General features: G+C 35.8%; 5 protein-coding genes across 7 annotated transcripts; 4 read left to right on the top strand and 1 right to left on the bottom strand.

Annotated features, from left to right (window-relative positions):
* Positions 1-3,431: 3,431 nt before the first annotated feature.
* Positions 3,432-41,102, top strand: si:dkey-14d8.21 (deleted in malignant brain tumors 1 protein). The gene is given in 24 exon segments (XM_051103360.1): positions 3,432-4,191; positions 4,733-4,771; positions 5,090-5,443; positions 5,704-6,012; positions 6,858-7,598; positions 7,738-8,037; positions 9,603-9,908; positions 9,990-10,075; positions 10,167-10,264; positions 13,394-13,605; positions 16,126-16,443; positions 27,140-27,473; positions 27,538-27,836; positions 28,073-28,218; positions 28,497-28,551; positions 28,750-28,920; positions 37,786-37,824; positions 37,982-38,353; positions 38,356-38,724; positions 39,024-39,317; positions 39,420-39,725; positions 39,810-40,118; positions 40,261-40,616; positions 40,727-41,102. Coding segments are annotated over 23 exon segments (5,814 nt in total). The 5' UTR covers positions 3,432-4,191; positions 4,733-4,737; the 3' UTR covers positions 40,733-41,102.
* Positions 10,354-56,172, bottom strand: LOC127160701 (deleted in malignant brain tumors 1 protein). Of its 3 annotated transcripts, XM_051103355.1 has the most exons (11): positions 21,862-23,756; positions 21,621-21,702; positions 21,452-21,517; positions 14,328-14,454; positions 14,166-14,205; positions 13,717-14,052; positions 13,326-13,634; positions 12,684-12,980; positions 11,978-12,072; positions 11,730-11,823; positions 10,354-11,635 (listed from the first exon to the last, which is right to left on the bottom strand). In XM_051103355.1, the coding sequence occupies exons 5-11, from the start codon at positions 14,197-14,199 to the stop codon at positions 11,619-11,621; spliced, it is 1,182 nt and encodes a 393-aa protein (XP_050959312.1). In that variant the 5' UTR covers positions 14,200-14,205; positions 14,328-14,454; positions 21,452-21,517; positions 21,621-21,702; positions 21,862-23,756; the 3' UTR covers positions 10,354-11,618. The 3 variants fall into 3 exon arrangements, with proteins under 3 accessions (XP_050959312.1, XP_050959313.1, XP_050959314.1); XM_051103356.1 differs by lacking the exons at positions 13,326-13,634; positions 13,717-14,052; positions 14,166-14,205; positions 14,328-14,454; positions 21,452-21,517 and adding exons at positions 24,084-24,123; positions 24,396-24,527; positions 56,073-56,172 and having other exon boundaries at positions 21,862-21,956; positions 23,633-23,968; XM_051103357.1 differs by lacking the exons at positions 12,684-12,980; positions 13,326-13,634; positions 13,717-14,052; ... (1 more) ...; positions 14,328-14,454; positions 21,452-21,517 and adding exons at positions 24,084-24,123; positions 24,396-24,527; positions 56,073-56,172 and having other exon boundaries at positions 21,862-21,956; positions 23,633-23,968.
* On the top strand, positions 41,557-50,287 carry mapk11 (mitogen-activated protein kinase 11). The gene is made up of 12 exons (XM_051103359.1): positions 41,557-41,816; positions 45,720-45,849; positions 46,007-46,065; positions 46,241-46,352; positions 46,524-46,553; positions 46,733-46,780; positions 46,899-47,013; positions 47,165-47,236; positions 47,506-47,585; positions 47,684-47,762; positions 48,180-48,353; positions 48,483-50,287. The coding sequence occupies exons 1-12, from the start codon at positions 41,704-41,706 to the stop codon at positions 48,554-48,556; spliced, it is 1,086 nt and encodes a 361-aa protein (XP_050959316.1). The 5' UTR covers positions 41,557-41,703; the 3' UTR covers positions 48,557-50,287.
* mapk12b (mitogen-activated protein kinase 12b) lies at positions 50,433-55,570 on the top strand. The gene is made up of 12 exons (XM_051103358.1): positions 50,433-50,868; positions 51,901-52,030; positions 52,192-52,250; positions 52,340-52,451; positions 52,553-52,582; positions 52,832-52,879; positions 52,969-53,083; positions 54,093-54,164; positions 54,437-54,516; positions 54,635-54,713; positions 54,785-54,958; positions 55,120-55,570. Exons 1-12 carry the CDS (start codon positions 50,750-50,752, stop codon positions 55,194-55,196), a joined length of 1,095 nt encoding a protein of 364 aa, XP_050959315.1. The 5' UTR covers positions 50,433-50,749; the 3' UTR covers positions 55,197-55,570.
* A 5,433-nt stretch (positions 56,173-61,605) lies between the features above and the next one.
* On the top strand, positions 61,606-62,888 carry LOC127160700 (hemagglutinin/amebocyte aggregation factor-like). Its single transcript, XM_051103354.1, has 5 exons — positions 61,606-61,743; positions 61,903-61,975; positions 62,211-62,399; positions 62,488-62,646; positions 62,780-62,888. The coding sequence occupies exons 1-5, from the start codon at positions 61,689-61,691 to the stop codon at positions 62,823-62,825; spliced, it is 522 nt and encodes a 173-aa protein (XP_050959311.1). The 5' UTR covers positions 61,606-61,688; the 3' UTR covers positions 62,826-62,888.
* The last annotated feature ends 285 nt before the right edge of the window (positions 62,889-63,173 follow it).

Genomic DNA, 63,173 nt, shown 5'->3' on the forward strand with positions numbered 1-63,173 from the left:
CTGGTTGTGGTGCCGGAAGCTCCAGGGGGAGACCGTAACAGTCTCCCCCTTCTCTTCTTTGGGCGCGCTTTCACACACGCTCCACCTTTCACTCGTAATGCGGAGATCTGGTCGGGATCGAACCAGCAACCTCTGAACCCATGAGGCAGCGCTCTTAACCTGTGAGCCACAGATCTCTTGTTTAACTGTGTAAAGGAACTTATATTTGACTGTTTACATGTGGTTTCCCAATAAAGAATTTAAAGGAAATTGTGTATGTAATTTTTTTGAGGTGGGATTTGAACCTGTGTCTCCATCACAGACTCATCCTTAGCAAGAACATGTGTTTATCCACTAGCCCATCATGGATTTCACATTGTGGTTTGGTGTTTGAGTGACTTCGTTGGATGAGATCCATTTAAAGTAAGCAATAGTGGGATTTGAACCCAAACTTTCATGTTTGCACTTGAAAGTCTTTAACCACTGAGCCACAAAGACTGTAACGTTGCTTTTTTTCCCCCCTTTCTTTCTTTCCTTCACTTTTAGGGGCATTTGGATTTTAAGATTAGCTTAATGTAGGTTTTGACTGAGTAAAAGGCTTAATTGCTTTCACAGGGCTTGAACACACATCTCTGTAGAAGTTTCTTGATTTAAAGTCATGTGTTTAACCAGTACACCACAAGGCTTCAGCTACTTTTTTACATTTTTATCTTATTTGAACCTCATTTTAATTGACACAAGAACATCTAAAACTTACTGGATTTGACTCTCCTCTGATTGTTATAGTCATTGTTTTCGGTCTTTTACATTAGCATGAGTTACTATGGTTTTTTTTTTTTTGCAATTTAAACCTCAAGACTTTGTGCTTTTATTTAAATAATAAAATTGTTAAGATTGCCACTTCAATGTTTCAAAAAAACATTTAAATATAGACTTTGTTACTCATTGCTATTACAACAGTTTATAATTTATATCTTAACACGGTTATTATTTAGTTAAATTGCATTTTCTGTTGAAAATAATTTCATACATAAGTTGGTTATTGCATTGTTTTGCAACGATTGTACTGTTCTTCTCCAATAGGGTAAACACATAAGAACATACCCATAACACATTACAATATCAACAGCAAATCACAATTATTCATACAATCTGTAAGTGATTTCCTTCCCCTCCTTTGTTACACACATTTACTTGCCCAAAAAGAATAAACCCTACAAAGTGCTGATCTTCTGTGGTGATTATTGTGAATTACACAGCTACAAATAGAAGCTAATAAACGCACTATATTTCTGCAAGACGGTGAGAACACACAATGAATTTAAGTTCAAAGCTATTTACACTTTTTTCTGTACTTCTGTTAAAATAATACATTTATTATCAAGAAAGTTAAAAGACCTAAAACAGTGATGATTTTTGTGAATTACACTACTGCAGATCGAGTTTAAACAGCCCTCTTGTGGTGAGGCTTGTGAATTACAGTGCTGCAAATTAAAATGGGTTGCGCCCTCCTGTGGTGATTTTGTGAATTACACAGTTCGATTTAAAAAATCGATTTTAAATTAAAGCACTTTATTGACATGCATCTTTACACACAATATTGTCAAAGCATACGCAAAACAAGTAATGGCAATATGGAATATACAATATAACAATAACAAACAACAATAAAAAAATCGTATTAAGGTGCTAAATAATGCGTAAAAAATAAAATACAAAAATACACATAATCAATTTTAATGAACCTCAATGGGTTTGTGAATTTTGTGAATTACTGTGCTGCAAATTGAACCTAAGCTAGGAGATAAATGTCGCCCCCTGTGGAGAATTCAGGTTCAAATCTTATGGGTGAAATCTTATTAGTTAATTAAGAAAAAATAGGAAAAAGGTTAGCTCAGCCTCTTCATGTGGAGGATCCAGTATGAATACTTTAGTTTCACTGGTTTTGCCTGGAAAAAAGGAGACAAATAATGATAACAAATTTATATAATAAAAATGTGAGTCAAAAGAATGAATGTTATGAATTGTTTCTTAAGCTGCTTTTATACTGCTAAACGTACTGAATGAACTTGAGTATTACACTGATTCAACTTTTTTCATTATTTTATTATTATTTTTTTTTTACACACCGATTCTACTTAATTATAGTTAAAATTGAAGCAAAGGGATATTACCTTATACACTGATTTAAAATATTATTTATTTATTTATATGCTTTATTATTGTTTTTATTACAAAAAGTAATTTACCTTTTTGTATAGACTATAATTGTTTTGTAAATTGTTGCGTTCTATGTCATGGCTTAAAAAAATATTATCTATGTATGATAGGAACATAAGGCGCCAGGCGCCCCCTTGTGCTGAATTGTCTGTATTACAATGATGCAAAATTGTATGGCTGCAACTCAACAAAAATATATATTTATTTACATTCATTCAAATGTAAAAAACATTGATTATTCTGTGCATGGAATCGTCTAGGACAAAAACATTTTTATTAATAAAAAATACGTCTGCAGACGTGATTTAGTATTTCCGGTGTATTACACTGATGCAACTTATTTGTCACTTAAGAATCAAAGTGGAATCAGAGGAAACCCTTGTGTTAAATGATTTAACACTGATTAATAATAGATTACACCTAATTAAAAATGATTACATACAAAAATGCATCGCATGGCGTCAGAGGGACGCAACACCCTCCTGTGGTGAACTTTGTGAATTACAACTTTTTATTTTAGTCTATCGAGCTCAAATCATTGTGCACGGATTAAAAATGTGCTCACTTATAAGAAACTGCGAAACATTAGGTTTAAATCAAAATTTAATGATCTTAATTTAATTATCTAATTTAATTAACTGAATTTAAACATATGTTGCTGTCATGTCATGAGGTCGTTTAAAACGAACTGTATGGCTTGACTGCTTACCTTTCTGTTCTTCTCAATTCATTGGCTTAGAGCTAAATGGTAATGATAAACAGTGTACTTGTATCTTCCTGAAAGCCTCCATGTTTGTCTGATGTCATACACCTGCGAAGTCTTGTTAGGAAATGTAGAAAGTCTCCAAGATCAAGTGAAATTAAAGTGCCACATCTTTAAATGCAGATGTGGAAGATTATTTGTTAACCTTTTCAAACTGATGAGAATCAAATTCATTTTATGACCCTTTTAAATGCACAACCATACAGATGTTTCTTGAGCATTGTTATGGCACCATATGCAAACCTTTGTCAGCTGAATTTTAATGTTTATGAGTTCAGTTGTTACAAGCAGTCTCGTTCTTCTTCCATTTGTCAGTCTGTCAGTGCTTTATGTACACTGCAGGAAAAGCAAGACAAAGCAAGACGCAAGACAAATGTATGTGTCAAGCAGTGATTTGCATTGGTCTTTAAAACTATAGCAGCCTACTGAGACTACTGAGGAAAAAAGATTGATTAAAATGGCATTAAAGTTATGGAAAGTCAATTTGAAGCACAACACTGTTGTAAAGAAACGTTACATGAATATATATAAATGAATCTTAGATATTAAAAACTTACTTTGATGGTAGTTGCTTCTGTATTTATCTTTGAGGAAATATGACAGTATAGAGTTAAATGACAGATTAGCAGTTAAAGTATTACAAAATAAATACATGTTTTAAAACATTGGCAAAACATTTGTATATTCACATGTATGTCTCCGTCCTTCAAAAGTTTCTTGAAAGGACTCGTTTGCATTTTCTTTGAACACAAGGAGCAAGTTTGCAAGCCATTCATTGCTTTTAGGTTATTTGAATAGTTAAATTAAGATTTGATTGCCAAATGTGTCTGGCCTGCTTATAAGAAAATCATTAAAACCTGTAATATAAAAAAATGCATTTAGGACTTTAAAAAAAAATCCCTTGTTTACTCATTTATTTCAAACATTGCTTTAATTGCTTTAAAGTTTATTGGTTTCAGCTGTTTTTAATATGTGCAATCATTATTTTTGCATTAACAAAAAACCTTGACTAATAACTTAACATACTTCCCTCAGAGCAGTCCATTGGGTTATTTTGAGCATATATCTTTCTTTTACTGTATATGAATAACAGATGGGATCAGTCAGAGGAGGGAAGGAGAGGGTTAATGCTGCTTTCTTTTAACAAAGGTCTTTTACACCTATGTGAACAGACGGTCACTCATTCTCAAGGACAGCACGACAAAGAGCCAGACGGGACAAAGCTAAAGGTTTCAACACCTTATTACTTATTTCGGTAACACTTAAGGTTCATTAGTTAACATGAACTAAAAATAAACAACTTTTTTTTCAGCATTTATTATTCTTAGTTAATGTGTATTTCAGCATTTACTAATGCATTATTAAAATTACAAGTTGTGTTTGTTAACCTCAGTTAATGCACTGTGAACTAACATGGACAAACAATGCACGTCTGTATTTTTATTAATTAACATTAGCAAAGATTAATGAATAGTGTAATAAATGTATTGTTCATTGTTTTTATGTTAGTTAATACATTAATGTTAACAAAATAATGACACCTTATTGTAAAGTGTTACACTTTTTCTGACTGTTTTGATTTTTTTCATGTAATGACTTATGAATTTATTAAGCTCTGTTTTAAATATATATATATATATATATATATATATATAAATTACTCGTTATCATTGAGCTTTAGTAGTTGCTGAATTAACAAGGTCTTGTTGAAGTTGTTTTTAGTTATTTCTCAGTTTTTCCTGCTTATTAATAACTTTTGTCTCTTTTCAGTCACTATGCTGTACTTTTTCTGCTTCATTCTGCTTCTAGGTGAGAAACACATATTTTATACTGTACAAATTATATATATTTTAGGTAGCACTTTGTTTTACAGTCCTGTTCCTCATGTACTATGTATTTATTATAGTAATTACAATATCCCCCCAATTCCATAGTAAGTGACAGAATAATGTTCAATTATGCCAGTTAGTATGATTTATAAACTGTTCACCTCAAAGGAACAAGAAAATAAATCCTCACAAAAAAATCAGATTTTACTATTAGGTTTTTCTGGACCACAAATCTGACTGTTTAATAAATAACACAAATGGTGCATGTGATCCCCTCAAAGTTTTGTTTTTCAAACAGACAGTGTAGAAAATGCAGCCGTCAGTAAAATCACTGTGACCAGTGAAGTTCCCGTGAGGTTGGTGGACGGTAGTAATGCTTGTTCTGGACGGGTTGAGATTTACAAGGACAGCGAATGGGGCACCATTTGTGATGAAGGGCTGGATGATGTCGAAGGCAACTTGGTCTGCTATGAGGCAGGTTGCGGTCCACTCATATCTATACAGCCTAGTGCTTACTTTGGGGAGGGTTCCGGAACGTTACTAACGGATGACCTGAACTGTTTTGGGAACGAGAGCTCGGTGCTCGACTGCATTTGGGGGAACCACACCGACGTGTGTGACCACATGAGAGATGCTGGAGTCATCTGTGACTGTAGGTTACATTCATATTATTATTAAAATACATTATTCCAACACTCTTTAAAAAAAGCAGAGCAATAGAAGAGTCATTTTGGTTTCCACAAAGAACCTTTTTCCACTATAAAGAGTCTTTTTTGGAATGGAAAGATTCCATGAATGTTAAAGGTTCTTCATGGAACCATAGATTAACTATAGATTCCAATAAAGAACCTTTATTTTTAAAAGTGAAAGAGAATGTTTATTTTTAAGCAATTTATGGAACTTTTAATTTAGCCACCTTTAGGTTACAAGGTGGCAGCGGCATGTGTTCAGGGAGAGTGGAGATTTTCCACAACAGACAGTGGGGAACGGTCTGCGACACCACCTGGGATCTCTTGGACTCAACAGTGGTGTGTAAAGAACTTGGCTGTGGAAGCCCTATAGCTGTATACTATAATGCTTATTTCGGGAAAGGAACAGGTCCAGTGTGGATGGATGGCGTCAGTTGCACTGGTCGGGAGAGTTTGCTGGAAGATTGTGCGTTTAGCGGTTGGGGGGTGACCACTTGCACACATGCGGATGATGCTGGAGTCACCTGTTTAGGTGAGTACAGTCACTTGCCCCCAAATATGAAAGCAAAGAAATACACTGGGTATGTTTACATAAACTAATTTTTCAGTCTGAATGAATCCAATCCAATTTCAGATTCTGAAATTTCTACATTGCAAAGCCCAACTGTAACTTAATTTTTTGAGTGCACTAAAGCATAAAAAGACCATGTTTGTGGACATTTAGAAACAAGTTAAGTTCACATACTCACTTCTTCGAAAAGCAACGCTACAGTCAGTGCTTTCCATGTCAGAATGTCTGTTTTTGTGTTGGTCTATGTGATTCCGCCCACTGCCAATGTAACCAATCGTATTTCGGCACCCCGGGTTGCCAGTTGGTGAAAAACACAGCATATTGCAGCCAGCAAATGAACTGGGTCAGAGATCACAGATTCTACCCAAACTAAAAAGCCTCAGCATCAATTGGATGGGCTCTATGACCAGAGTCATATTAAAACACGGTTAAATCAACTCAACAACTTAGGAGTGAGACTCGTTCCTCTTGTGAGTTCTAATCTGGCAACCCGTTTGAGTTTTTGAATCTGATTGTGGTTGTTGCATTCAACCATGTGCAGTCACATTCAGCCTTTTTAATATTTTTTTTTTTTTTTTGACTGATCAGATTATTTCAGGTCTACACAGCCTCTTTCAATGCAACTAAAATTTGAATTGATTGAGGTATTTACATGAAGGTTTTTCAATCTAATCAATGGCTCAATGCCTTCATGTAAACACCTTAGTTGATCCAATTGATCTTGAACTGAATAATTTTTTGCATCAAGTTACTGTAAGCATCTGTTGATGGAGCATTTTACAAACTTCCTCCTTTCTCGTCTTTAGAGTTTATGCTTGCAGATGGACTAAACACTTGCTCCGGGAGGGTGGAGGTCCTGTATGAACATTTTGGGTGGGGAACCGTTTCAGCCAATGGCTGGAATTTGTTGGGTGGAGATGTGATCTGCAGACAGATGGATTGTGGAAGTGCACTGAGCGTCAACGGTGAATCTGCTTTTGGGAAGGGTTCAGGTACGACGTGGCTGTTTGATACCGCATGCACGGGAACTGAAATCTCTCTGAAAACATGCATTTCAGACTATGAGAAAAAGAGTTCACACAACAATGATGCAGGAGTGGTCTGCAGAGGTAAGTGTGAGCAACAGACAGCGACCTACGACGATTACGTCAAGACCGCACGCAAAATGCAATGTGAATTCATCAGAATTTTTCTCCTTTCAGAGGTGAAACTGGTACATGGCCAAAATTTTTGTCATGGGACAGTGCAGGTCCGTTATACTGGAGATTGGGGCACAATATGTCACTACAGTTGGGATCCACTGGATGGTATTGTGTTGTGCCGAGAACTCGGCTGTGGCCCTTTTAAAGCAGCATATGCCTCAGCTTATTATGGGAACGGCACAGGGAACATACTGATGGATAATGTTCTGTGTACCGGGAGTGAGTCCTCGCTAAAGGACTGCAGTTACTCTACGTCTGTAAACAGCCTCTGTACGCATTCACAAGATGCTGGAGTTGCCTGCGGAGGTAAATTCAAACAAAAACAGGTTTCAAAAATGAACAAATGTACTTACATATACATCACATATATATATATATACACATACCCATGTATACAGTACAGTATATATGTATACAGCATATACAGTAATTCTTACGTGCCTATCATCTGAGATGTGTTGTCACTTACTCTGTCTCTCAGAAGTGAGATTGGTAGATGGAGACAGCATTTGTTCTGGAAGGGTGGAGGTTCTTAAAAACAACCAGTGGGGGTCTGTCTGTGGCGACAGCTGGGATATGACTGACGCTATAGTTGTCTGTAGAGAGCTGGGCTGTGGAGATCCGGTAGAGGTAAAAACAGGTGCTTACGGAAGTGGTATTGGACCAATATGGATGGATGATGTGAAATGTACAGGCAATGAGGCCATGCTGAAGAACTGCAAGTTCAACGGATGGGGAGTTCACAACTGTGATCACGCAAGCGATGCAGGGGTCGTCTGCCGAGGTAAACTTCCTGACAGCATTTTCTTACTTTTTTTTTTTTTTTTTACATGTATATGTTTTCAAAATATATATCCATGTATGACTTTATCATTTTAATTAGAGTTTTTTTATTTTAATTTTACAACTGGATTTGGTGCAATTCAGAACATACAGCTTCTATAGACACCCTTAGTAAAACGCCCATAACAAAACACAAAACACAAACAAAACAAAACAGAAAACCCCACTATGAATTAGAGTTGCATAATTTGGGGGGAAAATTAAATCGTGCCTTTACTAATGAAGTTTTTTAGTGGCTAAACAATTTGGCCAAAAATTGTGATTATATAGTGATATGACTATAAGAAGAAGAAGAAGAAGACAAAAATAAGAAATGACAAGAATATGACATTACAAAAAGAAGAAATATTACTATTGCAGTCAGGGTTATTATAGTTAACTAAAACTAAAACCCTAAAAAAGAACTTCCTTTATTTTAGCTAGTTGCCAAAGCAACATTTTTCATTTTCATTTAGTTTAACTTTTTTTTTAGTTTAACATCAGATTTCATAAAATAACTAAATAATAAAATAAAAAATGATAAAAACTATGCAGACATTCAAAACAAACAAGCAAACAAAAACATGACAAAAAAACAAAACTAAAATGAAAACAGAAACTACAAAAATAAAAACTAATTATGTACTATTATTATTATTATTATATCGCTTTAGCAATACTGAATTATGAGCTGTTTGTGTGTAAATGAACTGTAAGTGCTGCACTTAATTTTGATACACTCAGCACATATGTTTATCTATTTAAATCGCAGCCTTTGCGATTTGATAATTGCATCAAGCCATAATGCAATTTCGGTTTTATTTTGATTAATCATAAAGCATGGGCATCAGAAGCAAAAAATTGTTTTACTGGAGTAGATTTCATTTCCTGTACTCTGGTGCCTTTTGTTGTTGTTAATTGTTGTTGTTGTTAAAATGGTTACCACATATCTGGCAAGGTTACCCAAAAATGCAAAGCAACAAAAAATGTATTTACTGTAGCTAGTTTAGCAAAAACATCGGATAACTGTTAGTGTTGCAACAACATAGTGTATCTGTAATTCAATGCCTTTAAAAGCAAAAGGCAAACAAGTGATGAAAAGTGATTCACCTAAATAGCAGCAGATATGCTAAGAGGCTTTGTTTACCTGCTGTGTCGTGGGAGTGCAGCAAGTAGGCGTGAGCAGTGAAAACACGGAATGAAGTTTAATTTATATGGACTCTGAATGAGCCAAATAGAATGGATTTGAGGAAACAGCAGAGTGGAAGTCAAGGCTGTAGCTAAAACGCGGAATGGAGTTTAATTTATTAGGGCATTTCTCAAGTGGAATGGTGACAGACAGCGCTCTGAAAAGTGAACAGAAATATGCACTAAATTAGAGATGGTAAAAGTGAGTGGGTCCAATATCATTGGTCTTAAACAGAACGGTGTCCGACGGCTATGCAATCAAGCATTAATTGAATTGTCATTGTCTATTGTTAATGTATGCATAGAGATGGATGCGGAACTCTTCTAACTTCTTTCTAGAGGTACGGTTGGTGAATACAAACAACAAGTGTCAGGGCACAGTGCAAGTGTACCATGATGGCCAGTGGGGCACGGTCTGCCACAACAGCTGGGATCTCGCAGATGGTGTAGTGCTCTGTAGAGAGCTGGGCTGTGGTGGGAACGCACAGCCTTTGGCAAGTGCTTATTTTGGGCCCAGTGATGGGCCGATATGGATGGATTCCCTCAGATGCAAAGGTGCCGAGTCAAATCTGAGGAAATGCCAGTTTGGTGGGTGGGGAAACCATCAATGCATTCATGCATATGATGCAGGAATCATCTGCAGAGGTGCGTCCATGTCCATGAAATCAGTACATCAGATTTGATCACCATGTCAAGATTTGCTATAAACAATATCTGCCTTTACAGAGATTAGAAATGTACTCCGGATTGAGGTTAGCGCTGACTCTGGCGACCCCAACAACCCTTTACAAATGACAAAACTACTGAGCAAAGTAACGAATACTTCTAATTCAATTACGGTTTTGTTCATATGTCTATTCTTGTCATTGAGTGTCTGTGGTCTTGTTCATCTGAATTGAACAGATCAAGGAAGAGCTCAAAAACACCGGAAATTTCTCTGTCAAGTGGAGAACTCAGTCGAATGGGCAAGTGTTTCAGGAAAAGAAAATGTTTGATCCCTGACAGGTTTGCAGACTCTTTTTGAATGGGCTTTTTTAAACATGCAACTTGAATATAAAATTTCTGATGTTCATTCAAATTGTTGCAGGTAGGAGAAACAACAGAACAACTGCTCTTCAGTCATCCAGATGATGAAAAATTCTAGAAGTGTTTGTATAGTAAAATGTTTAAAATATTTCACAGCATATGAAATAAAGCTGAAGAACATTTGTTTAGGTTGCAGCAGTTTAAAGTCAGTGAAAGTTTGTAATCATTTCGAGTGCATTGATACTTATGGCCATTGTTCAATTACTTTCATTGATTGGAGGTAAAAAGAAAATAAAATGCAAAACTGATTTTCTTTATATGCTAAATGTTTATTTGATTTCTGATTTAATATAGTTAATATATTTATACACCATCCTTGTAAAATAAGTGAGATGATTTGCTAAACTGTGTATTCATTTATATGATGTTACATTTCATTACATATACAAATACATCCTGTGTGAAGCAGATTATTATTTTTTTTTTGAGAATTCCTGTTAATAAATAAATTGGTAAATAAAAAATAAATACAAATTTAAGTTAATCTACTTCAGTCTTTTTCCTGACTTTACAATATTACATTATATACACATTTAATTTCCATATATACAATTTTAGAATTGTAGTGCAAAGCGACAGAAAGATTAGAATTATGTCATTACAATCAGGATTAGTGTCCGATTTCTGTCTTTTCTGTCATTCAAAAAAGACCTGTAAACATTGTCAAGACAAGCTTAAATGCTGCTCTACACAAGACACGGAAAGCACAAGTCTCTGTTTCATTTTCAATGACAGACATGAAAAGTGGTATGCAGGAGTATAATGTATGCAAGAGGTATACGTACACCTGAAAACCTGTCATTTACACATGCACAGCTTTTAGTAGTGGTTATAAACATTGTAAACATTGTAAACATTAATATATGGCATATATAGGCCTATACATTCTCCTCCCCCATTCACAAACACACACACACACACACACACACACACACAACATGAGCCTACCTTTCAGAAGCACCTGTCGACCTTTAAAACTCATTTGTCATCACCAGGAGCTTCATCTTTTGTATTGATGTCCAGATAGTTTTATTCGTTTCGATGGCATTTTTGGATGTAGCTCCATCAGGGTGTTTTGTATGACTGCTGATAAGGCAGGGGCGGAGCAGGGCGGGAGTGGCACTACTATGAAAGAAAGTTAATTTTTAGATTTATAAGCAAAGAGGTGATAACTTGTTGATACGAGTGCAATAATAATTCCAAAACCAATGTCCAAAAATAAAATAAAATTTCTCCTTCCTGCCGCCCTGCTGCCTAGTTCACAATTTGTCATTCCTTAGCCCTGTCTGTGAATATAACAGATTTATAATTAACATCAAAAATGCAGAAATATTTACACACATTTAAAAAAGAGAGTCTAATACCTCTCAGTTTACAAACCTGTGGTTGTTCTCTGCTGGTGAAATACCTGCTCATCAGGCTGTATTCTCCAGTTCACACTATATGCTTCATTACCTTCCACCACATTCCTTATCTGTGAAATTCAGTGAAACTGTAGTAAGAAAACACTCATGCCTGAGTGATTACACTTATAGAGCAAACTTTTTGTCACTTCATTTCATCAAAAGGTTTAAACTTTTTTATTTTCATTGCAAACATTGTTTGATAAAGGTTAACATGAGCCTTACCTTCTCTAGAAGGTTATTCTTGATATCTGGGTCATTGACATTGACTCCAATCTTGGTCTTCACCATAATTCTCACCACAACTCGTCTCACAGTATCTGTGAAGTGAAATGTTGACAAGGAAGAATCATAATGGCATCTAGGAAAACTGGGATGCGAATGATTTATTCTTAACCCCCTCTTGTGTTGAAAAACCGAGTACAACTTCTGTGTTAGGCATCAAATTGATCCACATGGAAAATAGTACAGATTCATGTAAAAGACAAAAAGAAGATAAAATCTAAATACTGAGAAAATCGCCTTTAAAATGGTCCAAATGAAGTACTTACTAATGCATATTACTAATCAAAATTAAGTTTTAATATATTTGCGGTAGAAAATTTACACAGTAGCTTCATGGAACATGATCTTTACTTAATATCCTAATGATTTTTGGCATAAAAGAAAACTGGTAATTTTGACTATTTGGCTATTGCTACAAATATACCTGTGCTACTTAGTCTATATGACCCCAACACAAATGTTTCCAAAATTTCCATGTATAATTTCCATCTACATGTTGAACCTTTGCATGCACATTCATGACCATAAATGAGAAATATTCACCAAATTTCAAGAAGAAATAAAAATTTTAACCAGTATTTCTAGCAGTTCGAAAAGAAGAGGGTTAAGCTACGCATCATTTGTTAGGTTCACAAGTTGATCTTACAGTGGCAAAAAACTCCCGCATGAAGCCCATTCAAACAACTTTTCACACCCCGTCCGGTAAAAGGACACGTCTGTACGGTCAATTCATTTCCTGTACAGGCCAGTTTATCCATCCATATTTGCCCTGAAGGTCCCAAGTATGCCATCAGCTCTCCAGCGTCTCCACAATCCAGCTCTTGACACAAGACTGTAGCATCTGCTAGATCCCAACCAGTGTTGCACACTGCACCCCATTTCTCTTCATATCGAACCTGAACTCTGCCGTCACACTCACTGGAACCACCGACCAGCTTCACAGCTGTTGAAAGAGTTTTAAGGATCACTGAGTTCCATTTAGCATAAAACTATTTTATATAATCCTAAACACACACATTATAAATGCAATAATGATAATGAAAGGAATAAGACTGTTTGTGCGATGTCTGTAGTGTTTACAGCACCATTTCGTGAATGAACAACTGTTCTTTAGTTATCTATTAAGTCAGCATAATCACTTTTGAATATTTGCAAACATGTAAAATTTGCTTTAGTTTTTGGTTAAACCAAACTTCACTGACTTCAAAGAATAGTTGCTAGTTGTGCTACATCTGAATTTACATTTTTCTCTAAACTCTAGTTTTAAAACACTCTAGTTTTAACTCACTGTTACAGGTGACTCCAGCGTCTTTTAAATGTTCACAGCTCTGTATTCCCCATTTTGTTGATGTGCAGTTCACCAGTGAAGCCTCACTCCCAGTACACTGTGCACCATCTATCCATACTGGTCCTACTCCTGGTCCGAAATAAGCAGCACTCTGTGCCTCAATCACACTGCCACAATCCAGTTCTTTACACACCACTTCAGCATCTGTTAGATCCCAGCCATTATCACACACTGTTCCCCACTGACCATCATAAAGAGCCTCCACTCGTCCAGAACAAGAGTTAGCGCCATTCACCAACCTAACGAAGCCTAACATTAAAAAACAGAGTAAGAGATTAAAAACCTTGGTTCTGCTGAAAATATATGCAATATTCACATAGCTTTCATCCACCTTCACAGATGACTCCAGCGTCTTCAGAATGCACACAGTTATGTACTCCCCATCCAGACATCCTACAGTTTTTCAGTGAAGACTCAATGCCAGTGCAATTTACATCATCCATCCATATTTTTCCTGATCCTGCTCCAAAATATGCATTACTCTTTGCCGCTGTGACATTCCCACAGCCAATCTCTCTACACACCACTGCCGCATCTGTTAGATCCCAGTCATCATCACACACTGTTCCCCATATTCCATTATAAAGAACCTCCACTCGTCCAGAACATAAACCGAAACCATTCACCAGCCTCAGAAAAGCCTCGACTTGAGGTCCATTTCCAAAATCTGTAAGAATTATGAAATGTCACAAAATGTGAACATAATGTACTTCTTAATAATAATTTAAAATCTTTCAAGAGTAGCTTTATTATACAGAAATGCAGAGAGCTTCTTCATACCCAGCATTAGTATGAGCCACAAAGAATTAAACATGGTGTCCTGAAAAAAATACAAAATTATTTGACTGTCTTAAAAATCTGAAAAAATGCTTCAATGTATGCTTTTATCGTTTACACCAGTATCTATTAAAATACGTTGATTTATTATTAGATTTCTTTGACCTGTTAACATGCCAGTTCCTTCAGAAGTGTCTTTGTCTCCGTGATGGCGTGAGATCAAGTTAAGGAGGATTCCAGGTGATTTTATTTAGATGTAGATTTGCCATCTTGGCTCCTCCCCTCAGATTTCCTTACAAGACAATGATTAACATCAGACAGAAAGCACTTACTGTCAAGCAGTCCATCTTTCACAATGAAACCTATTAAATGATTAGAAAGTGCTTCATTAGGTTGATAGCCATGAAACCAGGAATGATTTTTTCATCTGCAGTACATTGCAGAAAAATGTAGAATGTTAAAACAACATTCCATGTTTTTTTGACATGATTTTAGTTCAGTCAGTTATGAAATATGGGAATGCTTTCATGTACCATATACTCAAATAGCTGTGAAGAGCAGATCTGTCAGTATTCAAATATCAAAATATTTTGATAGCATCACTTTGAGTGGGCACCCTTACAAATTTGCAAAGACAGGCAAAGTACATGGAAACAAAACATCCACTTTCACGAACACTAGAACTCCAGATTTGTTTGTGTTTACATGGACACACTGGTCAACCCATCATACTAGTAAGGTTCTTATGTATAAGACTATTGAACTGAAATTTTCCATAGCGTTAACTTATAACTATGAAATGCAATAAAAATAGTTCCTTCACATTTAGGGTATTGAAAATTCCAGTTTAATACTTTTAATACTAACACATTCATACAACTCCACTTTATCACTGCTTATGATCAAGTAGTGATAAAGTGGTGATACGCTTCTTGTCAGTATCTTCCAGTAAGCTTATTTTTTGTCCTTGTAAGCAAATGACATTCAACAGAATTTTCCTTAAGGGGATTAGAATGGGAAGTTTGCATATTGTTTAGGCTGAAATAGTAATTTGATTATGTCCAACACAGTAGAATCCACCAAAACATGTTTGAATGGTCAGATCTGTTTTGTTTATCAAAGGTGGATTTCAGTGTTATTTGCGTGGCAGATAAAAGTGCACACCTGTTTATAAAAATTCACATTTATATGAATCTGTTTGGATGGTGTTCAGGCTGAATAGTGGCTGTAGTCAAGAATAAACAAAAGGAAAACAGTCTGAATAACTGTCACACGTCCATTGTTTAAATAGACTACCTCAATCCTATAAGAAGAAAAAGAAATCAAAGACGACCATCTAGCCAGGTATTACCATAAAGAAATTAGCATATACAATGAGTGTTGTCTTATGCAATACCAAACTTTCAAACTATTCAAACTTTCTGTCTAGACATTCTCAATTCAACATACAATGTACTTTTAATAATATTTCTAATTTAATTTTATTTTAATTTTAATTTGTCTCTACACTGACAGTCCATACTTGTGATTTTTTTTTTTCATTTTAAATGCTTACTGCCATAACATATGAAATTCAACAAAAGACATTGCATTGTATGATACATTACTAGTAGTAGCGCTATTGAAGATGCTTAAATACTCTATTTCCTTCATGCTTTTATTCATAATTGCTGATATTAAAACCACACTGTTTTGCTTTAAAATGCATGTACTCTCTTCATAAATAAGAGCAGAAACAGGATGAAGCTAAAATGCTTTTTTTACTCTGGAGACAATAAACCAAGGAGTATTACATATCCAGTATCATAAGAAATATATTTGCAGCTGATATGTTGTGGTCAACATATGTGCAACTCTGCTTCTGGGTAAGTACTGACACAAAACTGTTGCTGTATCAATAATATCTTCTGAATTAACAATTCATATAAAACTTAATGTGCATCTGATGCTCTAACATATACAGGCTCCATAACCGTCACTAGTGGAATCAGATTAGTGAATGGAGACTCTTGTTCTGGACGAGTGGAGGTTCTTTATAATAGAACACGGGGAACAGTGTGTGATGATGGCTGGGATCTACCAGACGCTGCAGTGGTGTGTAGAGAGACGGGTTGTAGGGATGCTATAGAGGCAAAAAGTGGTGCTTATTTTGGCCAGGGATCAGGACTGATATGGATGGATGATATACAGTGTGATGGGAATGAATCTGCACTAAATGAATGTTCCTCAGATGGATGGGGAACACAGAAATGTAACCATCAACAAGATGATGGAGTCATCTGTAAACTTAAGTCAAATGATTTGCATTCTGAGCAACTACCAAATTTGAACTGTCAACACATTTACGGTTAAGGAGGGACAGATCGATGTCATTTCAGCTGAAATGTATAATGTTTTAATTTCAATCACACACATATGCATATCTATAAAGTGACTTCATTTGTCAAATCAAATTGTATAAGAAAAAATGAAAAAACTTTTATATTTCATAAATCCATAATTAATAGAAACATAATTACTGCTGCTGCATCTACAATGTAATGTGCAAAAATAGATTAGAATCACTGTTATACTGATGAATGGGTCCTTAATTTCTAACACTATGTTTGTTATTGTTATGTTCCCGTTCACAGAAGCAATGAAACAGTCTTAACATTTACATGTTTAAAAATGTTTCTTTTTTTTTTTTTTTTTTTCAGAAATCAGGAAAAAAACTGTCATGAGGATTGTTTAAAGTTGATCTAAAAACTGACCTATATGATGAAAGAAAACAGATGGAGATTTTGGAAAAGGTGAGTTAATGATAAAAGGTCACAGAGGGAAAAACTGATCTCAGCTCTTATTTTGTATATTTTTTGCTTACTATTTTCAGTTGAAAGATTCAGGAACTTCTACTCTGCGATGGAAAACACAATCTAATGGAGAGGTGTTTCAGACAGTTAGGAAAAAGAATAAAAATCCTACAGTTTGAAAGAAATATGTATAAACAATTTGTTTACTGCTATACTGTATATTTGGATTAATATGAGACAGAATATACATTGATGCATAAATCATAGCATGTGAAATTTCATGTTTGACTACAAGTAAATCTGACTGAAATCTTAATTGTATAAAGTGATTGATTTCAATACACAATATACACATTATCATTTAAAAATGATTAGAGTTATTTTTAGGAGTGACAACTGCATTTTACAACCAAATAAACCTGAAAGACTCAGATGGTGACAACATTTACATTTATTGTGTTATGCATTTAAATTGAGTCTGTTACAAAAAATATGTTAAATATGAATGTGCAACATGAACCTGTTTGTACTGTGTTTAAATTTAGTCTGAGATGCAACTGACATTTTAATGCTTTAGGCAAAACATTTTCTGAATAAATAAGCAAACACAAAGAAGTCTTACTGCCTTCTCTGTTCATTGTGTTATGAAAGAAATCAATCAAACCTGAAACATAAAAAGCAAGCAAGTAAAAAGCAGAAACAAAAGTTTCAACTGAAGGCATGCTTGTGCAGCTATATCTTAAAATCAGTGGCATCAGAGAAAAGATGCTATTAATAGTTTGACACATTACCAGCCCTTAAAAAACTTAATGTTCAATGATGTGCTTGACAATGACTTTTCTAAGCAACACCTACAAAAGTACCTAATTTTAATGATACTGATGCCACCTATTGGACACTTTAAAACAGACAGACTTAATCTGAGATGAAGAAAAGAACAGATTAGCAGGTAATAGTAACATATACATTTACTGGTGCTTTAGAATGTAATTACTTGTTTTTATTTAATGATACATTTTATAGCTAGATATATACTTATATAAAAAATTATATGTTATAAGAGGGGTAGATATATACTTATATAAAAGATTATATGTTATAAGAGGAGTTATTGTCAAATAACCCCACACTATTGGACACTATTCTCAGTGAACTGTAAAATATATTTGCTTACAAATGTCTAAATATAATTAAAAACACTCAATTATACAACTTTCAGTGCTACTTAAAGAGACAGATGCTCCATTTTTGAATAAACAACTGTGCTACAGTTACCTATTATTCCAGCATCACCAATTATTAATTTGCATATATTTCAATTTGTTTTAGTTTTTGGCTAAAACAAACTTTATGTGCAATATTTTTTTTTTACACATTTATAAATCTTTAATATAAAAAATACAACACACCACTGCAGCATCAGATCCCAGCCATCATCAGATACTGTTTCCCACTGACCGTCATGAAAAACCTCCATGAGTTAGTGGCATTCACCAATCTAATAAAGGCTAACATATAAAAAACAGAGAGTAAGAGAATAGAAAAGTTTGGTTCTATTCAGTATATTCAATTTTCAAGTCCACCTTCACAGATGATGCCAAAGTCTTTAGAATGCACAAAGTTATGTATTCCCCAACCATACACCAGCACAATTTTTTAACATCCATCCATAATTTTCCTGATTCTTGTCCAAAATATGCTATACCCTTTGTACTTCTTAACAACAATTTAAAATGAAGAATAGCTTCATGATATAGTAATATAGAGAGCAATGTCTGCATACTTCTTCATACCCCGTATGAGAATGAGCCACAAAGAATGAAACATAGAAGAAATACAAAATGAATGCAAAAAATGAATGCAACTTCAGTGTCTGTTTTTATTAAAAGTAACTTTTTTTCTACAATTGTCTGCACATTTTTTTTTTAATTAATTAACAAAAACAGTGAGAGGAGGAAAGTGCAAGAGTTTTGATAAACAAACTAAATCAACTACACCATAAATAATTACAAATACTGTCAGTATGTAATGAAATACCTTGGTAAACTAAAGGCAATGATTGATTATTATATTTGATGAAACTCCTTTTACAAATTTGCAAAGACATGCAAAGTACATGGAATCAAAATGTTACCTTTTACAAACTTTAAAGCTCTAGATTTGTTTGTGTTGTCATACTAGCGAGGTTCATATGCACGAGACAAAGTTGAATTGGAATTTTCCATAGCTGCAACTTATACCTATGAAATGCAATAAAAACAGTTCCTTCACATTTCAGGTATAAAAAATTCTCTATTTTGATTGACAACACATACAGCGAGTCAAAAATGTCAGATATTTTTAAACAAACAGTTATAAAATGGAGACAAGTTTGTTGTCCAATAAGCTCATTTTATGTCTTTGTAAATAAATTACATTCTACATTCTAATTTCCCTTCAGAGAATTAGAATGGGAAGTTTGCATATTGTTCAGGCTGAAATAGTAATTTGATTATGTGCAACACAGTAGAATCCAGAAGTTTGAATTTCAAGATGTTTTGTTTATCAAATGTGGATTTCAGTGTTATTTACTTGGCAGGTAAAAATGCAAACCTGTGTGTGAATTCACGTTTATATGAATCTGTTTGTCTGATGATCAGGCTGTAGCTGTGGTCAAGGATGAACAAAAGGAAAACAGTCTGAATAACTGTCACAAGTTCACTGTTCACTGTCAATAGACTACCTAAATCCTATATGAAGTTGTCAAAGATTACCATCTAGCCAGGTATTACCCTTAAAATATTAGCATATACATGTAATGATTGTTTTCTTACGCATTTAGCATAAGTATTTTTGTTCAGTTGTGATTATGGGGGTGACTAAAAAATAACTGCATCTGTGATGCTCTAACATGAACAGGCTCCATAATTGTCACTAGTGGAAGTGAAATCATATTGGTGAATGGAAACTCCTGTTCTAGACAAGTGGAGGTTCTTTATAGTGGAATATGAAGGAACAGTATGTGATGATGACTGGGATCTAACAGATGTTGCAGTACTGCTTATTTTGGCCAGGGATCAGGACAGATATGTATGGATGATGTGCAGTGTGCTGGGAATTTTTCTGCACTGAATAATTGTTTATTAAATGGATGGGGAACACACAACTGTAGCCATCAACAAGATGCTCGAGTTATCTGTAAACACAAGTCAAAAGATTTGTCTTCCTGAGCAACTTCCAAATATTAACTTTCCGCACATTTACACAATAGAACATAATTTCAGTTGGAATGTATTACATGTTTTAACTTCAAACACTGATGCATGCAACATCACTATAAACCAACTACTATAACTACTACTAATTTAACAATTAGTTAAATCAACCTGTATAGTAAAGCACTGTGCACGAAAAAACTTCAATGTTTCACAAATCCATAATTAATAGAAACATAATTACTGCTGCTGTATCTATAATGTAATGTGGAAAAATAGATTACAGTTTAGGAAAACTCACTATTAATTCGGTTGAAAATGTCTGTAATTCCAACACTGTGTTGGTTATGGCTATATATTTGGACTAATGCGTGATAGTGTATAAAGTAAATCTGACCCTACAATTAAATGTATTAAGGGATTGATTTCAGTACACAATACAAACATTATCATTTATAGAGTAACCTGAAAGATTTAGATGGTGACAGCATTCACATTTATAGTGGCACAGTACGCATTTATGTTAAGTCTCTTACAAAAAATTATTTTAAATAAGAATGTGCATTTTTTGTGAATGTGCAATTTATGTGTTTACATGAAGTCTGATATACAACTGACATTTCAAAGCTTGAGGCAAAACATTTTCTGAATAAATAATCAAACACAAAGGAAAAAAAAGAGTCTATGGCACCTAAAACATAAAATAAATTAAGTTAGTCAGTAGAGGCAAAAGTTTGAAAATAAAAATGTAAACTGTGGTTTTCTTTACATGTTAAATATTTATTTGATTTCTTATTGAATATATTTCACATATTTAAACACCAGCCTCCAATAATAAGTGGGATAATTTGCTTAACTGTGTATTCCTTTATATGGTGTTACATTTCTATACATAAACAGATTTATTTCTCTCTTGCTGTCTGTGCACCAGTGCATTATATACACATTTACTTTCCATATACACAATACTTAGTGTTGTAGAGTGAAGCGACAGAAAGATTTGCCTAATGTCATTATACTTACTATGTAAATACTTGCTTTTTAACTTATACAGTTGTATTTACAGTACAAAAATGCCCACATCTTTACATAAACCTGCTAATCCTAATCCTATATTACTTTACGCTATCTTTCTTAATTTTATTTAAATGTTTTTCTTATTTTCCTGTGTTATATGTGTTTGTACCCAGATCTCTTTGAAAACATAAATTCCTTGTGTGTTTGTGCACACTTGGTGACTAAAGCTCATTCAATTTTTTTTGTCAAGGTTTATAACTTAAATCAATGATACATAAATATTTACAGTATATAAATCTCTCTCTCTGCCGCCCTGCTGCCTACTTCACCTTTTGGCATATCTCAGTCCTGGCTGTGAATATAACAGGTTAAAAATTAAAATCATTATTTTTTAAAGCGTAAGTATTTACATATATATTTTAAAAAGAGAGTCCAACACCTCTCAGTTTACAAACCTGTGGTTGTTCTCTCCTGGTGAAATATCTGCTTATCAGGCTGTATTCTCCAGCCCACTTTAGGTCCAAACACATTCTTTATCTGTGAAATTCAACAAAATTTTAGCAACGAAACACTCAGGCCAGAATAATTACACTAACTGAGCACACTTTTGACATTTCACCTAATCGAAAGTTTTAAACTTTCAATGACCTATTTTTATTGCAAAGATTGTTTGATAAAAGTGAACACGAGCCTTACCTTCTGCAGAAGGTTATTCTTGATATCTGGGTCATTGACATTGACTCCAATCGTGGTCTTCACCATAATTCTTACCACAAATCTTCTTATATTTTCTGTGAAGTGAAACATTGCTAAGTCATAAAGGCATCTATGGCATTTGTCAGGAAATTTGGGATGTGAATGACGTAATTCTTAACCCTCCTCGTGTTAAAAGACAGAATACAACTTTAGTGTGAGGGATCAAATTGACTCACACACTTTTTTTCATGCCATTTGACAAAAATACACTATGGAAATACTAAAGATTCTAAACTAAAGATTCTAAACTATACTAAAGAATCTCAAATAGGCTTTAAAGCTCAAATAGAACACATTTCATAAGTTCAAAAAAATAAATTATTTATGTTTCTTTACCTGACTGTTTAGTGTTTTTCAGAGTGTTGATTTTTGGAAAACTGCATGAAAACCGATAAGGGTCAATGGGGGACTCTATATGACTCCAATACAATACAAAGTTTCCAAAACACATATATGTGTAAAAACTTTGCATGCACATTCATGACCCTTAATGAGAAATATTAACTAAATTTCCAGAAAGAATTAGTTTAAGGGTAATTCCATGCAATGTCAACCTACCATGAAAAAAAATGTTTTATCACAGGTTTTGACTATACTGATAGCACAGATGTCAACATTTGGCGATTCAAAGACTCATGTGAGGTCTCTCTTAAAGGTTTTAAAGCTTTTTTGTCTGGTAAGTGCTGTTTTCAGGCTTGTCACATCCATAACAGTTCATATTCCTCAGAAATAGGCGCAAAATTAAAATAAAGTAACAATTATACGTTCTGTGAAGAGCCATTGCTTCTCTATTTGTGGGGTATCATTGCATCTGGTTTGTGCATTTTAATTCGCAGAAATCCTACAAAGTATGTAGTCTCTCAAAAATGGTGTCCTTTTTTATTACATCTATAACGCATGATTTTTTTCCATTTTTAACATAGAAAACTTGTGCATAGACTGATATTTTTCTGATATTTTTATAGTTTTTAGTTTTATAGTTTTTTTAATAAACGCTTGCTGATATTATCAGATATAAAAAAAATTATATATATATACAGTAGTCAACATTTGAAGTGGATCAAAACCTTTCATTAAAGTTGTCCAAAAACCAAAACAATAAACGTTCTTGTCTTAGGACAACTTTGGTTGAACTTTTTTGAGTCACTTCAAATGTTGACTACTGTATATATACACATATACACATATATATATGAAGAGTTCAGATGCAAAAGCCCCTAAATCCATCTGACGTATTTCTTTAAAAGTAGCATTTCTTTCTGGCTACTTTGTATAGGTTTCAATGTAAGTACTGGTACCTCTGATTGGGCTGAGGCTGGAATTTAGCGAGTTTAAAGTAAAAGTATTTGATGGACGTGTACTATGTGTCAGGAGCATTCACTCAGTATCATTATCTCATTTTTGACCAAGATGACTTTTAGCTGGTTTTGCATCTGAACTCTTCATATATAAACAGATGGTTTGGTATATTGGTAACACATACAGTACATTCTCTAAGCATTTATATGTCACATCCATAACGCAAAATGTCACATCCATAATGCTGGATTTGCCCTTAACTAGTATTTCAAACAGCAAAATCAGTTGTGGGTGAAACTATCTGAATAGACCAACCTAACATAGGCTAACATAAAAAAAAAAGTAGAAAATAAGAGATTAGAAAAGTTTGGTTCTATTCAGTATACGCAATATTTATGTAGCTTTCATCCACCTTCACAGATGACTCCAGCGTCTTCAGAATGCATACAGTTATGTATTCCCCATCCAGACATCCTACAGTTATTCAGTGAAGACTCAGTGCCAGCGCAATATACATCGTCCATCCATATTTTTCCTGATCCTTGTCCAAAATAAGCAACACTCTTTGCCTCAATCACATTCCCGCATCCCATCTCTCTACACACCACTGCAGCATCTAACAGATTCCAGCCATCATCACACACTGTTCCCCATATTTCATTATAAAGAACCTCCACTCGTCCAGAACAAGAGTTGGCACCATTCACCAGCCGCAATAAAGCTTCAACTGGAGGTCCATTTCCAAAATCTGTAGGAAGACATGTTATGGATACATACTTCTCATACTGCAATAAGATGCTTATTTCTTAAAAAAAAAAAAGAGTAGATTTATGATATAGAAAAACAGAGATGCTGCTACATACCCAATATGAGAATGAGCAAGAAGGAATTTAACATTGTGCCCTGAAAGAAATACAGAATTATTAATTTGACTGTTTTAAGTCAGAAATAAAAAAATGCACCTTCAATGTCTGTTTTTCTTTAAAAGCAGTTTCTGTGCATTTTTTGGCACAAATGTCTGCACGTTTATTTTTTGCAATGAGAAACCTTATTTTACTGTGCTTTGGTTACTACCAAAGTGCACACTACTTCAGCAGAGCTCAATTTTAAGTACATATGGTTAAAATACATTTGCAAACTTACAAAAATGATTCACATTATTAGATTTCTCTGACCTGTTAATATGCCAGTCCCCTCAGATGCGTCTTTGTCTCTGTGATGGCGTGAGATCATGTTAAGGAGGTTTCCAGGTGATTTTATTTTAGACATAGAATCAGCTGACGTCCTGGCTCCTCCCCTCAGATTTCCTTAAATACAATGATGAAAATAAAAAATAAAGCTCTTACTATGAAACAGTCCATCTTTTGGAATGCGAAACTGTTAAATGCTCTGAAAGTGCTTGATTAATTGAGAGCCATGAAACCAGGAATGAATTTTTCATCTGCAGTATGTTGTTGGATGCACCATTTGATGTTTGAACAACATTCAACATATGCTTTCATTACATGATTCGATTTTAATGCAAATCCACTCAAATGTGAATTATGTAAATGCTCTCATACAACATATACTTATATAGCTGTAAAGAGGAGATCTGTCAGTATTCAAATATCAAAATATATTGATGGCATCACTTTGAGTGGGCCAGTTTCATGAAACTCCCTTTACAAATTTACAAAGACATGTAAAGTACATGGAAAAAAAGGTAAACATTCACAAATGCTAGAGCTCTAGATTTGTTTGTGTTTACATGCACACACTGCTCAACCCATCATACTAGTGAGGTTCTCACGCACGAGACAAAGTATTGAATTGGAATTTTCCATAGCTGTAACTATGGAACCTATGAAATGCAATAAAAACAGTTTCTTCACATTTCGGGTATGAAAAAATCTCTATGGAAGTTTGATTAATAACACATTTATACAGCAACGCAAAAAGCTCACATATTTATGATCAAACAGCGATAAAGTATTGCTTTTTGTCAGTAAGTTTCAAAAAGCTCATATTATGTTCCTGTAAACAAATTACATGCTGGAGAATTTCTCTTAAAAGAATAAGAATGGGAAGTTTGCATTTTGTTCAGGTTGAAATAGTAATTTGATTATGTGCAGCACAGTAGAATTCAGCTATTTGAATTCCAAAATGTTTTGTTTATCGAATGTGGATTTCAGTATTATTTACTTGGTAGATAAAAATGCACACCCATGTGTAAATTCATTTATATAAATCCGTTTGAATGATGTTCAGGCTGAATTGTGGCTGTGGTCAAGGATGAGCAAGATGAAAGCAGTCTGAATAACTGTCAAACACCTACAGTTTAAACAGACTACCTCAATCATATAAGAAGAAGAAGATTACCCTAAACACATTAGCATAAGTGTTTGTTTATGTATTTTGCATGATGTGTTTTTGTTAACTTAGAACTGCTTCTTCTGTCCTCTGCATCAGAGAAAGAACACTTCCTCAACATTAATTCTTGGTCTGCAGAGTTCTAAATTTATTATGCAAAAAAAAAAAAAAAAAAAAAAAAAAAAAAAGGTCAAGAAGTGGCTGAAGCAACCATTATCGTCTTTAAGTATGCTTCTCTTTCAGAAACCAGGAAAAAACAATGGTAAGGCCTGGGTTGAATGTTGACTCAAACTGAACTAAATAATGAACAAAAAAGGTCAAGATGTTGGAAAAGGTGAGCGCATGATAAAAGGTCACAGAGGAACAACTGATCTCACACTGTAGCTGTGACACAACTGTTACTTAGTATTTAGCATATTTTTTACTTTGGAAGCTTTTACCCTACAATGGAGGATACAGTGGAGAAGAGTTTCAGAAAGTTAAGAAAAGGAATAAAAATCCTCCAGTTTGCAGGATATATGTATAAATCCTTACCTGCTATATATTTGGATTAATATGTGATACTGCATGCAATGATACACAAATCATAACCTCTAAAATTCTATTACATGTTACAAGTAAATCTGACCCTGCCATTAATTGTATAAAGTGACTGATTTACTCTGAAATAAGAATGTGTCTGGATGATTTTTGTCTAATAATGTTTGCACTGACAGGTCTGCTCTAGCTTTACACTACTTTTGAACTGTGCACTGTTAACACTGCAGCAGTGTCTCTAATAAACTCACTGTGCATCATGAGCTTGTTTGTCCTGTTTTCTGTGTTCATATAGTCTGAAATACATTTGTGATTTCAAATCTTTAGTCAAAACATTTATTTGCATAAATTCACATGCACCAAGAAGTATACAATGATTTAGATCGTTCATTCATTCATTCATGTTAATATTTAATGTAGTAATCAATATATATAATATAGATTACTACATTAAATATTAACATGGAGGATGACTATAAATTAATATATATATATATATATATATATATAGTAATCTTGAAAAATTTTAACATAACATAATGAAACCTTATATTTCTATTAACATACTTTAGAAATAAATAAATAAATAAATCTCCATAATAACCTTATTTAAATTGCAAAATATTTATACTATATAGTAGCATCTGACTAAAAGAAAAAATACATCATATTTTGCATAATAAAACTAAAGCTTTTTTTTTTACGATTGTTTGCATTGTGACTTACTTATGACAATAAGGCACATTCTTGTGAATAAATAAATAGACAATTTTACGATGTAGGCCGAAAATGAGCTTCCCCTATTTGACAGACCAGTAGCCGCCACTGGTGTGTAGAGAGATGGGATGTGTATATATATATATATATATATATATTTTTTTTTTTAAGAATGTCCCAAGAGATCAAAATACAAATAAATCATTAAAATTGCCATATGCCATATGTCTTTGGTCTTTTCCAAACATAGATATAGCAAGATACACAAATATATGGGAAAACAAAATATTTATATTATTTTTGTTTATAATAGCTGTCAAGTTGGTGAATGGCATCAACTCTTGTTCTGGAAGAGTGGAGGTACTTTACAATGGAACATGGGGAACAGTGTGTGATGATGACTGGGATCTAACAGATGCGGCAGTGGTGTGTAGAGAGATTGGCTGTGGGAATGTAACTGAGGTGAAGAGTGCTGCTTATTTTGGGCAAGGGACAGGACAGATATGGTTGGATGATATACAATGTGTTGGGATTGAATCTACATTGAATATCTGTTTATCAAATGGATGGGGAAAACACAACTGTAGCCATCGACAAGATGCTGGAGTCATCTGCCAATGTGAGTCAAAATATTCAATGAATTTTATGTTGTTTTAAAATAAATGACATTGAACTGAAAATTTGTTATATTGTGTGGATAATAGCTGTCAGGTTGGTGAATGGAGACAACAAGTGTTCTGGAAGAGTGGAGGTTTTTCACAGTAGAGGATGGGGAACAGTGTGTGATGATGACTGGGATCTATCGGATGCGGCAGTGGTGTGTAGAGAGGTGGGATGCGGGAATGTGATAGAGGCAAAGGGTTTTGCTTATTTTGGGCGAGGATCAGGACAAATATGGATGGATGATGTAAACTGCAATGGAATTAAGTCCTCACTGATGAACTGTGCGACACGTGGATGGGGAATACATGACTGCATACATGATGAAGATGCTGGAGTCATCTGCAGCTGTGAGTCAAAAACATCCATAGAACTGTAGAACAAATTTTAATATTATACATTTTCTTTTTTTAAAGAATGATCCTAGACATTTAAATATAAGAAATTATGAATTAAAGAGGGTCTTGATCTTTCACATGACATATGTAATTGTTTCTTTTTCAAATAAAATATATATTAGGTTACATGAATATACTGGATATTAAAAAACATGTATTTGTCTTTATATTATTTGTGTGGATAATAGATGTCAAGCTGGTGAATGGTGAAAACTGTTCTGGACGAGTGGAGGTTCTCCATAATGGAACATGGGGAACAGTGTGTGATGATGACTGGGATATAAAAGATGCTACAGTGGTGTGTAGAGAGATTGGCTGTGGAAATGCTACAGAGGTAAAACAAGGTGCTTTTTTTGGCAGTGGCTCAGGACCAATATAGATGAATAATGTAAATTGTAATGGGAGTGAGCGAACTCTAAAGAAATGTAAATCACCTGGATGGGGCGTACAGAACTGTAGTCATTCTAAAGATGCTGGAGTCATCTGCCAATGTGAGTCAAACACATAAATAAAAATGAGACCAATTACACTGCCATCCAGAATATTACTAGTCCTTGATTATAATTTGGACTAAATTAACTTTCATCATTGCTGCTTTTGTGTTGTTTACAGCTGCTGCTGCTGCTGCCACCACCAGTCCTCAAAGAAACGAACGTTGTACGTCACAGTGTGCAAACCTATGAAATTTTTTTCACCTATAGTAGGCAGTTATTCATGCAATGTCTTTACCATATTTGAGAAGTGTGTGTTAAGTAGAAACAATTTTTTTCATAATTTTAATTAGCAAAGACTAAAATATTCATATTTCCTTATCAAACTAGTTATAATCATAATAAAATAACAGAAATTTTGTTAAACGTCTCAGATGACTACACCTATATCAACGATTCAAAAAGCTGGATCGATGCACTAGGATACTGCCAAACTCACCACCAGACACTGGCGCACATTTTAAATACCACGGCACACAAGTACATCACAAAAATGCTGCAGGATAAAGAAATCACTGATGGAGTATGGATCGGGCTTGAACGGAGTATGCTCTTCGCTTGTTCACCCTGGCTGTGGACCGGTGGGCCGTATGTGCACAGTAAATTTGCCCGAGTAAAATTTACTCAAATTGAAGAAAATTTTACTCTGTGCCAGATAACATTTGGTCCCTCTCTGAAAAGAGTAAAAGTTACTCTTTTGATAGAGTTGTTTTTCCAGAGTTAATTTTGCTCAATTTGGTGTTAATATTTTACTCTCTCCTGTTACATTTGACTCTATTTAGTGTTTTTTGAAATTAACTCTTGTACTATTTTACTCAGTTCAGAGGTACAAGAAATTTACTCTGCTACTTTTTAACTCTGTTCAGAAGAAAGTCAAATTTACTCTGCCAAAATTTACATCTCTTCCAGAGTTGTTTTTTATCAATTATGAGTGAACTTTAAAGACTAAATAACTCTATCCAGAGTTAATCTTTTAAATTACATCATTCATATTCTATCCTCAAAAACCCCTAAAAATAGAAATGAAAAACTTGCTTTTGAATCTGAAAAAAAAAAGTCTACAACAAACTGTATACTCATGTCTCACAATTTTATTTTTTCAATCTCCTATTTAAATAATACACTTACATTTACAATATTACACTTGTGATCATGATCATTTGGTGGTTTCTGCATCTATATCATAGACAGTGTTTTGCAGAAAGCTATACACAATGGACAGGTCTTACAGAGTAGAGCATATTGGACAATTACAATAAAACAAGACTGGACCCTATGGGGTTCCATTTGTGCCAAAAAAGAGGCGACTGCTTTGTGCTTTGTACTACACATTTGTCTTTGCCTACAGTTATTGCCTAATTATTCAGGTAAATCAGTATATGTTGACGTGCATGTTGTCTGTTGACGTCGTCTTAATCTGTCGTCCTGTCGTCTTTTTCTGTTTTTTTACTGTTGTCCTAACTGTCATTTTGTCCTGTCGACCTGTTCTGTCATCCTTACTGTCGTCTTATTCTGTCATGCTGTCGTCCTGTTCTGTTGTCTTATTCTGTCATCCTAACTGTCGTCTTGTTCTGTCGTCCTGTTCTGTCGTCTTAATCTGTCATGTTTACCGTCGTCCTGTTCTGTCATCCTAACTGTCGTCTTGTTCTGTCGTCTTAATCTGTCATGCTTACCGTCGTCCTGTTCTGTCATCCTAACTGTCGTCTTATTCTGTCGTCTTAATCTGTCATGCTTACCGTCGTCCTGTTCTGTCATCCTAACTGTCGTCTTGTTCTGTCGTTTTATTCTGGTATCCTACCGCAGTAAAGATAGTTTGCGGTTTGATATTCGGATTTCTTTTGGCTATAAATACACAACGCGCTGTCACAAACATGCAAATAATCCCGAATGTGGTTCTCCATGATTTGTGAATTCTGGTGATGATGTGTCTTTTGGCCGAAATTTTATTTTATTTTTTCGACTCTTAATTTTATAATGCTTATAGCTCCGAAAGTTGGAAACTTAGCAGACTGAAACCAGTGTCATGTGAACCAGCTTGATCTGTGAATCTTTTCACAGTAAAGCTCTTGTCCGTAACCCCCTTGGTAAGTCCGCTATAGTAAGGAATGTGAAAAATATGCGCTCTTCATGTTTAACGTATTTTGCCATTAAACACGCAGACTGCTCAAATACAAAAACATTGTTTTTAAGTCAAACTCGATTTGTGAAAACTTTCACAATCGCTATTTATTGCGTAACAGTGTTCCTAATGCTCTGCTCTCTTTTTCTTCTATCAGTATTGGTCAGCTGACCCTTCCCTGAGTCATATTAATCACTATTGGTCAGCTGACCCTTTCCTGGGTCACTAACATCACTATTCTGATCTGTGAAAATGTTCACAGGTCAGTACTGGTCAGCTGACCCTTCCCTGAGTCATATTAATCACTATTCTGATCTGTGAAAACGTTCACAGTTCAGTATTGGTCAGCTGACCCTTTCCTGGGTCACTAACATCACTATTCTGATCTGTGAAAATGTTCACAGGTCAGTACTGGTCAGCTGGCCCTTCCCTAAATCACTAACATCACTATTCTGATCTGTGAAAATGTTCACAGGTCAGTACTGGTCAGCTGGCCCTTCCCTGAGTCATGTAAATCACTATTCTGATCTGTGAAAACTTTCACAGTTCAGTATTGGTCAGCTGACCCTTCCCTGGGTCACTAACATCACTATTCTGATCTGTGAAAACTTTCACAGTTCAGTACTGGTCCGCTGACCCTTCCTAGAGTCATGTAAATCACTATTCTGATCTGTAAAAAAACTTTCACAGTTCAGTATTGGTCAGCTGACCCTTTCCTGGGTCACTAACATCACTATTCTGATCTGTGAAAATGTTCACAGTTCAGTATTGGTCAGCTGACCCTTCCCTGAGTCAGTAACATCACTATTCCGATTTGTGAAAACTTTCACAGTTCAGTACTGGTCAGCTGGCCCTTTCCTGGGTCACTAACATCACTATTCCGATTTGTGAAAACTTTCACAGTTCAGTACTGGTCAGCTGACCCTTCCCTGAGTCATATTAATCTCAACTCTGATCTGTGAAAGCTTTCACAGTTCAGTACTGGTTTGTGAAAATTTTCACAGTTCAGTACTGGTCAGCTGACACTTCCCTGAGTCACTAACATCACTATTCTGATCTGTGAAAACCTTCACAGGTCAGTACTGGTCAGTTGGCCCTTCCGTGAGTCACGTACATCTCTATTCTGATCTGTGAAAACTTTCACAGTTCAGTACTGGTCAGCTGACCATTTCCTGATTCATGTACATCACTATTCTGACCCAAATTGAACTGTGAATTTTTTCACAGATTAAAATAGTGATGTTACTGACTCAGGGAATGTTCAGCTGACCAGTACTGACCTGTGAAAATGTTCACAGATCAGAATAGTGATGTTAGTGACCCAGGAAAGAGTCAGCTGACCAATACTGACCTGTGAAAGTTTTCACAGATCAGAATAGTGATGTTAGTGACTTAGGGAAGCGTCAGCTGACCAGTACTGACCTGTGAAAGTTTTCACAGATCAGAATAGTGATTAATATGACTCAGGAAAGGGTCAGCTGACCAGTACTGAACTGTGAAAGTTTTCACAGATCAGAATAGTGATGTTAGTGACTTAGGGAAGCGTCAGCTGACCAGTACTGACCTGTGAAAGTTTTCACAGATCAGAATAGTGATGTTAGTGACCCAGGAAAGGGTCAGCTGACCAATACTGAACTGTGAAAGTTTTCACAGATCAGAATAGTGATGTTAGTGACTCACGGAAGGGCCAGCTGACCAATACTGAACTGTGAAAGTTTTCACAGATCAGAATAGTGATTAATATGACTCAGGAAAGGGTCAGCTGACCAGTACTGAACTGTGAAAGTTTTCACAGATCAGAATAGTGATGTTAGTGACCCAGGGAAGGGTCAGCTGACCAATACTGAACTGTGTAAGGTTTCAGAGATCAGAATAGTGATTAATATGACTCAGGAAAGGGTCAGCTGACCAGTACTGACCTGTGAAAGTTTTCACAGATCAGAATAGTGATGTTAGTGACTTAGGGAAGCGTCAGCTGACCAGTACTGACCTGTGAAAGTTTTCACAGATCAGAATAGTGATTAATATGACTCAGGAAAGGGTCAGCTGACCAGTACTGAACTGTAAAAGTTTTCACAGATCAGAATAGTGATTAATATGACTCAGGAAAGGGTCAGCTGACCAGTACTGAACTGTGAAAGTTTTCACAGATCAGAATAGTGATGTTAGTGACCCAGGGAAGGGTCAGCTGACCAATACTGAACTGTGAAAGTTTTCACAGATCAGAATAGTGATTAATATGACTCAGGAAAGGGTCAGCTGACCAGTACTGAACTGTGAAAGTTTTCACAGATCAGAATAGTGATGTTAGTGACCCAGGGAAGGGTCAGCTGACCAATACTGAACTGTGTAAGGTTTCACAGATCAGAATAGTGATTAATATGACTCAGGAAAGGGTCAGCTGACCAGTACTGACCTGTGAAAGTTTTCACAGATCAGAATAGTGATGTTAGTGACTTAGGGAAGGGTCAGCTGACCAGTACTGAACTGTGAAAGTTTTCACAGATCAGAATAGTGATGTTAGTGACTTAGGGAAGGGTCAGCTGACCAATACTGAACTGTGAATATTTTCACAGATCAGAATAGTGATGTTAGTGATTTAGGGAAGGGCCAGCTGACCAGTACTGACCTGTGAACATTTTTACAGATCAGAATAGAGATGTTAGTGACCCAGAAAAGGGTCAGCTGACCAATACTGAACTGTGAAAGTTTTCACAGATCAGAATAGTGATTTACATGACCCACAGAAGGGTCAGCTGACCAGTACTGAACTGTGAATATTTTCACAGATCAGAATAGTGATTAATATGACTCAGGAAAGGGTCAGCTGACCAGTACTGAACTGTAAAAGTTTTCACAGATCAGAATAGTGATTAATATGACTCAGGGAAGGGTCAGCTGACCAGTACTGATAGAAGAAAAAGAGAGCAGAGCATTAGGAACACTGTTACGCAATAAATAGCGATTGTGAAAGTTTTCACAAATCGAGTTTGACTTAAAAACAATGTTTTTGTATTTGAGCAGTCTGCGTGTTTAATGGCAAAATACGTTAAACATGAAGAGCGCATATTTTTCACATTCCTTACTATAGCGGACTTACCAAGGGGGTTACGGACAAGAGCTTTGCTGTGAAAAAATTCACAGATCAAGCTGGTTCACATGACACTGGTTTCAGTCTGCTAAGTTTCCAACTTTCGGAGCTATAAGCATTATAAAATTAAGAGTCGAAAAAATAAAATAAAATTTCGGCCAAAAGGCACATCATCACCAGAATTCACAAATCATGGAGAACTACATTCGGGATTATTTGCATGTTTATGACAGCGCGTTGTGTATTTATAGCCAAAAAAAATCCGAATATCACACCGCAAACTATCTTTACTGCGGTTGTCAACCTTACTGTTGTCCTGTTCTGTCATCCTAACTGTCGTCCTGTTCTGTCATCCTAACTGTCGTCCTGTTCTGTCGTCTTAATCTGTAATGCTTACTGTCGTCCTGTTCTGTCATCCTAACTGTCGTCCTGTTCACCGCGGAACACCAGCCGCCATCTGGATTTGCTGCACATCTATTAGTGGAATTACGGTACGGAGACAAGAAGCGGCCAAAAAGCTGACGAACATCTATATTTCAGCGGTTAAAATTTAAATGTGCTAGAAAACAGGGGAAAAGTATTTACAAAACGTATATATATATTGTTCATTATAGAAGATACAGTTATATTACTTTCGAATACATTATACTGTAAAGTTTTCTGAAAAATAAAGTTTGTTAAAATACATTCTAACACTGAATGTTTGCTCCTTTTTTCTACATGCATTATTAAAATTTCTTATTAAAAGTTACCATGAACATTTCAATAAATTCTTTTTCTCAACAACCATGTCTCTATCTGTGTTTACGATGTAATGTATTTGAAAGTAATATAATTGTATCTTATATAATGAACAATATATATATATATATATATATATATATATATATATATATATATATATATATATATATACGTTTTGTAAATACTTTTCCCCTGTTTTCTAGCACATTTAAATTTTAACCGCTGAAATATAGATGTTCGTCAGCTTTTTAGCCCTTCTTTTCTCCGTACCGTAATTATAATAGACGTACAGCAAATCCAGATGGCGGCTGGTGTTCCGCGGTGAACAGGACGACAGTTAGGATGACAGAACAGGACGACAGAACAGGACGACAGAACAGGACGACAGTAAGCATGACAGAATAAGACGACAGAACAGAACGACAGTAAGGATGACAGATTAAGACGACAGAACAGAACGACAGTAAGGATGACAGAATAAGACGACAGAACAAGACGACAGTTAGGATGACAGATTAAGACGACAGAACAAGACGACAGTTAGGATGACAGAACAGGACGACAGTAAGAATGACAGATTAAGACGACAGAACAGAACGACAGTAAGCATGACAGATTAAGACGACAGAACAAGACGACAGTAAGGATGACAGATTAAGACGACAGAACAGAACGACAGTAAGCATGACAGATTAAGACGACAGAACAAGACGACAGTTAGGATGACAGAACAGGACGACAGTAAGCATGACAGAATAATATGACAGAACAGGACGACAGCATGACAGAATAAGACGACAGTAAGGATGACAGAACAGGTCGACAGGACAAAATGAGTTAGGACAACAGTAAAAAAACAGAGAAAAAGACGACAGGACGACAGATTAAGACGACGTCAACAGACAACATGCACGTCAACATATACTGATTTTCCTGAATAATTAGGCAATAACTGTAGACAAAGACAAATGTGTAGTACAAAGCACAAAGCAGTCGCCTCTTTTTTGGCACAAATGGAACCCCATACATGAGTGCCTGCCTTTCATCTGTCAGGTCAGTTTCTCGTTCTAGTTTAATGAAGTCAGCTTTTTGATTGCATGCACTTCTTTGTTTTTTTATGTTTAGTGTTCAATAGAGTCTGCAGGTTCCTCCATGGAGCCTAAGATATTTCTCTTTTGTCATGTCTTATCAGGGATGAAACACTAGATGGAGACGTGTCCTAGTTTGGAGATAGTTGCTGATGATCACAGAAACTGAGTCACAATGCCATGATAAAAATATTTTGCTTAAACAAGCTACAGGAATATGCAGTCCTGTTTGGTAAAAGATACTGTTATATGCATTACAAAATAATTTCTCTTTTTTTTAAATCAGCTCTTAAATGCAAAGTCTTTCTTCTTTGGATTGCAGCTGAAAGCTGCCAATATATGAAAAATATATTTAGATCCACATAAAAATGTCTTGTTTCATTTAAAGTTTATACTGAGATGTTTAATATTGCTAATGATACTAAGTGCATTTTATATCTGTGTGTATATAAATGGTTTGAGGTTTATTATTAATTATTAATTGTTCTATTTTGTTAATTCACTTTATTATAGCCAACTTATTTCAAAATGTATTGAACTGTAGTCAGATTTTAGTATTGTGCATAATTCATAACTAGTCATTAACTAAAATAATGTTCATGAAATGTATTGTATTTGATGAATTATTATAGATAAATTATGCATTACAAAGTGTAATTTGCTGCATTTGCTGTTATCTTATTTAATAATGTTTAATATTTTCATACAATTTTTATTTTTGTGTTCTGTTTGTTTCTCAGCATGTTTTTATTGGGATGCCTAATAAATAATGCTAGTAAACATTGGGTGGTTCGCTTTTTGTATTGCCTTCTTTGTTAAGATGATTTTTTTTTTTTTTATTAAAGTGATTTATTTTTTGTAAAAGTATAACATTTTAGATTTGTCATGATAATAGGTGTATATACTGCAGTTACTATTACTATTAAAAACAACAACACTAATAATAATAGTTTTAATAATAACAACAGATTTTGTTGTTGTTTTTATTATTTATTATTATATTATTATTATTTATAATTATTATAATTATAATAATTATAATATTTATAATAATAAATAATAATATTTATTATTATTATTAACATCATCATCATCATCATTTTCATTGCATGATTTCGAAACACACGTTTGAAAACACACAAAATTAGAAACGCCCACTTTAGGTCTGCACAAAACTAATTTCTCCTGTTTCTGGGAAATAGAGGGAGTAAAGTCAGCTGCCTCCACACATAACACATCTCTCTGGTGGATGTGTTAATGTTTTACTTGCAGTTTAGTAATCTAACTTCCTAACTGACCCAGCATACAATCTGCATTGAGGTGAAAGGTGTGCTTCTAGCTGCTCCAAAGGTCCGTCTCCTGTCAGAAGACCAAGCATTCTTGCCATTCCTGTGGCGAGACCTGAACACAACCAGCCCACCTGAACTTAATTTTAATAAATTAAGTCAAATTTGCAAAAACGTGAGTAAAAGACCTTCACGCATTTACCTTCACCCACACCGTTGGATTGTGTCATTGGGCCAATGGGTGAACCCTAAATAAACACACACAAAGTAATCTTACAACTGTCCCTGCTTTCTCTGTTCATTGTGTTACGAAAAAATAAGGTACCCGAAAAGAGCAGAAAGAAAAGTTTCAACTGAAGGCATACCTGTTTTGTCCACAAATATGATGTCCTGCTCATATAATGACATCACGTAATACAAATAAATATCTTAAAACCACAGACATCAGAAAAAAGATGCTAGTAACAGTAAACAAATTTCCAGCCCTTGACGTGACATTATGTGTATGACAACGGCTTTTCTAAACAACAAGCTTCCATAGAATACTTGGTGTTTAATTTCTTGTTTTCCTAAATTAGATATGCATTTTGCAAACTTCTGTGATAAAAATTTGTTTAACAAATAAAATATTTCTATTCACATAAAAATAGATCACAAAAAGGAAAGCTTGTCCACAGCTATTGACTGACAGACTCTCTCTGAGATGAAGAAGAGAACCATTTAGCAGGTATTAATAAGATAAAAATCATATTTAATCAATGTTTTAAAATGTATTTACTTGTTTTTTCTATCTAATAATATACTTTATAGCTATATGCACATATAATATATTATAAGAGACTTTATTTTCACAGCAAAATGTAAAATATTGTTTCATAGTAAATATTCAGAATAAATGATGGCAATTATGAGTATCAGTGGTTTATGAGTGGTTTATTTCTGTAAAATTCAATGCTGGATGAAAGCAATGTAGGGAATGTGCTTCCCCAATGAAAAAAAAAGATAATTAAATACATTTTAGTTATATAAGTTTTATATGAGAATTCAATATGAATTAAATGTCATATGTGATGTTTTTCTAGCCGCTATGCTGTGGTTCATGCAATTCTTTCTGCTTTTAGGTAAGAACATTATGCTTTACACCAAAACTAATCCTGGTCACTGATGCATTTTCAGAAAGCCTATTTAAATGTCTCAGAACTACACCAGCTCTGTTTAAATTATGAAATGGCTTTTGACAAAAAATAAATAAATAAATAAAAATCTGCATTTTTGTAGCATGTATAGGTTTTACAACTGCCATTAGTACAGATGAACTCAGACTGGTGAATGGCAGTGACTCTTGTTCAGGACGAGTGGAGGTTTTTCATAATGGAATATGGGGAACAGTGTGTGATAACGGCTGGGATCTAACAGATGCGGCAGTGGTTTGTAGAGAGGTGGGCTGTGGGAATGTGATTGAGGCAAAGCGTGGTGCTCATTTCGGTCAGGGATCAGGACAAATATGGATAAATGATGTACAATGTGGAGGGAATGAATCTACACTGCGTAACTGCTCATCAGATAGATGGGGAACATGCCGCTGTAGCCATCAACAAGATGCTGGAGTCATCTGCCAGTGTGAGTTAAAAATATCCTTACAATTTGAGCATATAACAATAATAACACTTTTGGGAAAAATAATAAATAAATTTTGTCTTGTTTGTGGATAATAGCTGTCCGGTTGATGATGGGTGACAACTCTTGCTCTGGACGGGTTGAAGTTCATTATAACAGAACGTGGGGAACAGTGTGTGATGGTGACTGGGATATAAAAGATGCTGCAGTGGTGTGTAGAGAGATTGGCTGTGGGGATGCTATAAAGGCAACACGTGGTGCTTATTTTGGACAAGGATCAGACCAAATCTGGATGGATGACGTAAAGTGTAATGGGACTGAGTCTAGTCTACAGAGCTGTCAGTCAAATAGATTGGGAATACATAACTGTCGACATCAGAAAGATGCTGGAGTCATCTGCAATGGTGAGTCAAAAACATTTATAGAACTAAAGTATAGATTTAATATTGAGTCATCAGGTCTGAAATCAAATTTCAGAACTTCTCTGGCTAAAATTTTGTTTTGAAAAATGATTTTTTTTTTTTTTTTTTTAAGAAAGACAAACATAAACAGTAAGAGAAAAAAAAACACATTGAGTTCCCAATATCTCTGGAATTGAACCATAGAGATGTCTTAAATAACAGGCATGCAATCTTCGAACAAAAAGAGCTGAGTTGACATTGTACAATTTCCTTTTAAACTTTTTTATTATCTGTGTGAGCAGTATCTGTCAGGTTGGTAAATGGTGACAACTCTTGCTCTGGACGTGTGGAGTTTCTTCATGACGGTCAGTGGAAAACAGTGTGTGATAATGACTGGGATCTAACAGATGCCAAAGTGGTGTGTAGAGAACTGGGATGTGGGAGTGTCGTAGATGCAAGTCACGCTTATTTTGGCCAGGAGTCAGGACAAATGTGGATGAACGTACAATGTACTGGAGTAGAATCTACTTTGAAGAGCTGCAGACATGACAATACCTCCTGTAGAGGTAAAAAAGGTGCTGGAGTCATCTGTCAGCGTAAGTCATAAAACTTTAAACAATGATTCTAATATTCTTTTGTCCATTCAGCCCATCTTTATAGACATTAAATCGTTTTGTTTCTTTTGCCATGTACTTCAGCTGCTATCATGGTCAATGGCAGCCTTTCATGTTCTGGAAGAGTGGAGGTTCGCCACAATGGTCAGTGGGGAACAGTGTGTGATGATGGCTGGGATCTGACAGATGCTGAAGTGGTGTGTAGAGAGATGGGATGTGGCAATGTGACAGAGATAAAAAGTGTTGCTTATTTTGGACAAAGATCAGGACCAGTATGGATGAGTAATGTGAGCTGTAATGGAACAGAGTCTACACTGAAGAACTGTGCATTCAGTGGAAGAGTTCAACAAAAGTGTAGCCATGAAAAAGACGCTGGCGTTATCTGTGGACGTAAGTGAATAATGCTTCATTATAAAGGTTGTCTGTCTGACAGTGTCATCAACCTTTCTGACCTGTTCATTTATTGTTTTTTAGCCAAACTTCGACTGCAGAATGGTTTCAGCTCTTGCTCTGGAAGAGTGGAGGTTCTGCATAATGGAACGTGGGGAACAGTGTGTGATGATGGCTGGGATTTAACAGATGCTACAGTGGTGTGTAGAGAGATTGGCTGTGGGGATGCTTTAGAGGCAAAAAGAGGTGCTTTTTTTGGCAGTGGCTCAGGACCAATATGGATGAATAAAGTAAATTGTTATGAGAAAGAGCAAACTCTAAAGAGATGTAGATCATCTGGATGGGATGTACAGAACTGTAGTCATTCTAAAGATGCTGGAGTCATCTGCCAATGTGAGTCAAATACATAAATAAAAATGAGACCAATTACACTACCACCCAGAATATTACTAGTCCTTGTTTATAATACTAAAGTAAGTTTCATCATTACCGTTAATAACATCATAACAGAAATTTTGTTTAATGTCTGTTTCAGATGACTATACCTATATCAACGATTCAAAAAGCTGGATCGATGCACTAGGATACTGCCAAACTCACCACCAGACACTGGCGCACATTTTAAATGCCACGGCACACAAGTACATCACAAAAATGCTGCAGGATAAAGAAATCACTGATGGAGTATGGATCGGGCTTGAACGGAGTATGCTCTTTGCTTGTTCGCCCTGGCTGTGGACCGGTGGGCCGTATGTGGAGTATGCCTCGTGGCATCAAGAGTATGCAAAGGACCCAGGGAGCAAGTTTTGTGGAAAACTTCTTAAGGAAAAACCAAACAGGTTTGGCTGGATAGATGCTTGCTGCCATGAGCGCCTGCCTTTCATCTGTCAGGTCAGTTTTTTATTCTAATTTTAAGAAATCATCTTTTTGACTGCAGGTACTCGTGTTTTAGTGTCTCAAACTCACAGAGCCTATAATAAATCTCTTTTGTCACGTTTTAGGGATGAAACACTAGATGGAGCTGTTTCCTATGCTGGAGTCGGTTGCTGACTATCACAGAAATTGAGTCAAGATGCCATGTTTTTGCTTTGTTTCTAAACAAGCTGTGTGAACTTATAACAGAAACTATTATTTGCATTACAAACTAATTTCTCTTCTTTATATCAGCTCTTAAATCTTCCTTCTTTGAATTGTACAGCTGATTGAACATCTTTATACTAAAATGTTATATATAGCTCATAAAACTTTAAAGCAAATGTTAGTTCTGTGCACCTATGAATGGTTTGAGTTTTTTTTTTTAAATTAATGATTGAGGTTCTTTTACTCATTTCATTTTTTTATTTACTTTTTTTTATTGCCAATTTAATTAAAAATGTATTTAACTGCAGTCAGATTTTAAAAAAATATTTAAATAAATAAAAAATTATGTTCATAATATGTTTCTCTTTGATTGGTAGCATTTGTACTTGTAATACATAATTATCTGCATTACAAAGTGTAATTTAATGCATTTGCTATTTTAATACATCTGCATTGTATTCCTTTTCATATTTAATATTGTTTAATATTTTCATACAATTTTAACTGCATTCATCTATTGTGGGTTTATACTGAAATGACTAATAAATAAAGCTAGTAAATGTTTGGCAGTTTGCTTTTTGTATTGCTTTCTCGGTTTAGATTTTAATACCTTATAATAGTAATAATAATGGATATTATTATTATTATTATTATTGTTATTATTATTTATTTTAATAACATGAATTATTTGCCTGTCCCATCCCCCATCTCTCTCTCTTACACACACACACACACACACACACACACACACACACATCACAGGCGGTTCCTCCCATTTCTGGCAAGTAGACGGACTAAAGCCGGCTGCCTCCACACATAAGCATATCTCTCCGGCGGATGCGTTAATGTTTTACTGACAGTTTAGTAATAAAGAGCGTCTTTTTAAACGGGAGAGGAGATGTCGACAAGACCGGGATTCTACCGGCAAGAACTAAACAAGACTGTCTGGGAGGTGCCAGAACGATACCAGAATCTCACACCGGTTGGATCGGGCGCATATGGCTCAGTATGGTGAGTCCAAGCGAGCTTACGAATTCTACTATGAGAAAGGGTTGGTTTATGAATATTAATGACGTAACCGATGATTGGTTGAAGCGTCGACGTTCGGCTATCGAATCCCTAACTGAAGGCGTGGCTCATGAATATTACACTAGGGCGCACCAGGAAGGTTACTAAGCAACGTCAGCATGAACAAATTAATATTCATTATATGAGCCTACGTCGTAGTAAGATTCGTAATTTAGCATACAAGAGGAGGAGAGGGTGAGGCAGGAATAAAGCCTGACAAAACAACATCCGGAAAAACATTAATCTGACTTTTTAAACAGTGATAATTAACCACTGGCAGCCAGGAAAACATTTAACAGAATAGAAACCAATATTTCATACTGAAGATTACATCTGTTGGCATTGCTGTTTAAATTTGTTTATATTGTGATAAATGCTGCTGCTCCTTTTGTTTACTGACATGTGTCAATCATTCCATCAGCAACAATGTCTGTATGACCGCATTCAGCATGTCTGTAGATATTAATAGCATTAGAAAAATTAAACTGCCTTCATCTGAACCGAAAGCTGATTTATGTATATGGCGATCATTCAAGAACACAAAGGCAGAATTAAAAAGAAAAACAGCCATGTCACATGAAGTCACGTCATTTGTGGTTTACACAGAGTGACCACATACTAAGGCTTCTGATATTGTGAATGTGTTTAGTTAGGTTGTATAAACAGCCTTCCAACATGTCCATCTGTTACCACAATATTGCTCTAGCAGACAACATGCTAGGCCTATTCTGTTCCGGTCTTAAAGTGAGGCTGTTTTCCAGTTTCTCCCGTGCCACACCCCCATCAGCATCTGATATGGGAAAACATCCAGATATTTCATCCTGCCACAGTGCATTTGGTCTGAGAGATTTACATTGCACGGTAGCATCTGAACTACAACATTAGAACCCTCTAGCCTCCCTCGTGCTGTGACTGACTGAAACGGTTGCCATGGCGACACAGCTTCTGGCTTCGGCATCTTCCCATTTCCACCATGCTAATTTGCAAATAATGTGAACATGCCAATCAATTTATATGTAAGTGCATAACATCATTGTTGATGCACCAGCAGTAGTTGCACAACCATATAGATATGCAAAATTAAGTTTGCAAGTATACATGTTTCTCTTCCTCTTCCCAACTTTTTTTTTTTTTTACCATGTTTCACAATTGTTGTGTAATCGGGCATTGCTGTTTCCGCAATGCAAGCTACTGTTTTAAGAGCTTTGTGTAAGAAAGCCAGGTCAAAATCAGTCTGACTCATGATGGTATAAATATATTCTTCATTAGTTATTAACTGAAAGGAAACCCATAATGGCTTATAGGAAGAGTTCACCCAAACAAGGAAGTTTGATCAAAATGTATTCTCCCTCAAGGCATCCAAGATGTAAATGAGTTTATTTCTTCATCAGAACAGATTTGGATAAATTTAGCATTACATCACCTGCTCACCACAATGCCGTCAGAATCCAAAGAGCTGATAAAAACATCACAGTAATTCACAAGTAATTCACACCACTCCAGTCCATCAGTTAACATCTTGTGAAGTGAAAAGCTTTGTGTTTATAAGAAATGAATTCATCATTAAAGACATTTTAGCTTTAAACTGTCGAGTCCATGATCCATAATAATGCTTCCTCTAGTGCAAAGTCCATCCTCTATTGTTTTCTCAAATCAAAATCCACAGACAGAACTGTTTTTGCATGTACACTGTGCTTGATCAGTGCATATTTCTCTACTGATTCAGATGAGATTTTTTACTGGAAAAAGCAATATTATGAATTATTTAATCTTAAGACCATCTTGATGGATTTTTTTTTCTTATAAACATGAAGCTTTTCACTTCACAATACATTAGTTGATGGACCGGAGTGGTGTGGATTACTTGTGGATTATTGTTTAATGTTTTTATGAGCGTTTTGGACTTTCATTCTGACGGCACCCATTCACTGCAGAAGATCCATTGGTGAGCAAGTGATGTAATGCTAATTTATCCAAATGTGTTCCAATGAAGAAACAAACTCATCTACATCTTAGATGGCCTGAGGGTGAGTACGTTTTCATTAAATATTCATTTTTGTGTGAACTATTCCATGATATCCTTAATATTTTACATATTAATAATGACCTATACAACAAAATTTCTAAATTTTATTAATTGCAACAAACATAAATCACGTAAACAGTGGCTGCACAATCCTACACGTTCTCAGGTCTTGTTTGCTTCAGGCAGATGCTGAAATTAGATTACTAAAAGATGCTGTGGTTGACAATGCTAAATAAAAGCTAACTAGCAAATATCCCCAACCCAAAGGCAAAAAACAAAAGCACCAGCAGAGAACACTGCTTGAGGGCATCACATGGGCGTCCTGTTTTAGAAGCTATTACCACTGTTTCTTCCCATTTGTTTGGGCAATTTGCCAGCTCTGAAAAATGATGCGATGCAGCGCATTTCATTGCCAGTGACGCAGATGCCCCACAACATCTCGAGACCACCTGAGACCTAATTATTTCATTATCTGCATTAAAAGATGCACAACACTAACAATGGATTTACACAGGAGATTTAATTGCTGATGATTGGATCCCATGTCGCGTTGAATAGGTTCAGCTATTTCTAACAGCCTGGGGATGTGATTATAGAGACATTACAGTTGACATGAGAGGCCTGATTAAGCCATTGTTATGTTTTCTTTAATAACAGGCCTGGTCCCATAGTGCATAAAGCATGCAAAGCCAACAATGCAATAGTCATTTAGTCTATATTTTAGCCTATAATATCCTAATTCAAATTAAGCCTCATAAGTGATCTTATTGAATTTAGATATTCAGATTTTCACATTCACAATCAGAATTAAAGCACTATGAAAATAATTCATATTCAGACCGTGTTAATGTCTGTCATTTTATTCCCCAGGAATCTCTCTCTCACGCACACACACATACTCCCTTACACTTTCTTACTCAAATGAGCTGTGAATTTGCATTGTTCACATTAAGCCCTTTTCTATTGTGTGATTATTTGACTTCTTCACAGCAGAGCAAATTCATTTTAAAGGAAGGGGGCAGGGCAGATTTGGGGTGTGGAGGTTGAAACAAGGAATGGGAGCATCCCAAATGGGGGTTGGGTGCTCTTGTCTTTAACAGAGACTTTAGTGTGGAAATAAAATAAAAATAAATAAATAAAATGATTTTTAAATAAGTAAATTAAATAAATTTTAAAAAATATATATTTTCTAAATTAAAAAATATATTTTAATAAAAATTAAAATATTCAAAATAAAACAGTAAAATAAAATGCCTATATCAAATCATATTGCATGATTCAGTTGTAGACAACTCCAGGACTGTATCTTGCATCTTGATAAATTAATTTCTAAGAATAACTTCATTAATCAAGTTCTAAAGACCTGCCAGAGGTTTTGATTTAGCTCAATAAACTAAAGTACATTCATAACCCTGAGTCACTGCAGGAATTATTACTTTACCCACTGACTCAATTTATTTAGCTTTTTCCACCTAATTTCTCAGCTGCCTTTCTGAAACGTTAAAATAATTCGCCTTTCTGATATGACTCTATAGCCTCTGAAAGATGAGACAATTGTCCCTTTTACTATGAATTTATTCATTACTTATGAGTAATATAGTTTAATGAAGAACACACAAGTGTATGCGACTGCTTTCATTCAGAGCGTGTTTAATATGATCCACTGCTGTGAGGAAGTGATACCATTTTAAACAAAAGGTCCAATTTAACTGGAACATACCAGTCTCGTTATCATGACAAATGGTTGCAGTCTCCGCTTCAGCAGAAACTTGTTTTGATTTGGATAGAATAATTCCAAATGTTTCTGTTTCCGTCTCTAGCTCAGCATATGATGTGCGCCTTCGTCAGAAAGTGGCCGTCAAGAAGCTCTCCAGGCCTTTCCAGTCCCTCATCCACAGCAGAAGAACGTACAGAGAACTGAGACTCCTCAAACACATGAAACACGAGAATGTAAGTCCCCCGAAAACACATGCAAACACAATGAAGCAAGGGAGCAAACAAATACGAAATGTCCTGCACCAGCTTAACTCATGCAACTGCTAGACAATCATCAAGCATCCGAATCGAGATTTTTAGATCACTTGTGCTATTTTTTTCTGTAATCCAGGTTATCGGACTGCTGGATGTTTTCACTCCAGCAGCTTCTCTTGAAGAATTCAATGAGGTGTGAGTGTCTGCCCGGTGACTATATCTTCATTTAGGAATGCATAACATAGCTTTTTAGAAGTTTTGATTTGATTAAAACCATCTGCACCAATTTTCAAACAATATTTGTGCATGATGCATGATGATTTTAAAGCCCTAGTTTGGGTATAAGCTAAGACTGCCTCTGTCTTTCTAGCTACCTTGTGACCAACCTGATGGGAGCAGATCTTAACAACATTGTCAAATTCCAGAGACTTTCAGATGAACACGTACAATTCCTCATTTATCAGCTTCTCCGGGGCCTTAAGGTACATTTTCAGTTCTGTTTTCCACAAACACACAGACAAAAGGACAAAAACAGATGTTAGAATCAGTTCTGAATTGTAGACGCCAGCTGTTTTTTGTGTCTCCTTGTCTCTTATACTCTGTCCTACTGTTTTTTTTTTTCACGGGTTGATTTTTTTCTTTTACACAAACAGTACATCCATTCAGCTGGGCTGATACACAGAGTGAGTGCTTTTCGTCCTTCTCATTTTTTGTTTAGTGTCTACTTTACAGGCCACTGTCCTTTTAACCCTTTTTCGAAAGAATGACACTGTGCTGTTTAAAAAAGTTGCTTTTAAGTAGTTTTAACAATATGCTACATCATATAATGTTAAGCAATTATAATTTGCATGCATGTTTGCAGGACTTAAAGCCAAGCAATGTAGCGGTGAATGAAGATTGTGAACTCAGGGTGAGAAAAACTCAATACATACCAAATTAACATACCAAATACAATACATACCAAATGAACAGCATTACCAGTGCATTTCTCTTGTTAATTATAATTATTTTGTAATTAAAACTGTCAGATCCTGGATTTTGGATTAGCCAGGCAGACAGATGATGAGATGACGGGTTACGTAGCGACCCGCTGGTACCGAGCACCTGAGATCATGCTCAACTGGATGCATTACAACCAGACAGGTAAAACAAGGTTAACCTAAAACCTCTTAAGTCTGAAGATGCACTTATAATTCTTGTCTATTTGAATAGATAGACAGATGACAGATAGATACATAAAGTCTTTATATTCTTTGCAGCTGGTTGATTAAATACAATTAAATCTGTTTTACAGTGGATATTTGGTCTGTTGGATGCATCATGGGTGAACTTCTAAAGGGGAAGGTTTTGTTTCCTGGCAACGATTGTATCCTTCCTTCACGAAAGCCACTTCAACCTCCTCTTAGTGTGTTTATGTGTGGTTTTTGAGTGAGTCTTGCTTCCTGTAAAGCAGGTGAGGAAAGCACAGCCTAAGTGGTTCAAATTAAATTATAGCAGCTGAATGTAAGAAACTAGAAAACAGTTTCCGAAGATGGGTATCTCTCTATGCCAGGCTTTCTTATAGCCAGACTTTACTTTCAGCTGAAAATTCTACACTGTGTCTGTACTGTATAATCTTTAACATAATTTCTTCAGATATAGATCAGCTCAAGAGAATCATGGAGGTTGTAGGCACTCCCACGCCTGACGTTTTGAAGAAGATATCTTCCGAACATGTGAGAAGAGACCAACTGTTCAGTTATTGGTTTAATTTATAAACACTAACAATGCATTAATGTTCTTAATGTTCAAATTTTTGGTATTATGCATCCAGGCTCAGAAGTACATCCAATCTCTTCCACACATGCCTCAGCAGGACCTGGCGAAAATATTCAGAGGAGCAAATCCACTGGGTAAGACTAAAGGCCAGCTCGCATTAAGAAACGATAACAAAATTAGCGCCAACGAGCCGTATTATTCCATCTGCCACTTTATATGCTCGAGCTCTTTGATGCTTTCTGGATTCTGATTGACTATCAATGTTACATCAGCTGGGAAACAAAAGTTCTGAAAGTTCCAATGATACTGTGGTGGATTTTGATTGGCTGTCAATGTTTTTATCATTCATCAGCAGGAACAAACATTCCGAAAGTTCCAATGACATGTTATTTTGTATCATTATTGTTGTTTAGAATGATTTTTAAAACTTTAAAAAGTTATCATTAATGTTAACATCCTTGATGTACAATTAATTCTGCAAAAAAAAAAGTTTTCACATTTTTACCGCTTTTCAACTCTTTCCCATCCCTATACACCCTCTTTGACCTCAGCGGTTGATCTATTAAAAAAAATGCTGGTATTAGACTGCGACGGGAGGATTTCAGCCAGTGAAGCTCTGTGCCATCCGTACTTTTCCCAATACCACGATCCTGATGATGAACCAGAGGCACCTCCGTATGACCAGACCCCTGAGAGCAAGGATCGCACACTGGAGGAGTGGAAGGGTGAGTAATATAAAATCAGCTCTTATTCATATTTGGTTGTCTTCATTAGCTTATATTTAATTTTATTGACTAATATTTTAAGGGTGTACAGTGGCTATAGAAATGCATTCTCTCATTCTCTATCCACAGAGCTTGTGTTTGAGGAAGTAAGCAATTTTAAAGATCCTCCCAACAAACCTGAAAGTCTTCAGGTTGAACAATAAAACTGGGCGTAACTACAATCCAGGAAGATGCCGACCCTCTCCACCGTCTGTCTTTCAAACAAAGTACAGGACTGACGGACATACTTGATGAACAGCTTGCAGTCTAACCAGAGACAATGACTGTGTATTTCCACGGCATGACGCCCTTCCTGTATGTGGGGGTGTGTTCACACACACTTAATTAAGAGCAAAACACGACTGGTATTGTTTGAACATAGACACGATGTATTAATATTACAAGGTGCATGTTGTGTGTGTATGTGTGGAGAGTTGTGTGTTTTGAGTGTGTTTTATATTTGATGTGAGGCAGGTGTCTATAGGTGAAGCAGGGTATGGTGTCTTTCATAAGAGACCAAAACAAACTGAGCAGGAGGAGGAGTAAAATATGTTTACAATGTTGGACAGAGTGGGATGTGTGTCTTAAAAAGTTCATATATGCATCAATGTACAAACATCTCTGCATAAAACAGAATCAGTTACATAATCTGTCTTTACTCGTTTTGCATCCGCAAGGCTATCTGAATATAACATACCTCAAATGCATCATGTGTGTTTGCATGGAATCACTCCTCAGGTGAAAACAAAGTGATCATTAGTTGTTTAGTTACAGAAAAAAACAGACGGTGGTAGTACTAATCCCAGCCACAAATACTTTAATGTCTTTTCTTAACAAAAGGTTGAAATAAAGGTTAACTGTTAGTTTACACTGCACTACAACAGTGCTTGTTAATTCAGTGCTGGACAAACAGTTATTCTTTTCTCAGGTTATTTAAAGAACAAGTAAGTGGTATGATGTCATTTATTGTAATACATAAGTTTCCACATCCATTTCTATAGTTCAAGTCAGTTGTGAGTTGATAATATCCACCTATCACAAACCCTGTCAAGAAGATGTCTGGGTCATAATTCACCCTAAAATAAATAATAATAATAATAATTAAAAAAACAACAATAATAAAATCAATTGTATCTTGCATAAATAATATAAAACTTTTAGGATCATTTTGATTGTTTGCATCCTGACATTATTTTCATTACAATTCAGCAAATTTCTATCAATTTCCATTATGAAAAAATGCAAACAAACAAATAAATGAATAAGTGGGCGAGTAAGTGAGTATTTATATTTTGCCAACTGCCTTTAATTAATACAAATGTAAAATATATATACTATTTTAGGAATATAAGAAAATAAGAATTTATGAAAATAATGTCTTTGTCAAAGAAAATAATCTTGAAATGACCCAATCCTGATTTTCTTTATGTAAAATATAATTCCCTTTTTGATGTTGTTGTTGTTGTTGTTGTTGAGAAAGCAATTTCAATTTAGTCTGAATGTTTCTTCTGTCTAGTGAAATGAATTACACAATATTTAAAGTGTATTAGAGGAACAGCAGCAGATGTTTACAAAATGTTTTTTTTTTTTTTTTCAAAAAAGGAAGTTGCATTTCCGGAAATGTAACTAAGGTTAGTGTCACAATAATTTCTCAATATGTGTTTTGGAAGATCCTGAATGACTTTACAGAGTCTTTGATGTCATGAAACTAGTTAGCAACCCCTTAAGTTGAATGGGGAAAATAGGTGTGGTTTCTCACATTTACAGTTTATGTAAATGAGCATTATCAACAACTGCCCTGCTTTCAGTACAGTACAGTGTTAAAAATATACTAACCACTTGTTACAAACCAAGTGTCACTTCTTTAATTTTGTTCAAAGTGCCTTAGCACTTTGCCCTTATGTATCTGCACCCTCCTCCTGCTCTCTTGCATGCCTTTTCACAAAGATAAAACTGCTTTGAGCTGTTTCAGTGGGACTGGATGGGTCTTTCTCTCTTTGTGAGTCAGCCAGTCCCCTTAGCATGTACCCACGACCCCCTCACCATCTCTTTTAATAAAATCAACTACTTTTCTGAAAGCCATCAATGTGTTAAGTATTTTAAAACTAGAAGGAGTCATTTAAACCTCATTTACAGATCTGATATCCGAAAAGACTGCATTGCGATGTTCAAATGTTTATTTCAGCGCGTCTCCAGTGCGTAATTGGGGAAACCACGAACCGCCCCCAAATCTACCGGTGCTCTCCAAGTTGCGCTCCGCGCGCTCGTTCTTTGAGAGTTTCTCAAAATACCCGATAAACAATGAGAACGTAAAAGGATAGTCTCACATTCAAATATACTTTCAACACTCTCCGAGGATGTCACTCCGAACCAGGGCAGGATTTTATCGCCAGGAGATAAACCGAACCGTTTGGGACGTGCCGGAAAGATACAGAGATCTCATTCAGATAGGAACCGGAGCGTACGGAACGGTCTGGTAAGTATATTGTTAGTATTTAAAAGTTTATAACTCTTAAGCGACTTATTCAGTTGCTTTCAGGGAATCGACTTTCAGATTTTCAGTTCCGTAGTTTTCGGAATTTGGTACAAAAATCCGCCTTCCGCATTAAAGCTTTCTGTGCTATTGCCTATTACCTTTTAATATTATTTAAATGTGTTGCAGTAAAGTACTTGAAATAGAAGTACTTTCGTTCGAGCGGCGTACTGTTCCTATGGTTACCACTGACGAAAGCGAATTCTATTCGCAAGCGTCTTCAACTAACTTGCAAAGTTAACTTTTGTGGCTGCCGAAACGTTGCATAAAATGCTGTTTTACTGTACTGCACCTAAACATATTGTAAAGTATTATTTTACATATAAGCCCCTCAAGCTTTTGTTCGGGGCCCCTAACCCCCATAAATGGCTTTTTAATTAATTCTAGGCTGTTAAAACGTTACATTTACCTTATATGCTGAAACAAAGTAATAGTGTGCTGGGGCTGTAAAAGGAGGATATTTCTCAAGGAAGCTGTGCAATGTGAACACAGTGAACTCAGATTAGCCTTATTTTTTTAAATTGCATCATACAGGCTTTTTTTTCTTTCTTTTTTTCCCTTAAACTTTAGTCCTCATGGCTTATCCGGGTAAAAACCTCTGTAAACTTTTCTCCCTTTGCAAGACAAGAGGTCACATAACAAAGCCTCCCTACTGATGCCATTGTCTGTGTTTAACAAGCAGAAGTTGCCGAATTAAAGACATTGTGTTGGTCTTCAGCAGACATTACGCTTCAATAGATTCTTCACTTGTCCAAGTTGCTCAAGTTTTAGGTTGAGTAATGAACCTGTTGCGCATTATGCTACGTACACAACCTCTTGAGCACATTTTCAGTTCCAGATATAGAGGGAGAAAAATGCAATTGACATGACCATGCAATGTCCACGAATGGTGGACTTAAACCTTGCAACGGTCTTGTAGGTGGTCATAAAGACAATTGCCAAGCATTGATCTTACTCTTCTCAATATATCCAAAGTTCAGCCATTGACCGTAAGACAGGAGTGCGTGTGGCCATCAAGAAGCTCCACCGGCCGTTCCAGTCCAGACTGTTCGCCAAACGTGCTTACAGAGAGCTACGACTCCTCAAGCACATGAAACATGAGAATGTATGTTACCAACATCTACATTTACATTATTAAAGAACTGTCATTAATTAATAATGTCATAAGGTTGCCGTTTTCCCTTGTTTTGCCTCGAAGTTTGGCATATGTTTACTTTGTTAATGTTTTTCATGCACTCCAATATCTAATTCTAACCATCTGGACAGGTTATTGGACTGCTGGATGTCTTTACCTCGGAAATCTTGTTGGACAGATTTCAGGATTTGTGAGTCAATTCTTTCAGTTGTAATGCACTAGATTTTGTTGTCATCACAGAGCAACAATGAAACAGCAACTAATGTCTTTTTCTCTCAGTTACCTGGTAATGCCATTTATGGGCACTGATCTGGGGAAGTTAATGAAGATGGAGAGACTATCGGAAGACAGGGTGCAGTTTCTGGTCTATCAGATACTGAGGGGTCTGAAGGTTAGACGCAGATATACACACAATCACATTTGTGAAACACTCTGTCCTTCTTTATAGCTCTGTGGTATCTATAAATCTCTCCCTCTTGCTCTTTTCCACAGTACATTCATTCAGCCGGGATCATTCACAGGGTAAGTGACCTTTGAGAGTTTAAATAGATGCACAGAGGGGGTTGGGTGACCACTTCATTCAACGCTGACGTTCATTCATCCTCTGTCCATCTCTTCTCTTTTATAATGTCTTAGAAAATATATGGAGGAATGCATTTGTTTCTTTAAAAACAGACTATATATAATATAAAGTAGAAACATTTTTACAACCTTATTGGGTGTATATGGATTAGTCTTGTGTTTATTGTAAATGTCTACTTTGATCTTCAGGATCTCAAACCAGGAAATCTGGCAGTGAACCAGGACTGTGAGCTGAAGGTATTAAACCAACTTGGTGTATTGCGCAAATTAAATGAACAACATCAAGTGTCCTAAAAAGCTGGAGTTTGAAAAATCTTTGTGTGTAGATCTTGGACTTTGGACTTGCACGCCAGGCAGATTCAGAGATGACGGGTTATGTTGTGACCCGCTGGTACAGAGCACCGGAGGTTATCCTCAACTGGATGCATTACTCGCAAACTGGTGAGATATAGAACTACCAATAAAAATGTGTACAAACAAATTCAGCTATTACCTTGTCTAACCACTAGATGTTGCTGTAGGACATCACAATAAGCTCAGTATCACACTAGAGCCCTGGGCTCGGTTGCATGAGTTGTGCTTACGTAACCTATTTTTTGATGTCAGGAGGCACTAAGTTACAACTTAAGCACTACTAAATGTTTTTGCATTGCAACATGAAATTGAGTTGTAACATAGCTCTACATATTAACTAAACATTTATGGAAGCCTCCAACCAGACATAATGTTTGTAATAAATTCATAGATTGATCGAATTGCATAAATGAACTTATTTTACCTGACAGATCTCAATGCTTTAGATGTCTTTGTCATTAGATTTAGACATTTACACTTGTTTACATTTTAGGAGAGAAAATATTATGTGAATAAATCACTTCATCGACTTCATGAGCACAACCTAAACAACTCTATATGCATTGGTTTGTTTTGCATGTCAAACATTATCAATCATAATAAATTATGTTAAATTTAGGTGTGGGTAGACTTAAGAGATCTAATATATGGCCATGCAGAGCAGGGCATTAATGTTATTTTATAAGTACTAATAAACAGCCAATATGTTAGTAATATGCATGATAATAAGCGACTAGTTAATAGTGAGAATTGATCCTTAAAATGAAGTGTTACCATAACCTTTTAAAATTAATTTATCCATAATGGTTTTTTTTTTTTTTGCATCAGTATTTTTTTTTTATCCTTATATTTATTATATTACTGTTTTTACTGTTAGTTACGTGAGACAAAAAAGTTAGAATCAAGGAAAAACTTAAATGTATAACATTTCAAAACATTTCAACAACCAAATGCATGACCAACCAATGGTACAACCCAATTTGCAAAGTTAGTTACAAACTAGCTAGTAGTTATTAAACGTCTAGTGTGAACTTAAGAACTTACAAACAGCTGGTTTTAATGACAGATGTGATTATTAACTCTTTTTCTGTTTTAGTTGATATCTGGTCAGTTGGCTGCATCATGGCGGAGATGTTGCTTGGAAAGCCACTTTTTAAAGGAAATGACCGTATCTTTTTCACAACGTAACTAAAGGATGATTTCTGTTCTTGTGTTTTAGTGACTTTGATAATTATCTGAAACAACTGACAAATATTTACACGTACAGTAGCTATCACTGCACATTTTTCTATATACAAATAGTGAATTGACTTTGCTGTTACCAAAACTGCTTTTCCACAACCCACATTAGAGATTAAACAAATAGATTCTGTGTTAACTGCAAACAAGGGCTTGCATTGCCTCTATCATATCACTAAATACCTTGACATAGACTTGTAGATCTGGACCAGCTGAGAGAGATCATGAAAATTACAGGAACGCCAGCGCCGGATTTCATCATGAAGCTACAGAGCCAAGATGTGAGTGTATTATAGATAATAAGAAACACCACAAAGTTTAATTAATTGCATGCACAAACATGCAGACATGCAGTTGCACAACTGATGAATGTGTGTTTTTCTTCATCCACCCAAACAGGCCAAAAACTACATCAGAGGTCTACCTAAAGTGCCAAAGAAAGACTTAAACAATATTTTCTTTAAAGCCAGCTCAGAAGGTAAGCCGTTTTGTTCTTTTGCTGCACTGTTAGGCTCAATTGTAAGAGTGTCTAATGGGCATCTTTTTCAGCGGTGAGCGCTCTGGAGCAGATGCTGGTTCTGGATCCAGACAAACGTCTGAGCGCTGCAGAGGCGCTTGAGCTCCCGCTGTTCACAGAGTTCAGAGAACCTGAGGAAGAGACAGAGGCCCTGCCTTATGATCACTCAATGGACAACACAGAACTGCCACTGGACCAATGGAAACGTATGATAAAATCTTAGTAGTTAAAATCTAAAATAAGAGGTTTTATTTCTATGGGTTAAAGTTAAGAATGAATAGGGAAGGGGTGAGAAAAACATGTCCAATTTACTGGATAATTTGCTGTTAGTTCTGATTGATTGTCATTTGTGTCTCTCACTTTGCAGGTCACACTTTTACAGAGATCCTGTCATTCCAGCCACCCAACACAGAGATCAGAGACTCCAAAGAAACATCCCTCTGAGTGAACGCAGAAATACACGCCATATATAAAATGCATAAATGTATGCAAAAAGAAAATGGAATGAATGTACTATATGACTTTGTAAGTAAATGTCAGGCTCAGTTATAAGGTACCACTGTATTATAAAGGTTATGTTAATTCTCTTTATTATTTGACTTGAATATGCAAAGTGTTTTACCTGTAACCAAAAACCATTGTATTTGAATGCTAGTCTTAATGATTTCAGCATGCCAGTAGGCTTATGTTTTATTTTACTGATCAGTTCTAATTTAATTTATTAACGCAATAGTTTACACAGAATATGTCATGGTTAGCACAATTAACAGTACATCTTTTTTTTTTTTTTTATTAATGAATAAATCCATCTTAATGAATGTCTCATGATTTATTAGACTGAAAAACATTTGATGGTTAAATAATTTTAACTCAGAAATTGCTATTAAATACTATAAATAATTACCAAGAATCAGCTAAAATGTGAAAACTTTTGAAGAAAATGTAGGATTCTAAATAGGACTTTCTTGTAAAGAAAGAAATTTTTTTCAATTATTTATTAACTTTGAAAAATCACTTTTTATAGTGTGTATGTAATTATTTGAGAATTTGTCTACATTTGTCATTTTTTTTTTTATAATAATAAACACCTCGGTTACATATGGTGACCCTTCATCCCTGAGGGAAATGGAGAAATGTGTCATATGACAGATGGTGGATCGTTCTTGCTCTTTGAATAGCAGATGCTATACAACTGGTTGATGTTACATTGGGATGCATACTCCTCCTCACAGGAAGAGGGATGCTATGGAACCACACCCTGCCCAAAGGGAGATAACATGTAGAAATACATGTAGGGACTCCCCAGAGGGAAGTACTAACCTAGGGAGATCTCTGTGGTGGGCTCCAGGAGGGGGGAGACTACCTATCCCACAGAGACTGATGACAGATCAGTTCTGTCGAGGGGAAGACACTGGGTTCATCGAAGAGGAACTGGACAGTGGGGACACATTGCATGGGGTGACCGACAGGGCATCCACAACATACGGGGAAACAGCCAACTCAACTTCCGTGGTAAAAGAGGCCTAGGGTTCACCAGCCTGGGGAACTGAACTAGACCAGTTAAGCAAACTTTCTCACAGGGGACAGACACTGTGCAAGCACTACACCCGGCCGGTTCGTCGAGGTTTTACCTATTGTCACCAAACACTTGAGACGAAACTTGTTCCATGCTGAAGTTATAAAACCTTGCAAAACTATTGGGTGTAGCCCAGCCTGCAGCTCTACAGATGTCTGCTAGCGATGCACTGTGTGTTAGAGCTGAAGTAGCAGCAATGCCACGAGTGGAATGAGCTCTAACGCTTAGTGGACACGGCACATCCTGGGCCTGGTACGCCCTGAGAATGGCTTCCACAATCCAGAGAGCCATTCTCTGTTTGCAGCCTTCCATTTTCGCTGTCCTCCAAAGCAGACAAAGAGCTGTTCAGATTGCCTGAAACTCTGTGTCCGTTCCAAGTAAAGGCGCAAGGCACGAACTGACATATCAGAGACAGGGCTGACCTTGTCAACAACTGACCTTATTTCAACCATGTTTAAATGTTGAACTTCGGTCATAAGTTGACTGGGCTTCAACCGTTTAACATTCAACATAATATCAACATTGTTTCAACGTTGAAACAACAACTGACCTTATTCCAACCAAATTTCAGCTTTGAAGGTCGGTCATGTGCCGGCTGGATAATCATAGTGAAAAGTTAAATAGAAAAATCTACATGAATTTCCAAATGTCTTTAGCATGATTTGAGATGCTTCCATGGAAGTAAGAACATCTGCACAAAGGAGTTTACATGTTCAGTGTCACGATTAATGGCTTAGCAGTGAAGTTTAAGAATTGGGTAGGATAAGAGATTTAGAATAAGGTCTTGCAGAATAAGACATTAATATGTTCTTTTCAAGTAATTATAAAACAGCCAATATCCCAGTAATATCCATGCTAGTTAATAGTGAGATTTGGACACTAAAGTGTTAACCAAAATTCTTATTAACTCACAAAAGTACTTAGAGGGTACATAAAAAGCATGCATTTTAAAGTTAGACTTTAAATTTTGATGTTAAATCCACTATTGTATTGTATATAAATATTCTACAGACTATACACAGTATTAAGTTCAATTACATAAGAAGTAACTGTAATTCAATTACAGAAAAAATGATAGTTACTTCACTTTTTCAAGTAATAAATACTTAGTAACTAGTTACATCCAACACCGCCAATAATAAAATACAAAAAAAAGAGGAGATATCCAAACAAAACAAAAATGTCATGAAACAGCAACTAAATTATACTAAAACACTCCTCTTCTCTCTACAGCAATCATTTTATTGCCTGTGTTGCTGCATCCACTTGCTCTCCTTGTTTTATGAATCTCTGAAGTAAAACAATGAAACAAAATGAAAACAAAAACTGTGGCTGATCTCCGTAATAGTATCAGCCCTTGGCACTTTTTGGCGCAATTAGCATGGGGTGGTACACTGACAGAAAACACAACAAGTGCTGTCATTATGATTTTACTATAGATTTATATATCAAAAATTGCACGTTGAACGAATACTACACCACCAGCCGTTTCTTGGGAAATATTACATAATTTTTTTATTGTTTGTTCATATTTTATCTTGCATAGGGCTCCAAGTGACTCTGTCATTATGGTACCTCATATAAGAAGTATTTAACACTCAAGTTGCATTATGAGTGACATTATTAAATGGATGTTAGATTAAATTTTTGCAGAGCATACTACCATTGCACCATCTCAAATTAAGGATTCAAAGCTGCTACAAATTCAGCTTTGAAATCACAGGACTAAATTGCATTTTTAAATATATTCAAATAGAAAGCAGTTATTTTAAATAGTAACAATATTTCAAAATTTTACTGTTTTTGCTGTATTTCAAATAAATGCAGGTGAGCAGAAGAGACTACTTTGAAAAACATTAAAAATCTTGGTAGTGTATGTCCGTATGCATCCTTTACTGCAACACAGTAACTAAGGTGTTGGTACATTTTCTTCTCAAAAGCATTCAAATGTTAGGCCTGCAAGAAAAATAAATGTAAGTTATGATTAATTAAAAAAAAAAAAACGTCACATCCACTTTGAATCATTTATAATTTAGCACTTCACTTAATGAAAATCACTAGGGATGTTTTATGGAGACAGTACTCTTAAAATAATGGCAAGCAAATAAAGTACAATATACAATCTGATTTGAATTACAACACTTCTTATCGTCCTTATTTCTTCATTCAACAGACTGATAGAATCAGCAGTGTCATTTTTCAGTTGTTCCAGTCGATCTTTTGCAATCGTTTTGCATCTTTTGGAGCCAGTTATCTTTTGCAAAGCAACAGCTGCTCATCCAAACAGAAACATTCCCTAACCTGCAGTTGCAGCTTGCAAGGATCTGCCAGGATATGTCCTATGTATGTACTCATACTCTGTAAAAATTAAATAGTTGAGAAAACTTAAAAAAGTAAGGCAACTTGATGCAGTAAGACTTTTGAGTTCTCTCAATAATAGTTTTTTAGTTTTTCTCAGTAAAGATACTTTGTTTAGCCAACATAAATTTGTTTGTTCATGCAATGCTGATTGTCTTATTTTGCTAATAGTATAAGTCTTGTCACTGCAACTAAAACAACGGTTACTGTCATTGAGGTAATTTATTTTTTGATGTATCAATTTCTGGTTTATTAACAAATGACAAACAGTGAATTGCTGGCTCTTTACATCACAGTGCATCAAATAACTAACAATAATGACAAAACAACAGCAAAAAGTTTAAATTAAGTCAGTAAACAGTAAAAGAATTATCCTAAAACAGTGACTGCACAATTTATTCATGCTGCAATGCATGCTGGGAACTCACAAAGCTTTAACATTTCAACAAAATGAAATTCTTTGTTCTGACTACTGTGTTTGACTAAGCTGGGACAGTATTTCTCACAACTTAGGCTCATTGGAAATACGTGCCTCTATACATTTCTGAAAGAATTCCAAACAGCTGCAATACGTATCTCTGGTAATGTGAGACATTCACAGATCGAATCTTGCAGCACCCGATCTGCTCTCACACAAATCGGAGCAGCCCCAATCATATCAAACATGTTTGATATTCAGGATTTTAAATCGGGATGGTCATGGCTATGATTACGTCAGTACTTTCACAACAGCCAATGCGCGACCACAAAACAACTGCTATACGGTCCATTGGATAGTGGAGATGAAGTAAACTGGGTCTTATGTTTTTATAGTAACACTGTCTGTATAATATGTTAAAAACATAATACAACCGCATGGAGCAAGGAAAGCAATGCTCCATGCGGCCCGAGTCCGACCCGAGCCCAGCTTTTTTTCCTCTTCTCCCAAAACATTCCTCCAGGGAACGAGGGTTACAGTTGTAACCGAGACGTTCCCCTTCAGTTGTTCTCTACAACGTTACGTCAATACTGATGTATTTGGGGTCCCTCTGGAAAACGTTACAATCATGGACCACGTTATGCAGTTGAGGAACAAATTCTGACAGGCAAGCGTGTCAGGACAAATGAAGCTCAACACGTAACCTTCCCAACGCCCTGTAAGCCAGATAACGAGTCCACAGTGGAGCCAGGTATCTGAAGCAACCGTTGGGGGGGCGGAGCACAATGACGAATTTTAAAGCCATGTGGAGACTAGTACAAAAAATATCCTTTTTTTTTTTTTTTCTTAAGGATATTAGGGGGGACACGGTGAATAGCCGTGGAGAAATGCTAAGACATTATGCCACAATCTTCAGGGGGCGAAGGAGACCCCCTGTCGGAGCACAGTCACAGACTACTCCGCTTTAATCCGGACTGCGGGGCAATGGAGGGCCCAGAGTTCACTAGGGGAACAACTGGGAGAAGCGCACGGATCTGTAAGGAATGGCGCAGCAAGCCGACAACGAGCTGTCCTCCCGCCAATTACCTGAGTTACCCGCAACACACGGGAGGACACAGCTCAGCGCAAGGAGAATCTTGTGCAGTGATGGGTGTCGCCTGGCCCGCAGCTCCAATGTCTGCTAGAGAAGCGCTGTGCACTACGCCTGGGAGGAGTACCCTTCATAAAGAGGACTCGACTCCAAGGGGGCACAGCTCACCTCGGCACTAAGAAGCTGAGGTGAGGCCCAATTTCCACCCAATGGATGTTCCACACAGCCGAGAAACTTCCGCAGCGATGAGGGTATTTTCTTTCTTCTTGTAGAAGCACCTCACAAAGCGTTCGGTTCCGAAGCAAAAATCTGAGTGAGTGGATGCATGCCGCCATCTTATATACCCGTATGTACGGGGGAGTGGCTCAGCATGCAAATTCCACTCGCCAATTTCCTTGGCTTTTTCTTCTTAAGCTCGGAGGTGATTGGGCCCCCAAGTAGGACCCCAAATATGTCAGTATTGACGTAACGTCTAGAGAACGACTGAAGGGGAACACAAAGGTCAACTTTTCTCAATTTTAACTAATTGCAAGTGTGATTACTATATTGCCCACACCAGTTACTTGCCACAAGTATGTCTACATACAAATTACAGGTGCATCACATGCTTGAAAAGCAATTATTTCTTACAATTTTGACAAGGTGCCAATAAATTTGTCCAGTCCATTTTTGAGTTCTGTGTGAAATTTTATCAAGTTTGACTTTTCTTCTCTGTTTTTTTTGTGTTTTTGCAGTGCAAACAAAAACAATAAACACATGAATACCAAAACATTTGCAATCAGAACAATTTTCTGAGAGAAGTGTTGCATTTTCTGACAGAATTGCAAGGGTGATATTTTTGGGCATGACTGTAACAAAATGGATTTAGATTAGACACCAAAATGGAGTCAGATTACAGTTTTACTGAAATTTAATAACTTTGCGTTAAGCCGAAAAGGCCGAACATGGAATAAACCTTCAGCCCATCATTGTATACCTTCTTTGGGCCAGTTGTGTGAGCCTTACAAGGGCGGTTTTGGACACAAGGAAACAAGGATATACACCGATATATGCAGAGCTTGCTTACAATTTTGAATAGCAGTTATGTTGATAACTTTCATTTAACTTTATCTTAAGTGGCTCATGTTGTCATGAAAACATAAATGTATTGGAATTCTTGTGTAAGATGATGTAACATTAGAACAGCTTTCTGTCTGTGTTGTCTTGACTTAATTGCTTGTTTGTATTTTCACTTTGCATTTTGTCTTTCCTTGGACATCCAATCAAAGTACACAGAAATCAAAAACTACCCTATATGGTTCTTAGTGAATTCCTGTGCAGGTGCGTGATTGGCTGCATCTCTACTCAGATTTGTCATTTTCAGACTTGTGATTGGCTGGTGCTGGAATCAGCCACATGAAAAGCATTTAAAAGAACGTGCACAGACCGAGCTCTATCCACACTGTTCATAGATAAACACAAGAATCGTGTTTGCATCTCTGAACACAAGACAACATGAGAAAAGTTGCTCTCTTTCTGCTACTGAATGGACTGTTGGCCATTGGACAAGGTGGGTGACTTCACTAAATGTGTGTTAGTGTTCATGTGTATATTTGAGAGATTGTAATCTGCTTAATTCTGTAGCATTTATTTTGTGTTATTTAATATTTGTATTTTTTTTTTCCAAGCTGATATTGTTGTTGTTGTTTTTTTTTACTTAACTCTACAGGCTGGCAAAACGAATTTGACAGTCCTCTAAGTTTTAAATGTCCTGCAGGCCAGTCAATATCCTCCATCAAGAGGTGAGTACCCCTTATTAAGGTTCATTGAGTTACTAAACATTATTATTAGGGCATAAAAAGTATAATTGTACTCACAAATTGTAAAAATAAATAAATAAATAAAAAAATAAGTTGTGCCAACTAAAAATTGCATAAACTTTTAAATTTTCAATATTAATAATTTAGCAATTATAATTACTGTGATTTTGCATTCAAAACAATAGTTGTTTTTTCTCCATTTCGAATGTAACCGAAGCCAAAACAGCAACCATCATGAGGACCGGCGTTGGGATTTTACCTGCAAACCCACTAACCAGCCGAATGCAGAGTGTTTCCAGTCACCTTACGTCAATGACTTCGACAAAGCCTTCACGTTTGAGTGTCCAGCACAACATGCGATCGCAGGAATGAGCAGCTACCACGACAACTACTATGAAGACAGACGGTGAGCTCTGATGATTGACTGACTCTCACGATTAAACTTTGATTCATTTGAGCTACACCATGTGAACCAATACCATGTTTTCACACAGCTGGCAGTATTACTGTTGTAAAGTGGAGTGCACTTCTGGGAATCCTGGAAAATGTCAATCGACTTCATACGTGAATGCCTTTGATGAGGACTTCCACTGGAATGTGCCTCCTCACAGTGTTCTGGTGGGTGTTGAAAGCTACCATCAAAATTATCAAGAGTAGGTATCATTTCTTTCTTTAGTTATAATTATGCTATTTGTAAGAATTAATAAGTGAACCTATTTTAAGTCAAACATGTCAGACCGTGTGCTCTGTCACTCACTAATGTCACACTTGTTTTACGTCTTTCAGAGACCGACGCTGGAACTACAAGTACTGTGTCAAACCGTGTCTGTAAGACTCAATGATCTCTCAAGGTTTATGAAACCTCTGAAATAAAAGCAAGATAAAAGACAAAAAATGCAGCTGATCTCTGTATTCAATTAATAAGTTGGGTTGTGTGTGAGTGTGTACATATTTAAAAGTACTGAATTCATTGGGTTAAATCTAAACAGTACTTTAAAACTTTCAGTAACATGATTCTTGATGAGACAATGTGGAACAGTTTTACTGAAAGCTGCCTAATCAATCTCTCTAAATAAATGACAAATGTGCCAAAACATCACAATGTTGTCATCCACCAAAACAAAGTATTTATAAGTAATAAATATTTAAATGCACTCTCCACAATTTACAGCACAATGGG

Source organism: Labeo rohita, unplaced genomic scaffold (assembly GCF_022985175.1).
Source record: "Labeo rohita strain BAU-BD-2019 unplaced genomic scaffold, IGBB_LRoh.1.0 scaffold_434, whole genome shotgun sequence".
NCBI lineage: Eukaryota > Metazoa > Chordata > Actinopteri > Cypriniformes > Cyprinidae > Labeo > Labeo rohita.

Bases quoted from the DNA above. Each gene is read 5' to 3' on its own strand.
- LOC127160701 (XM_051103355.1), bottom strand. From the start codon at position 14,199: ATGTTTAATTCTTTGTGGCTCATACTAATGCTGG. The intron at 12,981-13,325 runs GTGAGTTAAAAC...CTCTTTCAACAG, and splicing joins CGCTGGAGTCACCTGTAACA to CTGTGAAGCTGGTCGGTGGT. The intron at 11,824-11,977 runs GTAAGGCTCATG...TGAATTTCACAG, and splicing joins AGAATAACCTTCTAGAGAAG to ATAAGGAATGTGGTGGAAGG.
- mapk11 (XM_051103359.1), top strand. From the start codon at position 41,704: ATGTCGACAAGACCGGGATTCTACCGGCAAGAACTAAACAAGACTGTC. The intron at 46,554-46,732 runs GTGAGTGCTTTT...GCATGTTTGCAG, and splicing joins CAGCTGGGCTGATACACAGA to GACTTAAAGCCAAGCAATGT. The intron at 48,354-48,482 runs GTGAGTAATATA...CTCTATCCACAG, and splicing joins CACACTGGAGGAGTGGAAGG to AGCTTGTGTTTGAGGAAGTA.
- mapk12b (XM_051103358.1), top strand. From the start codon at position 50,750: ATGTCACTCCGAACCAGGGCAGGATTTTATCGCCAGGAGATAAACCGA. The intron at 52,031-52,191 runs GTATGTTACCAA...CCATCTGGACAG, and splicing joins AGCACATGAAACATGAGAAT to GTTATTGGACTGCTGGATGT. The intron at 53,084-54,092 runs GTGAGATATAGA...TTTCTGTTTTAG, and splicing joins GATGCATTACTCGCAAACTG to TTGATATCTGGTCAGTTGGC.
- LOC127160700 (XM_051103354.1), top strand. From the start codon at position 61,689: ATGAGAAAAGTTGCTCTCTTTCTGCTACTGAATGGACTGTTGGCCATT. The intron at 62,400-62,487 runs GTGAGCTCTGAT...GTTTTCACACAG, and splicing joins AACTACTATGAAGACAGACG to CTGGCAGTATTACTGTTGTA. The intron at 62,647-62,779 runs GTAGGTATCATT...TACGTCTTTCAG, and splicing joins TACCATCAAAATTATCAAGA to AGACCGACGCTGGAACTACA.